This window comes from Pelecanus crispus, chromosome 1, assembly GCF_030463565.1.
Source record: "Pelecanus crispus isolate bPelCri1 chromosome 1, bPelCri1.pri, whole genome shotgun sequence".
NCBI classification, from domain to species: Eukaryota; Metazoa; Chordata; class Aves; order Pelecaniformes; family Pelecanidae; genus Pelecanus; species Pelecanus crispus.
Window position 1 is genome coordinate 59223831 of NC_134643.1, and position 66829 is coordinate 59290659.

The 66829-nt window shown below is 56.1% G+C and overlaps 5 protein-coding genes across 9 annotated transcripts; 1 reads left to right on the forward strand and 4 right to left on the reverse strand.

Moving 5' to 3' along the window:
* Positions 1-15553: 15553 nt before the first annotated feature.
* On the reverse strand, positions 15554-16756 carry PDXP (pyridoxal phosphatase). Its single transcript, XM_075727555.1, has 2 exons — positions 16174-16756; positions 15554-15882 (listed from the first exon to the last, which is right to left on the reverse strand). Exons 1-2 carry the CDS (start codon positions 16754-16756, stop codon positions 15554-15556), a joined length of 912 nt encoding a protein of 303 aa, XP_075583670.1.
* A 1151-nt stretch (positions 16757-17907) lies between these two features.
* Positions 17908-27745, reverse strand: SH3BP1 (SH3 domain binding protein 1). The gene is made up of 18 exons (XM_075724532.1): positions 27662-27745; positions 25746-25788; positions 25258-25362; positions 24318-24394; positions 23910-24021; positions 23735-23811; positions 22891-23026; positions 22165-22233; positions 21678-21768; positions 21245-21387; positions 21049-21160; positions 20872-20953; positions 20090-20170; positions 19865-19981; positions 19346-19443; positions 19027-19156; positions 18744-18859; positions 17908-18260 (listed from the first exon to the last, which is right to left on the reverse strand). Exons 1-18 carry the CDS (start codon positions 27721-27723, stop codon positions 17908-17910), a joined length of 2004 nt encoding a protein of 667 aa, XP_075580647.1. The 5' UTR covers positions 27724-27745.
* Positions 27746-31591: 3846 nt separating this feature from the next.
* On the reverse strand, positions 31592-41055 carry GGA1 (golgi associated, gamma adaptin ear containing, ARF binding protein 1). Of its 5 annotated transcripts, none has more exons than XM_075705185.1 (18): positions 41024-41055; positions 40283-40367; positions 39904-39979; positions 39285-39383; positions 37844-37967; positions 37238-37338; positions 36073-36153; positions 35515-35652; positions 35298-35379; positions 34759-34866; positions 34302-34457; positions 33465-33529; positions 33152-33322; positions 32918-33030; positions 32751-32833; positions 32286-32455; positions 31925-32035; positions 31592-31755 (listed from the first exon to the last, which is right to left on the reverse strand). In XM_075705185.1, the coding sequence occupies exons 1-18, from the start codon at positions 41052-41054 to the stop codon at positions 31645-31647; spliced, it is 1905 nt and encodes a 634-aa protein (XP_075561300.1). In that variant the 5' UTR covers position 41055; the 3' UTR covers positions 31592-31644. The 5 variants fall into 5 exon arrangements, with proteins under 5 accessions (XP_075561300.1, XP_075561292.1, XP_075561285.1 ...); XM_075705177.1 differs by having other exon boundaries at positions 32918-33034; positions 33144-33322; XM_075705170.1 differs by having other exon boundaries at positions 32751-33034; positions 33144-33322.
* A 14904-nt stretch (positions 41056-55959) lies between these two features.
* Positions 55960-57733, forward strand: LGALS2 (galectin 2). Its single transcript, XM_009483552.2, has 3 exons — positions 55960-56036; positions 56335-56494; positions 57587-57733. Exons 1-3 carry the CDS (start codon positions 55981-55983, stop codon positions 57731-57733), a joined length of 363 nt encoding a protein of 120 aa, XP_009481827.2. The 5' UTR covers positions 55960-55980.
* A 3056-nt stretch (positions 57734-60789) lies between these two features.
* CDC42EP1 (CDC42 effector protein 1) lies at positions 60790-63091 on the reverse strand. The gene is made up of 2 exons (XM_075727840.1): positions 62653-63091; positions 60790-61601 (listed from the first exon to the last, which is right to left on the reverse strand). The coding sequence occupies exons 1-2, from the start codon at positions 63089-63091 to the stop codon at positions 60790-60792; spliced, it is 1251 nt and encodes a 416-aa protein (XP_075583955.1).
* Positions 63092-66829: the final 3738 nt, after the last annotated feature.

Sequence of the window (66829 nt, forward strand, 5' to 3'; positions counted from 1 at the left end):
GGTTTTACCTGCTGAGCAAGTCAAGGGGGACCTGCGCCCTTGATTGAGCAGCGTGGGAGGCACTGGGAGAAGGACCCATCAGGGCTGGTGGGGTAGGGTGGCTGGGGGACCAGCCCTACAAGTGGACAGGACTGCTTCTCCATCCATGAAGGTTTGAGTCCAAGAAGGGTGCTGAAAAACACAAGGAGCCTGCTGGCCAGGCTGCCAAAAACTGTGAAGGCACTCAGCCTTCCCTACCTGGCTCCCTGCCAACGATAAGTGGTTACCCCACTTGTCCCAGGCACCCAGCCCACCTTCCTTAGGGGTTGGTCCCCTCTCCAAATGGCCCAGCCACTCTCTCGGCTTGGATCCCACAGAGAAACCAGAGCTGCTGCTCCCCCTCTCCTCCTCCTTCTCCGTCTGCTGTGCTGAAGGCTGCGGTGAAGGACTGCTTGCCTCCCCTCCCCACGGTGCTCAACACTCCCAGCTGGTGGGCGAAGGTAGTCTGGGACTTGCTCGACAGGTAAAACCTTCCCTCCCTGTGAAGTCTCCACCCGTGTTTATGACTGCCTGCCTCTGAGCCAAGGATGCCTTTTTGGCAACTCCAGGAGTGGGCTCACCTGGGTGTGGAGCACTGTTTTTCTCTGGGTTTTTATTACTTTCTTCGTTTCTTAGGGTGTCTCAGTTGGACTTCCTTCAAACTTTCCATCACTTCATTGCTATCCGCTCTCTTCCTTCCTCCAGCCCTGCACAGACCCCATGCATGACAGGAAAACCACAGACAGCACCTGGCACCTCCCAGAAATCTCTCTGGCCAAAAAACCCGCTACTGAGTTTCACTACAACCTCCACGTAGACTGAGCCATGCAGCGTCCTTGTGAGGCAGCTGGTGGGTTGGGGAGGACATTGGAGCTCATGCAGGACCTCTGCTGCTGCTGTGTTCCCATCTCCCCCTGCCCTCTGGCTGTGCTGGAAGCCTGTCACACCAGTGCCAACACTATCTCTTGCTGGGCAATGGGGCTGAGCCCCCTACCCTGGCTCCAGGCCACCTAGCCACATGTCCTGGGCTACCTGTTCCTTGTCCCACTGTCTTGGGATTACTGCTTTCCTGCAGGGACCGCTCAGGGCAAGGGAGCAGGCTGACCTCCGTGGGCCCAGGCAGGACCCTCCAAGGAGCACCACTGAGGCCAGTGTGTCTGTCCTTGCTGCTTAGACCCTCCAAGCACAGCCCTGGGGCTGAATCAGAGAGAAAGGAGCAGAGAGCCCAGGACTGATGATGTTCATCCCCAGATGTCTGGGGCAGCCCTCTGGCAGGGCAGGGTGCTGTGCTACAGGGATCTGGTCTTGCTGAACACTGATCTTCATCTCTTCTTGCATTGTGCAATGTCCACCAGGCTGAGGTTTCCTGGAAAACATGTCCTCAAGTTCCCAAGACTGGCCAGGGAAGCCCTGTGAGCTGAGCCTGGACTGAGAGGATCTTTAGGTACTGCAAGCTGTGAAAGACACAAGAGGGGATGAGGCAACAGCAGCCTTTCTTGCTTTGGAGCAACTCTGTCTTTTAGGAACAGCCAACCTGTTGCTCCTGGGCCTGGCATGTATTGTGGCCTGAGAAAGGTCAGGATCTGTGCTGGGACAGGTTCACTCAATGCAATGGGGCTGGATGGGTAGCTTCAGAGTTGTCAAACCCTTGGCCAGGGGAAGAGGGAGGCCAGGTCACTGCAATCACTTGGTTAGGCTGGATCCAGCTGCTTAGGGTGGTGGGATGCTGGAGGGGCAGCCATCAGGTGTCTCCGACCACCTGCTCCCATAGCTCCCCAGGCCTGCTGGGCACATAAAGGGATTTTGGATGAAGACTACTCCACCTGTAAAGCTGCTAGGTGTCATCTGAAGGAGATGGCTTGCAGAAAGACTGTATCTCCCCAAAGAGAAAATGCTAAGAAGCCATCACACCCCATGCTTTGAGAAGCAGGAATGGGGGATGAAGGGAAGTGCCATTCAGCCCTGGAGAAAAAGGTCCATGGAAATGGGGGTAAAACCTTGTCCCCAGAACCAAGGCCTCCTCCTTCCAACCTAATAATAAGCCCCTAGTTGAGCAAGGGTAGTTCCAAAGTGTGTCTGGACAGCTCTGAGGTGAAGCCCAGGGCACTGGGCCAGCTGGAGCAGTCCTGCCGGAGGAAACCTAACCCCTCCACACACATACCCATCCTTGGGGATCACAGGGTTGCTGTGGTTTGGGTCAGGCCAGCCTCAAAAACACCAGACTCAGCCTTCTTGAAGGCAGGCAACCCAAGTGAAGAGCATGACTGACCAAAGCGGGTGCCCTGCAGCTGTCCTGGGGGACGCTCTTGAGGACTGGCCTTGGATGCTGACCGGCTCCCCACCAAGTCGCCATTTCCCCTTTGGAAGGCCAGAGCTCTCCCACTGCAGAAAGGTCAGGCTGTGCCTGGCGCATGGCTGCATCTCAGCTCGGTTGGGGGACAGATGGTTTTACCCCTCAGAGTGAAACTGAGATGCTGGGCTCTGCACTGGTATTCCCAGAAGCAGAAGTGGGTGAGGATGTCTGGCCATGCCATGAACCAGCCATCCCTCTTGCAGGCAGGAGGGTGGCCACTGGCTCAGAGCGATACTCCCTGTGGGGAAACAGGACACTTTCCGAGAAAGGCAGATTCTCGGCAAGCAGCGTGCCAGCAGCACTCTCTGGGCAGGGGTGAGAGCTGCCGGAATTGGGTTGTCTTGGTTTGCTGGGCATGTGCGTACCCTTTTCAGAGAAGACTTGCAAATGGCTCAGAAAAGTTTGCTTTTTCAGTTTTTTTGGCCCAGCACAGGTCTGCCCAAGGCAGAATAACACCCCTGTGTGTTTGCAGGGCCTCTCTCTGTCCCGAGTGCCCAGAGAAGGGTGTCTCAGCCCAGCCCCACAGAGCCCCAGCACTATGCCAGGGTGCGGGTACCTGCAGTAGGCAGGGAAGGATGAATCTTGAGGGAAGGCAGAAAGCAGGACAAGCACTACAGTTCAGAGCCAAGCTTATCTTTTTTTATTTATTTTTTTTTTACTTTCTGGGGGTGTTTCTGAACACAAGATACTCTTTGGTCCCTCCAAGAGACTGAAACATGAAATGCACTGCTTTTCTTTCTTACTTTCTTTTTTAATACAATATCTTTCAGCCTTCTGGGTTGTGTGTGCACATTTCTGGGAGCACCATGATTTCCACCAAGGAGAATCACCCACTGCTGTAAAACCATGGACCAGGCCTCAGCAGCACCAGCAGAGCTGATGGGAATGCAGGCTTAGGTGTGTGACACAAGAGGCAGAGTCAGAGCTGGCCTGGCCAGAGGGAGAGAGGATGGTGGGTGGGCAAGCGGTGCCTTGGGGATGAGAATGGGGATCCTGAGACCTCTAAAGGCATCTCCTCCCTGGGGGATGGACCATACTGCACTACTCTTGCCTCCACCGAGCTGAGGGATGAGGATGCTTAGGGCACGCCAACACTCACCACTTCTTTTTGCTAGCCACAGCACCCTCCCAAGCTCTGGGTCCCCCCATCACCCCCCAGAGCAGTTTTGAGTGGATGTTTTGCGGAGTGCTGGCTGTTCTGGTTTTGGCTGGGATAGAGTTAATTTTCTTCCTAGTAGCGGGCATAGTACTGTGTTTTGGATTTAGTATGAGAAGAATGTTGATAACACACTGATGTTTTAGTTGTTGCTAAGTACTGCTTACACTAGTCAAGGACTTTTCAGCTTCCCATGCTCTGCCAGGTGCACAAGAAAACTGGGAGGGGGCACAGCCAGAATAGTTGATCCAAACTGACCAAAGGGCTATTCCATACCATATAACATCATGCTCAGTATATAAACTGGGGGGGGTTGGCCGGGGAGCAGCGATCGCTGCTTGGGAACTGTCTGGGTATCAGTCGGTGGGTGGTGAGCAATTGCATTGTGCATCACTTGCTTTGTATATTATTATTATTATTATTATTATCATTATCATTATTATATTGTTATTATTATCATTACTATTTTACTTTATTTCAATTATTAAACTGTTCTTATCTCAACCCGGGAGTTTTTCTCACTCTTACTCCTCTGATTCTCTCCCCCATCCCATCGGGGCAGGGGGAGTGAGTGAGCGGCTGCGTGGTGCTTAGTTGCTGGCTGGGGCTAAACCACGACACTGGCACACCAGCTGTTATCACAGCAAAACCTGGTGCCCGCAGGAAGCCCTGCCTCTCCCCAGCACCTTGTGAAGGTGGCTCCCCAGGCTCCCACCGCTAGTAGCATCTCAACGCCACACCAGCTGCAGGTGGACCAAGTCCTTGTCCTCCTCCATCTGCAACCAGGATAAGCACCGACAGGCCCCCATCTCCCCAGCACGCTTTCGCCCAGCTGGTGTGTTTCAGCTCTGCCTGCAGAGGAGCAGAGAGCTCCCTCTCTGCATTGCACTGGGGTGCTGAGCCCGACTTTGCTGCTGGCTGTGCCTGCGGGCCATCTGACCACAGCCCTGGCTCTCCCAGGGCTAGGCTGACTGGGCACGCCACGGTGGCAGCCTCGCTGGTGTGGCGGCTGCCCCGTTCCGGCTGAGCCTCTGTGGCCTCCTCCTGTTGAAACATCATCCCTTGGGGGCAAACCAGCCGGGCACCAGCGAATGAGCTGGGACGAAGGTGAGGGCTGCCATTACAACAGCAAGGCTGCGTACGTGCAGCTTCCCAGCATCATGCAACCACAGTCCCAGGTGCTCTCCTTCCCCCTGCCTGGCCAGGCCCACGTAGCTGCAGAGGAGAAGAGGCACTGTCTGGCCGCTCTGTGAAATTTGGCTGCTCACCCAGCCCACATCAATAACTGCCCTCCATGTGGGTCTGGGAACAGGCAGTGCACATGGATTTGGGATTTCTGCACCCCTTGGAAGGGGTTGTGGATGGCTCGCAAGAGCCAGTCTGGCCCTTTTCCCTGTCCTGCTGCTCCAGACTTCAAGTCTGATTCATAGAGATTTAGGCACCTGAAACTGCTGCTAAGGGTTTTACAGCAGTACCTGAAGAGATTGGGTCCTCCTTTGCTGTGACTTGGATAGGCAAAAAAATGTGCTACAGGTCTGGAAAATAGAAAACACAATTCCTGTGGCAGTGCAGCCAGTAGAGCAGCGAGTAAAGCAGCAAGCAGGGTGTCTGGCATTCATCAAGGGAGGATGAAGGACTGCATAAAACAACTGTTGAAGGGAGGATGATGTGCAGGCTGGAAAACATACATCTATAGCATTGAAACTATAGGGCATAGATGGAGGGCATGGTCCCACTAAGAGCAACTGGAAGCATGACAGAAGATGCCAAGCAACAGCGCAGCACAGCCCGGCACAGAAGGAGCTGATTAAGCGCACACAAAAGGGAGCCGTGACTTGGATGCAGACTGTAGGGCTGTCAGCCACATTGTGCACTATTTGCTCTCCAGGACACAGCCTTTGCTCACCAGCGACCAGGCTTTCCTGAGCAGAGACGCTTGCGTGACCCAGCCGCTGCTGACCGGAGCTGTGGGGGGAAGCAGGGATGAGCTGTGATGAGAAACAGCTCCAGAGCAGAGAGCTGCAGCCGCAGGGTGGCTGGCTGCACCCAGGGTGCCAGCAGTATTTAGGGGCCCTGCAATGTCAACAACAGCCAGCAAAAGAAGCTAATGCCCAAAGAATGGCCAAAATTGTCTGTGGTTATAAATCTGGCTTTTCAGCTCCCAGGAAGGGGGCTTGTTCAACAACTCAGAGGAACACAGGTTTTGAATGTGTGAAGGGACAGGACTTCACACTCTTTTTCCCAGCCAGCTGCCACTTATCAACCCATATTTCTGTGAGTGAGCTCACATTGGCCAGGGTGACACCCCAGACCATCCCATCCCGCGTTCCAACCTTCAGCTGTTAGCCCCTGCCTGGCACAGCGTCCTCTCTTGTGGTGAAGCATTCCTGTCACTGAGCATCTGACTGATGTGAAAACAACTGAGTTTTTTTGCAGCACCAGCTTACATTGGGTTTGCAGATCTATGGAGCAACTCTGACGTGGAATCTCTCACCCCTTCTACTGAGATAGGCAGACAGAGAGGAGGCTCAGGCAACAGTGAAAGTGAGGTCTGCTGGAAAGCAATTTCAGCTGCACTTCTTTCTACCCAGTTATATTTTTTTCTTCTTGCCATGACCAGCATGGAGGCCTCTAGGTATCACCCAGCTGTGTGTTAAAGGACAGGGTAGCAACTGGTCTTGGCGGGATGGAGGGTGGCAGGGATGCACAGCTCACACTCCATTTGTACAAGGAACTGACAGGCAATGGAGTCCCTGGTTGTTGCAATAGAAAGGAAAAAGGAAGGAGAACATTTGACGTGGATATTATGAAATGAAATCAAAATCTGGTGTCAATTCACTCCAGCCAGCATAACGGGAACACAGGGCAGAGGCCTCCTACTTCTAGATTTATTTTCAGCCTAGAGAACAACAGTCCAGGAGATGGGGGAATGAGAGCCCTAGACAGATGACTTATTAGAGATGTCTAATTTACTTATTGCACCTGGCATAGCACCCAAGTTCAAGAGACAAGGAGCAGATAAGGATGCTCCTTTGCAGGTGCCTTACTCTTCTGCACTGCAGAACATTGCCAGGGCAGGAGGAGGAAATTTGGGTAGTGGACAGGATACTTCCACATTGCTGAGCTTGGAGGTTTGCTGTCAGAAGAAGTCCCAGGGTAACTCACAGACCCCTTTCCCAGGGAGTTGTATCTCTTCCTAAGTCACTACAGCGATCAGACAGAATTTCCCGCTGCTGTTTGTGTTCCATTGCTGGAGACACCGTTCTGGAAAGTTCACAACACACGTAAAGTAGTAATGGCAGAGTTTTGTATTGCATCAGCAAGCAGCACCAGGGGGTCTGCCTCAGATTCTGCCACTTAAAAGATGTGCCAGCCGGGACCATGTGCTGCTTGCAACGACCAGTCACCTCCATCCCTGGACTGACCTGAGGAACAAGTGTGCTCCAGTAGGAAGGACTGTGCTGCTGCCACCAGGTCATCAGCAAGTGACAAGTGACCTGTGGGATGAGGAAGACCACTTCTGTAGGGAGTTCTCCTGAGCATCCTTAACATCAGGCTGCCCAAACAGATAACTGAGAAGAAAGCAGCTCCAAAACCTGCACCGACAGGTAGATTTCCAGCACCATTGGCTCAAGGGTGTTCAGAGTTGCATGTGGCCAAACAGGAGTCAAACACAGTGTGGGATTGCTCAATGACACAGGTCCTTTCACCTCTGAAATTGTTGAGGGAAGGCAACTAATGAGACTGTGATGGATTACAAGGCAGTGAGCATCAGGAAGCTCAGCCTAAACACAGCCTATGCTCTCCACTGGAGGAGTACAGCCACCCAGTCTCATGAGATGTGTCAGTCTCCGGGTTACCAAGGCTGTAGCAGGCACGTGGTACCCTAGTTGTACCGGAGTGCTGAACAGGAGCATACCGTCATTCTTCACACCTCCACCCCCCAAACTTCGCAAATGTACAAATAGGGACTGGCACTGCTCCACACTGCTCCTAAGCTCTGCTCAAAGTTAGCTGAATCAGCAACCTCCATGTATTAGGCCAGAGAAGGACACCAAGTCAGGAACACCTCTGTTTTGTGAGGAAAGGACACCTTGCTAGGGTTGCAATCAACATTGTCCTAACAGGTGGGAAATCTCTAATCTACAGCCCATGAAAACTCAATTTCTCTGGCACCCATGCTGCAGGCATAAACTACTTAAATTGCACACAGGCAGCTGTAGTACAACAGCAGAGTGAGGAAACAGAAAACACGATATCATCCGAGTTGATCCCTGCTACTTGAAACAGGTCAAGTAGGGAAGCAATTCCTTCCTCTAGATTTAACCAGGTACCACTTTCTGTGCAGCTTCTGTGGGAGCCAGGCTAGAGGTTCAGCAAGGGCTGGTAAGCAGAAAGGTTGGCACAGAACTTTGGGCAACCTGATTTACAGCCTGATGGGCAATGGTGTCCATTTAAAGGATAGGTTTCTCTCACCCGTAACAAGTGAAGAGAGCATCTCAGTGCTCAGCAATATCCTGTTTACAGAGTGGAAACTGCTATTTGCTGAAGCTGCACATCTAGCAGGCTAAATCACAGGGCAGAACAACCTGGATGGTTGCAGGCAGCTGCCCTGTGATCTGGGAATGTTTCTGGCGTCATGTCTCTCTTGTCTACATGCTGAAGGCTCACAGAGCTGACAGTGCCTTGCTGCAGTTGTATACTGAAGCTACAAAGACCAGCATAACTCTCTAAGTTGGTGGAGTTATTAATGGCTTTTAATTGCTCTCAGCAGGTTCAACTGTTCAGTGTCTCCCAGGGATTATATGGAGCGCCAGAATAGCTTGTCTGCTAGGAGTGCTTCCATTACATTATCCACGCACAATTCCCAGGAAGGCAGAATCCAACAACACAGCAGCAGTTCCTGGATGTGCGTAGCCACGCAAGTCTCCTGGGCTGCTTGGCAAGTTTGCTGGGGTCAGAGTCTGTAGAGCAAATGAGGCAGCAATTAAGGAAGGAAAAAATGGATAATGACACAGGGATGGCAAAGGGGTACCTGAAAGCCCATGTTATGGGGTGGAGGGGCAATGCCTTGTGTAAGGAGAGAGGAGAGGGAAGCTGCGCTGCAGAGGAGGGACTTCTACCCACACTACTGCTGGAGGAAGAGCAAACGCTGGCTGCCTCCCCAGGGCAGGCAGTAACAGGCTGCTGCTCCTCGCCTTCTCCTCCTCCTCCCTCCTCCAGCTGCTGCGGGACAGGGTGGTGCCAGAGGTGCCTGCCTTGGCAAAGGGGGACTCTCACATCAGGTTGGGCAAGTATTGAGCGAGTTCCTAGGATCATGATCCTTTCTTGGCTCTGGAGGCACTTTCCCATGCAAAAAAACCTCCTCTGTCCTGCCAGTCCCAACACCTTCCAGATCCTCCCAGTTCTCTTACCATGTCATGTGGCTGAACACTAACAACTTCCCAGCCAGGAAGATCATTAGTTCCTCATATTAAAGGCACCAACTCACCGATTAATATCTTTGGGCCCATTTATTGCCTTCCTGAAGTGTCAGTCACTTGACCAACTTGATAAACTTCTATGATGAAATGGCTGTCTTGGCAGGTGAGGGGAGAGCAGTGGACATTGTCCACCCTGAATTCAGTAAGGCCTTTGACACTGTCTCCCATAAGATCCTCATAGAGAAGCCAATGGAAGTATGGGCTGGGTGAGGAAACAGTGAGGTGGACTGAAAACTGGCTGAATGGCCAGGCCCAGAGGGTGGTGATCAGTGGCTTCAAGTCTAGCTGGAGGCCAGTAACTAGTGGTGTAGCCCAGGGGTCAATACTGGGTCTGATTCTGTTTAGCATCTTTATTAATGATCTGGATGATGAGGCAAAGCATACCCTTAGCAAGTTTGCTGATGACACAAAACTGGGAGGAGTGGCTGATACACCAGAGGGTCATGCTGCCATCCAGAGGGACCTTGACAGGCTGGAGAAATGGGCTGGCAGGAACCTCGTGAAGTTCGGCAATGAGAAGTGCAAAGAAATAATCCCAGGCACCAGTAAATGCTGGGGACCACCCAGCTGGAAAGCAGCTTGGCAGAAATGGACCTGGGGTCCTGTTGGACACCAAGTTGAACATGAACCAGCAACGTGCCCTTGCAGCAAAGGATGCTAACAGTATCCTGGGCTGCCTTAGGATGAGTGTTGCCAGCAGGTTGAGGGAGGTGATCTTTCCCCTCTATTCAGCACTGGTGGGGCCACACCTGGAGTGCTATGTCCAGTTCTGGGCTCCCCAGTACAAGAGAGACAGGGACATACTGGAGAGAGTCCAGAGAAGGATCACAAAGATGCTTAAGGGACTGAAGCATTTCTTCTATGACGAAAGGCTAAGAATGCTCGGACTGTTCAGCCTGGAGAAGAGAAGGCTCAGGGGGGACCTTATCAATGTGTATAAATACCTGAAGGGAAGGTACAAAGAAATGCAGCCAGGATCTTCTCAGTGGAGCCCAGCAACAGGACCAGAGGCAATGGGCACAAACTGAAACACAGGAGGTTCCCTCTGAATGTCAGGAAACACTTTTTTACTGTGAGGGTGACAGAGCTGCCCAGAGAGGTTGTGGAGTCTCCATCTTTGGAGACAGTCAAAATCCCTCTGGACATGGTCCTGGGCTGCTGGCACAGGGAGCGCTGCTTGAGCAGGGGCGCTGGAGCGGATGACTTCCAGAGGTCCCTTCCAACCTCAGCCATTCTGTGTTTCTGTGAAAGGGAAGAAAGCAGTACGCTTGAGAAGGAACATAGGAAGCACCTTTTAATATACTGATCCCAGAAAAATAGGAGCATGGTGAAAAACATGTCAATCTAGGGGACATCAGGTTGCCAAAGCCTCAGTGCCCTAGAAGTAAGGCCAGTGAGAGCAGTCTAGCCAGAGGTCACAAAGCAGTAGAGAAAAGCAGTAGACAGCCGTGGAGGAGCACACACAGACTGCTTCCAGGTTACCTGTCATCAAATCACAAACTCTACACTCAAATGGGAGCAGTAAAGCTCAGTCCACTCTGGCTTAAGGCATAGTTTCCTATGAAAGCAGGCTCACCTACTCATATATCTGACCCTTTTCCACATTGCCCCAAGCTCCCAAAAGCCCAGAGAGACTTCTCACAGCTCTCTGCCTCGTCCACCCGTCTGTGCCCAAGGATGGCTGGAGTCCGGGAGGCAAGATGAAGTTGCCTCTCTCCCAGCCAGGGGAACACAGCCATCCCTAGCCTCTCCCTGGGCCTTGCTCAGAGCACAAAATCATCCGCAGGTTGCTGCTTGCATCATCCAGCCAGTGGTTGCCACAGTAACCACACTTACGGATGAAGGATACGAGGTTCCTGGGGTAATGGCATGACTGCCACCCGCCTGGGTGTTGTCTCCGTTGCACAGCAGGAAAGGGCGATGCAGTTTTCTGAAGGAGAGAAAATAAATACCCTTCCCTACACTACACCAAGCCCGGCTTCCCATCCGTTCCACCTTCCCATGCGCTGCCGCAGCTCCACTCTCCGCAGCCTTGTGCTCCCCGGCAACTGCAGTGCTTCCTTGAACACTCAACCCAAGAAGAAAAATGGCTTTAGACAAGAAGAAATCAGCCTACCCAGGCAGGAGCCGTCACTTTTTTCAGTTTCAACAGCCGATGTGCTCTGCAGCCCCACCAGACCCACCCCAGAGGGAACCAAGGCCTGACCCCTATGAGGATCACAGACCCCTCAGTGTCAGTGGTTGAATGGGTGTCTGAAGGGCTTGGATGGAGAACTTACCGTCCCTCAGGGACCCTTCCAGTCTAGTTTTCTAATAAGATCTGCTCATACCTTCATTATGTGCAGGAGTGATAATAGCAGAGGGAAGCCACACAAGTCACGAGTGGTGTTCCCCAGGGCTCTGTTTTGGGGCCAGCCTTGTTTAATATCTTTATCGATGATCTGGATGAGGGGATTGAGTGCACCCTCAGTAAGTTTGCAGATGACACCAAGCTGGGTGGGAGTGTCGATCTGCTGGAGGGTAGAATGGCCCTGCAGAGGGACCTGGACAGGCTGGACCAATGGGCCGAGGCCAACTGTATGAGGTTCAACAAGGCCAAGTGTCGGGTCCTGCACTTCGGGCACAACAACCCCATGCAGTGCTACAGGCTTGGGGAAGAGTGGCTGGAAAGCTGCCTGGCCGAAAAGGACCTGGGGGTGTTGGTCGACAGCCGGCTGAACATGAGCCAGCAGTGTGCCCAGGTGGCCAAGAAGGCCAACAGCATCCTGGCTTGTATCAGGAATAGTGTGGCCAGCAGGAGCAGGGAGGTGATTGTTCCCCTGTACTCGGCGCTGGTGAGGCCGCACCTGGAATAGTGTGTCCAGTTTTGGGCCCCTCAATACAAGAAAGACATTGAGGTGCTGGAGCGTGTCCAGAGAAGGGCAATGAAGCTGGTGAAGGGTCTGGAGCACAGGTCTTATGAGGAGCAGCTGAGGGAACTGGGATTGTTTAGCCTAGAGAAGAGGAGGCTGAGGGGAGACCTTATCGCTCTCTACAACTACCTGAAAGGAGGTTGTAGTGAGGTGGGTGTTGGTCTCTTCTCCCAAGTAACAAGTGATAGGATGAGAAAAAATGGCCTCAAGCTGCGCCAGGGGAGGTTTAGGTTGGAAATTAGGAAAAATTTCTTTATGGAAAGGGTGGTCAAGCATTGGACCAGGCTGCCCAGAGAGGTGGTGGAGTCACCATCCCTGGAAGTGTTCAAAAAACGGGTAGATGTGGTACTTCGGGACATGGTTTAGTTGGTTTAGTCTAGTCTACCCTTGATTGGCTTAGAGTAGACTTGGTAGTGTAGGTTAATGGTTGGACTGGATGATCTTAAAGGTCTTTTCCAACCTAAATGATTCTAGGATTCTATGATTCTAAAACCAAAGCCTGGCAGACCTAATGGACCCCTGTAGTGCTGCTCTCATCCCCATTCAAAGCAAGAGCAGCCCTGTGGCTAGAGGCAGTACTTATCCCTCTGCTTCCATGGCTGGGGAGAGGAAACATTTACAGGATGCAGGTCACCCCTGCCTGGTGCCCTCAGCTACATGAAGAACCAAGAGAAAGCCAGGTAAAGCCTATTCCCCTTCTGCTCCAAGTCCAGCTCTGCTTCATAGCAAAGCCCTCAGGGAGAGGTGCACCAGATCAAAAGAAGTTATGTGGTCATAAGAGATAGGGATCAGCCATCACCTCTGCTGAGCTGTTTTCAGCAGCAGCCATGTGAAAAAGAAGACCTACTCTGCAGACTCACCATTTGGGATCCAAAGGATGATCTCCAAAATCTCTTTGGAGAGGGCCCAAATGCAGGCTGTTATGATCCGATTAGCTACTGGATTCCCTTCTGTTTCCTGGTATGCCAGCCTGGGAGACCACAGCCTCCGAACTCCTGTCTGCTGGCTGGGAGATTTGGAAAGGACAGAGTGAAAAAGGCAGAGAGCATGAGAAGGACTCACCCTCAAAGCACCCTAGAAAAAAGGGGGCAACTGCTGGGGGTGCTTTTGCTGTGCACCATCTCCTCTGTACACACACATGTAACCAACTCAGCCTATGCAATTTGCAGCTGTACTGAGCATTCCCAGCTGTGGTCCCAAGTCACAAGAGCACTGATAAAAGAGCTGAGCTCTGAAAAATGTCAGGGTCTGGATATCTCTAAGTAGGCAGCCATAGTTAGCAGATGCATTATGTCTTGATCTTGCCTCTGCTTGGTGATGCAAGTGTTGGTCAGGCGCTCATTAAGCGAGTACCAGTCTTCTGGTTGTCTAATTGGAGAGGGGACAGACAAAAGGGAGAGACAGACACATACAAAGGGGATCAATTAAGATGACAGGCAGTCTTTAGAGAGCTCTTCGGATGTGCTTTTGTTTTGGAGGGCCATTTCCTAAGTTATTTGAGGGGGGGGGGGGGGGAGACACTCAGCACCTGCAATTATCCTAGGGCTAGTAATTTGCATCTAGTTCTGCCACAAGAGCTGACACAGCACTAACTTACACCAAGGCCGGTTATTCAGCTGAACAGCTGATCTCTCAAGTGGGAGATGTGATGCTTGGTTACCACCAACAGCTGTTAAAGGGGTTGAAGGATTTGGCTCCTGTATGAGGAAGGGAGGCAAAGTACCTTCAAGTGATTTCAAACACTTTTCTTGCCCGAACCATTTTCTCCCTCCAGCCTGGGACCACAGCCAAACTCAGGGAGAGGACGCAGGGCATGGCAAGCTATGGTCCGGCGAAGCTCACCTCTGGGGGTACAGCAACACCCACCTCCCCTTCACTCAAAGCTTAGCATAGTCAAGCAGGGTCACAGCAAAACCTTACCTGGGCAGTTCTCGGCCCTCTGCAAGCTAGATGTGGGTGACAGACTGCACCTCACCCCTACCCCTAGCAAGGCAGAACTCCACTGCATCAGGGTCCACCTGACTAGCAGCAGGCTGACCTCAGGCACAGCACAAGAAGTCACCGTTCCCCAGTGAGGAATCACCCATGCTGTGAAATGCAAAGGCAGCTGCCAAAGATTGCATCGCTCACTCTCCAATTCACCTAGCTGGACCCCGCACCCTACGCCATAGCCCCACCAGCCACCTCCACCCTCAGCTCCAGTTCTGAGACCCCAGTAAGAGACAGCGGCAAAGAGCAGCACGCAGACACTCTCCACAAGACATTGTCCACCCCTCTCTTGTCTACCCAGCAGCACCCCCTTGAGTGAGGAAAGGTCTTGCCATGTCCTCATCTTCAAGGGCTCAAAGATACCAGCGCAGTTCTCATCTTGATGGGACCACAGGCAAAAAAAAGGAGGCCGTTTCCAGCCTATGCTCACACTTTATTATATACATAGACACGGTGAGTGTAAGAACATCAACATGGGACATGGACAGTAAGGGAGGCCCAAAGGCACTGCCCCCTGTCCCCTTGGTGCAACCAGTCAGCATAGTTTATACAAATAATACTGTATTTGAACAATAAATAATAAATAAGTTTGATAAATAAAATCAATAAATTAAAAAAAAAATGTAAAAAGACAAAGCAGCAAGGAATGATTCCGAGGGCTGTGACACATTCACAGCAGTGACAATACCACCAACACCTCACCCGCACACCAGCAGCCGGATCACTGACCCCCATCAGCCCTTTTCTCTCACTGTACTATAGCAAAATCCATTGAGGAAGGGGAACCTGGGAGACTCGTACACTTCACTACTGCTGTGCTGTTGTGGTCTAGGAGCCCTCTCTCCTTCACAAGCCCCTTTGGAAAGGGGGCTTGAAAACAAGGTACAACCGCAGACCCACTGTGTGTAGTCAGAGCTTGTCTGTTTGGCACAAAAAACCCCTCAAACCAGTCTCTTCCCTTTCTGTAGTCCTTCAGATGGACAGTGGCACAGTTATGAACTGAGTCAGGGCAAGGGATGGCGGGGTAAACATCTCAAAGGAATGGGGGAGAGAAGAGATGAGGCGATGCTCCCTTTTACTCGTGGGAGGCAGCGATGCTCTCATTCATTGCTCCAGAGCTCTGGCATGCTCCTTCCACATGCCCCGGCACCGATGGAAACCGGGGGGGTGACAACGCCAGCCAGTCCCCTGGCAAGGAGGGGGTTACCACAAGGACTGCAGGGATGCAGCTCAAAAGTCGAGAGTTGTGAGTGAAGGGACAGCAGTAAAAGGCCGCCACTGGTTATCTAAGAGAAAAATAATAGTAAGACAGCCAGTCCCTAACCCCTGCAGGGGGAGAGGCCACACAGACACACTGATTTGACCCCTCCTGTCAGCATCAAAGCCTCCAGCTCTCTCCCAGAGATGCTGGCAGCTGGCATATGAGGGAAAGAAGGACTCTGTCCATCATGGATAGCTCTCAGCAGAAAGGAGACAACTTGAACCCTGCCCCCTCCTGCCAACCCTCCCCATTTTGCCCCCAAAGAAGGGCGTTGGAATGTGAAGAAACCAGGAACTGAGGGAATAGGGCAGTGAGAGAGAAATGGGAACAGATGGAGATCTGGGATGGGGAACCCGACCCCTCTGCCCTCACATGTACAGACTACTCCTCATCCAGGCCCGGTATCAAGTCTGCAATGCTGTCCACATAGTAATTGGGCACCAGATCCTTGGCAGCGGCGCTGTCACTGGCCATGTAGGCCAGCGCCTCTTCCAGGCGGGAGACACCCGTCAGGGTGAGGATGGTGGAGAGGCCGCAGTTCTTGCCGAAGAGGATATCTGTCTCCAGACGGTCTCCCACCATGAGGGTGCGGGACGGGTCAACGCCGAAACGCTCCACGATGCAATCAAACATGTAGGTGTTCGGCTTCCCCACCACCAGCGCCTTGCGGCCCGAAGCGGTTTCCACCGCGGCTGTGAGGCTGCCAGTCCCTGGAGGGGGGGGGGGGGAAGGAGGAGAAAATGAAGTAGCTGCGGGATAAACGGGGTGCTGGCCGCGGGCAACTGGGCACCCCGAGTGCCGCCAGAGGATGAGCAAGCGGGGTGCCGGCAGCACGGCTTCAGGAGCCGGCAGGGACGCGTGAGGGCAGCCCTGCCCGCCCCGATGCTCGGGGAAACGCCTCGCCCAGGCTCGGGGCGGCGAACTCCGACCGGGGCCAAGCCCGCCACCAGCCCCGGCCCCCCGCACCCCCCGGGGCAGCAGGGGAGGGGGCGCGGGCTCACCGGGGGTGCGCTGGCCGTCGCTGAGCGGGTGCCAGGGGTCGGGGTCGGTGGCCACCAGGAGGCACTGCGGGTCGCGCAGGTAGCCGCAGGCCTGCGCCAGCTTGGCGAAGGTGAACTGGTCGTCGTAGCCCACCAGGACGGCCCGCACCGGCTCGGCGGCCCCGGGCGCCGGCTCGCCCTCGCCCGCCAGGCGCAGGCCGGCGTCGCGCACCTCGCCGCGCAGCCCCTCGCCGCCCAGCACGAAGACGCGGCCGCCGCCGTCCCCGCTCCCCCCGCCGCCCAGGAGGCGCTGGCGGAGGAAGAGCGCGGAGCAGAGCGCGGAGCTGAAGACGTGCTCGGCGCGGACGCCACGGAAGCCCAGGCGGCTGAAGCGCCGCTCCAGCTCGGCCACGGAGCGGCGGCTGTTGTTGCTGACGAAGAGGGCGGCCTTGCCGCTGCGCCCCAGCCGCTCCAGCAGCTCGGGGGCGCCGGGGACGGCGCGCTCGCCCGCCCACAGCACGCCGTCGCAGTCGAAGAGCAGCCCCTGCGCCGGGCCCAGCACCTCCCGCAGCCCCGCGCCGCTCAGCCGCCGGCAGCTCGCCATGCCGCCGCCGCTGCAGCCCTGCCGCCCGCCGGCCGGCCGCCGCGTCCCGCCCCGCCCCGCCGCCCCGCCAATCACCGCCCCCGCCCGCCGGCCGCCACCAATGGGAGGCGGGGAGCATGGCGAGCGGCAGCAGCGCTGCCCTGTCGCTCTCGAGGGGAAGGGGAGGGGCCGAGCGGCGGGAGGCCGGCTTCCAAAGTGACAGCCGCGCCGCCCTGTTGGCTGCTGAGGGAGGCGGTGAGGAGGCGGGACAAAGCCTGAGAGCGCTTGCCGATTGGCTAAAGCTGCCCTCCCCAGCTCCCGCCTCCCTCGGGTGAACGCGCGGCGGCAGGGCGCCCCCTGCAGCCCGGCGGCGCCTGTGAGCGGCGGAGCCGCCATTACCCCTTGGCCGCGTCTTTGCCCCCGTCTGGGGAGCCGGCCGTCCTCCCGTCCTCCCGCCCGAGGGCTGAACCGTGCCCCTCCGCGTTGCTGTCCCCGGGGAACTCCCCTTCCCTCCTCCCCGCTGCAGCCTGCGGGGCTGGCGGCCTCCAGCACCTCGGGTTGCCAAGTGCGCCCTGCTCACACCTGCCTGCAGCTGTGACACCGGCTCTTCAAATAATTTAGTTGCAAAATACATCTATTTATGTGTACATATAGATCTATTTATCTATATATATCTACCTGTGTGTTCCTGAGGCAGCATACAGTAAGGCAGAATGGGGCAAAAGGGGCTGGGATGGCGGCTGTGTGCCTGCAAATGTGGGCCAAGCCTGCTCACGTCGGTCCACGAATCGCCGGCAGTGCCTCGGAGCCTCACCCCCTCCCGCCCGGGGCAGGGCAGGACCCCCGCGGGGACCTGAGGCGGGTGGCTCACCGGGGATTGGGAGATCCTGGGCCGGGAGCTGGGTCCCTTAGGGGTGGCAGGGCCTGAAGCCCAGCCGGGCTCCCGGGCAGGAACATGGTGGTACAGGGAGAAAGGCTCTGTGGAGACCGGAGAGCAAGGGGAGGCGGGTGGAGGGTGCCAGCTGGCGTGAGCCAAGGCAGCAAGATGGAGGAGCTGGAGGGCTGTGCTGTCCCTCAGGCCACCCCAGCGTTTCCACGGTGCCTGCTGGGTCCCAGAGGGGCACCGGACCCCATCTCCACAGCCCTGCGGTGCCCCACACCCCCCACCCTGCTCAGTTCTCCGTGGGCTGTCCCGCTGGCGGCGATGTGGCTGGAGGGCTCCTTCCTGCAAGCGAGGGCTGCCCCTCGTCCGTGGCTCCTGGGACACAGTCCATGGCAGCTGATGTATTGGCCTTGTTGTCAGGAGGCCTGGGGGATGGCAGGGTGTCTCGGCTGTGGCGTCGTGCCGGCTGGGGGGGGACCGGCGGCGGGACGGAGGGGGCTCGGCTGGGTGCCCCAACCATCCGTCGCGGCCGGGCTTTGGGGCTGGCTGCGTGCTCGGAGGCCGCCAGGGCGGGAGCCATGCTCCGGGGCTGGGCCACGGGCAGTGGTGGCATCGTGGGTCCAGCCGGAGCTGGGCGCTTGCCTGGAAAGAAAGTTGGGGTGGGCTGGGGTGCCCTCTGCCAGGGTCTCTCCCTGGAGTAGAGGGGGCTGTCGTGCCAGCCATGGGTCAGGCGCGGGGCTGCAGGCAGATTGATGGACAAGCTGCCCCTTGCTCCGCTCCCACACTGGAGACCCAAGTGCATGACAGCTTGTGGGGGCTTTTCCCACCCTCTTCCCTTCACCAAGGGCCATGAGCTTTGACACTTCTTTATGGGGGGTGTTCACCCCCACACTGGAGGACTGGCCACGTCCACCCCTGCAGTCCCACCTTGGCTGGGGATGGAGCACACGATGAGGGGCCAGATCCTGGCCATGCTGCCCTGGCCAGGGGCCCTTCCTCTCGTTTGGTGGCAGGGACATCTGCAGCACCCTTTCTCGTGGGGAACGGTGGGATGAAGGCAAACCAGAGGAAGTGGCATTGGGGGGTGTCATCCCCCAAGCACTGTGCCATCTGGGGCACCCTAACCTTTGTGGGTGGTGTTGTCAGTTGTCTGTGGAGCTGGTGGCCCTGTGGCTTCAGGAGGCGGTCGGGTCACCGCTGGGGATGTTGGCTGGCATCTGGCCTCAGGGTCCCTCGAGGTGCTGTGCAGAGAATGGGGCAAGTCAGGCTTTGGTTGGGCATGGCGGTCCTGGGCGTGAGGCATCCCGCATCCATCTGGCAAGGACACGGCCCATGGTGTGGGGTGGGATGAGGGGAGGACATGGGGAGAGCTGGGACAGCCAGAGCCCCCAGCTCCCACCAGACTTACGCCTCTCCATCCGTGAGAGTGGGGGTGCCGGCCAGAGGGGACTTGGGGGGTGGCTCTTCCACCGAGGCGGCCTTGCCAAGTCCGCTATTTGCGGGAGGTGTGAACATGCCTGTGACGTTGAAATCTACTTCTGGGTGGAGAGAAGGAGAAGACACCACGAGGAAGCACTTGCTGTGCAAAGCTTCCCGTGGTGACCCCACAGCGGGGAACCGGAGCAGCCCCCTGCTTCCCTCCTCCTGTGGATGATGGCCCTTTCCCTTCTTCCCCCCGCCCCTCTTCACTCTCTGCTGCATTCCCCTGAGCAAGGCCCTGGCCCTACCTCCAGGGAAGAGTGTGTCCGCGTTCTGGATGAGGGCTTCCACCACACCCACCACCTGGATGGAGGAGACCGAGGCCAAGTCCAGCTGCACAGGGTCTCTGAGAGACAGGGGGTGGGAGAGGCATCAGAAAAGGATTTTGGGGACATTAACCTTTTTGGTGTTCATTCCTGAGGGGACAGAGCCCAAAGGGGAGACAGCCCAGCCAAGGGGGGTGGTAGGGTAGGAGGTGGACCTTGTTCCCTGTCCTGGAAACCCTAGTTTGGTGTTGGAGGCCATCCATGTCACAAGTGCTCCAGGTCTCAGCCTCTTCCTCTGCCACTTTGCAGAGTGGCTAAGTAGACATGTACTTGGCAAGGGGACGTGCTGCTCAGGGAGTGCATGGGCAAGGGACGGGACTTGAGGATGGAAGAAGCACAGGTGCTTTAGACCAGCCTGAAGGCTGCAAGATCAGCCTTTCCCATGGCGTTAGCGCTCAGGGCACCCTGAGCTGCTTCCCACCCCTCCGAGCCAGGCCTTACGCTGTGCTCTGCTGTGTCCACAGCAGGTTGGGGCCCAGCACGATGGCGATGTTGCTGGGGGTCATTTTATTCAAGTCCTGGTGTTCGGCCAGCTTGGCTAAAAACTTGATCAGATACCTGTGGGGTAAAAGGAGGGCAAAGGGGCAGTAAGTATGGATTTGGGGAGAGAACGGCTGCCCCCCAGTGATTGCTTGGGGCTGAAGAAGCCCCGTCCCTGCAAAACACCTCAGATTGTTGTAGCTCTCCTGGGGCAGGCGGCTGCAGGTGTCTTGCAGGCTCTGTATGCGTTCATCAACATCCTTTAAACTGCAAGAGAGAAGACAGAGGAGCAGAGAGCTCAGCCCGGTCCCTATGGCAGAGAGGGACATGGCATGCAAGGGAGGAAGGCCAGTGTCAGCTGCCCTGTGTGGGGATGGAGATGCCCTGCTGCTGCCTTTACTGGGCAGCTGAGCCAGTCATCTACAAAATTGCACCCCAAAGGCTCAAAGGGATTTGATACAATATCAATATATCTCGTGGGTGGGCCTAGGGGTGAGCACTGCCTTGCCATAAGCAACAACCCTATTTCACCATGACTAGGGGTATCAATGGCACTGAGCTGATCCCTTTAGAAAGGTACTCTCTCCCTTCCCCCAGGCTTTTTGCTGTGCCTCCTCTACCACCCCTTCCATCCCAAAAGCAAAAGGCCAAACTGGGCTGCTGGGCCAGTGAGATGGGGCTCACGCCACTGAGGCCAAGTGGATCTTCATAGGCTAAACTCTTCCTGCAATCAAAAAGGCTGCAGCCTTCCCCCTCACCCTGCCGTGTTTTTTATTGCTATTCTCCGAGATTTTGGGCCATCTGGATTTCTGCTGAGCATGGGACAGACCAGGCGCTGCGTTCTTACCTCCCCACATGGCAAACGAGGCTGATCAGCCCTGCTCTGAGTGCTGGGAGGGAGAGAGGGAGGGTAGCAGGGGGGCTTTTTGAGCCCCACCAGACTTTTCCACCCCAACGCCTAGACCCACCTGGCCACTTTGACCCATTCATTGTAGAGCTCGAAGGTCATCAAAGGCTGGGGCAGCTCCCGCAGGTAGGATTTCAGCGCACCTGGGAGGGGAGGGGGAGCGGCAGGGGTGATGGCGTTTGGGGGATGGCACGGACTGCCCGATGGTGTCCCCCCATCCCACCTCGCTGGCACCCACCGGCCACGGCATGGGGGTCTGAGTAAAACTCCTCCAGGGCGTTGGAGCCGCTGGCTAAACTGCTCTTCAGCTTCTTCAGCACCGAGGCACCCGCCGCCAGCCGGAAGAGTCCCTGGGGATGAGGTGAAGAGGGAAGGGATGTGGGGGACTGCATTTTGGGGCGGAGGGTGGCAGGGGCATTAGGAGCGCTGCCTACCTCTTCCCTCATGCCGGAGGCCAGCAGCATCATGACACAGGCTTCGATGGGCAGCGCGATCTCCCGGCCCAAGCTCTTGAGGTGCGTCTCTAGGGGCACACCGTAGTACCCTGCCACCGGGGTGACTGCAGTGAAGGAGGGCTCTGGAAGAGGGAGGTGAATGTCGGGAGGGATGGCGGCTGCTGGGGCCATCTGGCATGTAGCCATGCCAACAACTCTCTCTGAGCTGGGGCTGGCTGGGTGGAAGCAGAGGCAGGGCAGGCAGCACCCCCAGCCTGCCCCAGGATGCGGTCCCCATCCCACCAGCCTGATGTGGGAGGCAGCAGCAGGCACAGGGAGGGAAAACCTGCCTTTCCCAGCCTCACCAGCTGTGCTTGCATCCCCTGGGCTCAGCTGAGGCTCTCCCTGGGCTGCGTGGAGAACCAGCAGGTACCTGTCTGGCTGTGGCTTTCCTTCAGCTCTGCCAGAGCCGAGTCCAGCGATCCCAGGGACTGCCGGTGGTACTGGGCTTGGATTTCCAGCAGCTGCCAGACAGGGAACACGCAAACAGCACTCAGTTCAGCACCGGCCCCTCTTGGAGAGACCCTCATCCCCAGGACATTGCACCCACATAGAGACAGGGCAAAAGGGGAGCTGCAAGGGGAATCCCCCCGGGGTTTGTGGGACCATGGCTATAGTGAGGGGTAGGGGGAAAACTGGAGATGGAGGGATCATCGGGACAAGCTGCTCTGTTTGCAGTTGGTGCTAGTGGCGATGTGCACCCGCAGTGTACAGAGCAAGGCCAGCTTTGGGCATCTGCCGGTGCCTGGGGCTGTCCCCTGCCCTGGCTGGAGGGCTTGGTGCGGGTGCGGACAAGGCTGGGCTCACACATACCCCAGGAGATGTTCACATGTGGAGGAGGAGTGTGAGAGAGGACTTACTCTGATGAAGTAGCTGGCGTAGCTGTCCTCTTTGGTGGAGAAGTGGTAGAGGTCAGCCATGTACTCATCCTGGGAAGGGAGACAGAGAGAAGAGCAACCTTCTACCTCCTCTCTGGCACCCAAGAAAGAGAGGATGTCTTCACAAAGCCCCCCATCTGGGCCGTGAGTCACCCAGACAGGGTCTCCGGGGTGCGGTGGGGAGGCAGGCTGGGACTGCATGGGGATTCCTCCTCGCCCCCATTGCTTGCATTCAGGTAGTGTCAGTGACCTCCCCTACGATCAGGGTCCTGGCACAAGAGGCTTGGGGACAAGAGGTCCCTGCACCTCCAGCTCCAGCATGCCCGTGGGATCTGCCAGACAAGGCTCCCGGCTTTTCAGAGAAACACAGCAGAAGTGGAGAAAGCTGATGTGAAAGTCCTCTGCCACCCAGCACGAACCCCAGCTCCGCTGGCTCCTAGCCTGAGGGGACCCCATATGCTCCCTGCTGTAGCCCATGGAGCCTCCTCTCTGCAGCAGCTTGTGCTTTGAATCCTTTACTCTTCTTCCCTGGGCTTGGAGCATCTCCCTATTTCTGCTCCTTGAGGGACCAGTTTGCTTGCAGAGGGCAGGACGTGCCAGCTGGCTGCATCTCTCTTGGTGTGGGGTCACCTCGGTTGGAGCTGCTGGAGGGGAGCAGGTCTCAAGCCCTGGAGCTGCCCCGTGGGGAAGAGTGAGTGAGGTTCTCACCTTGCACTGCTCCACCTTCCTCTTCACCTCTTCCTCCTCTTCCTTCAAGATCTCCAGTTTGTTGGCAGCAGAAGATGCCCCAGGGCCAGCGACAGCACCAGAGCTGTTACTGGAGCTCCTGGCAGCTTGGTTCAGCCTTTGGGGTGAGAGAGAAGAGGCACACCCACAGCCTCAGCACCAGGGATACGGGGTGGCATGGGTGTGCAGAAGGGGTATGGGGATCACAAGGGGGGTGGAAAGTCAGAGTACTGCCCTGCGGCGGCTTTCCTAGGCCAGTGCCTCTCACTTCCCTCCCCCAGAGGAAGATGCTGCCGCACCAAAGGGTGCGACCTGGTCAAGATGGGGAGCACTCAGCACGGCTGCCTGAAACACCCAGGGTCTGTCTGTAGGACCCTTCCCAAGTCCTGTTCCTGAGATGTTCCCTCCTCTCCTCCCTCCAACCAAAGGGAAGGCAGTGTGGAAACGAGCCACCGGCGACCTACGGCTGCCCTGCTCTCCCCAGAGAAACCCAGCACTGCACAGGCTACCCCGCAAGAGCCAAGAGTGGGGTGATCTCAGGGGAACCAAGCAGTGCCAGGGCACTTCGCTGCCTTCAGCAATGGCACTGCCCTTCTCTCCTGTGCCATGGAGCCAGCGGCTCAGCCCAGAGTGGGATGCACCCACAGAGACAGGCTGGCTGGGTGCTGCTGAAGAGCTGTTACCTCTTTGACTTCACCTCCAGCCCTGGGAAATTTGCTTTCCAGGGCAGTTACCTTCCTCTCCCCCCCAACCTGTCTGGGGGCTGCACCCCATGTGCCCTGGCCCCCCCCCCCCCCCCCCCCCCCAGCCATGGTGTGCCCCGTACCGGCTCTTGATGGTGTTCCAGTCAGAGATCAACTTCTGGAGGGTCTTCTTGCGCTTCAGGATGACGGGAAGCTCCTCCTGTGGGAGAGAGGGGCCAGAGGGAGTTGCAGAGACTTGGAGACATGGGAAGGGGAGGTGGGATGGGAGAGTAGAGCCGCAAGGGCGGCCAGGGCTACCTCGCTGAGCTTGTTGAGCGGCTGCAGGACGTCACGCTCCAGGGCAATCTCGAACTCGGCCAGGATTTTGGCCAGTGAGCTCTGTATGCAGCAGCCCATCTCCAGGGCTTTCCTGTGTGGGGGACAGAGATGAAATGACTGCGGGCTGGAGCCATGCCACCCTCTGACCCAACACCCCCCACCAGACCCATACCCACGTGGGACCCTGAGCCAGCCCCTGGCCCCCTCTGCAATTGGAGGCTGAAGACGCTGGCTGTTCCTTCTCCCCCTGCAACACCAACGTTTGCTCTGAGGACGGGGTTTGACAGCTCAGCTTGGCTGTGGGAGCCCCTGAGACAAGACAGTGGCTCTGCCAGGATCTGGCATTTTTCGGGGTCACCCCTGGCCCTTTCTCCCACCGGCACTTACCCAAGGCTGGACTCGGTGTCCAGTTCCTTGAAGCTCTCGGCCATTGTTGTGGACAGAGCCATCAAGGGCAGCTTCTTCTGCACAGAGCCAAGGATTCAGAAAAGGGATGGTGAGCCGGAATGTAGCAGCTCCCTCCCCGTGAAGCATGCTACATGGCATGGGAGCAAGTGGCCAAACCCTGCGTTGGGATTCCCACATCCTCCCCTGGCCCACCCAGCACCGTTGGCCCTGGGGCCTGAGGAAGGGCCCTTTGGATGTCCCTTCAGCCAAAGCCAGGATCCAGTCAGCTGAACAAGGCACCAAGGCTCCATAGTTGGTTAGAAAACCTCCAGTCTTCTCTAAAATAGTCCCCTGTGGTGGACCGTGACAGTGATGGAGGCCATCCCCAAGCCCAGCCCTGCCATGGCTTCAAATGTATGGAGCGGTTTAATCACTGAGAATAATTAAGCCAAGCTGGGGCTTGTCAGGCTGCCAGGAAGAGAGGAGCCCACAAAATCATGGGGGAGCTAAGGAAAGTGCAGGAGGGTCTCCTGTTTGCTTCCCAGATAAGGGCTGGTGAGCACCAGCTGGGAAGAGGGTGGCAGGTTCAAACCAAGGAGGGGGAAGTGGTGGCACCACTGTGCCCAGCCATGCTGCGGTGTTCCTCACTGCAGGGCACTGTGGGTGCCAGAGGTTCGCAGGACTTCAAGAAGGGACATGGACAACAGGGCTTTGGAGGGTTATTCAATGCAAAAATGCCATTTCTGTCCCTGGAGGCCTCAAGTTGGTGGTGGCTGAGAGGATTGTCCTGCTCTGCTCTACCTGGGCTCCTGCTGGTGGCCAGTGCTGGAGATGGGACCTGGGCTGGGCTTTGGGCCACCCTTCAGCAAAGCCTGCAAAGCAGGGGCCTGGCATTCCCTTTGCTGGTGGGGGACAGAGCCGGGGCAAGGACTCCACTCACCACTCGCTTGTCCATCTCGGAGCCGCATTGTCCCTGCAGGCAGGCTTGGAGCCTCTTGGACACGCTGTGAGCTGCTCGCTTGGCTGGCTCGATCCTCTGCTCGATCTGAGGGTGGAAAGGCGGAACTGGGGAAGGCCTTTTGCCAACTGTAGGCACCCCACGGCCATCTCCCCACCACCCAGCTCTGGACATGGGTGAGCCCACCCAGCATCCCGCTGCAGCCCAGAGCATCCCCAGTCCAGGGAAAAGGGAGCACAGCTCCTGGTCAGGATTCATCCCTCTATGAGAAGCTGGGGAAACCCTTTTGCCGTGGCAGGAACCTGCCATTCCCTTAACACTGTGGTCCTGGAGTTGCCCTCCAGCATGAGGGTAGATCCCAGCCCCATGACTTGGACGTGCCGGCAGGGCAAATCGCAGGCAGGAACAGGGCAGGTTCCCACGCCCAGGCACAAGCAGGCACACGCCTGCCGGCCCAGCCCGCGCCTCACCTGCAGCAAATCTTCCGGCAGGAGCTCGGTTGCTTCTTGGGCTCTGCAGAGGAACGAGAAAGAGCCATCAGCAGATGGAGGTGACCTCCACCCAGCCTCCTTTTGAAAGCAGGTCCTTATGCATCCCACCCGCTTCGTTTTGGACCCTGGGGAGCAGGAGATCCTGGCTATGACTTGGACCATTATACACAAGGCTATGGGCAGAATGAGCCCGGGGGGGCAAGAACAGCAGGAGCAGGGCAAGGCAGCCAACCTTACTGAATGGTGGACACCCCATCAGATGGGGCTTCCGGTTCAGAGCACCACAGTCAAAACATCCAGATGTGGCTTGTTTTTTGGAGACAGGGTGCCCAGCGGGGCCATGGCATGGGTGGGATGTTTGCTGGTGAAACCTTCTACCCCTGACCGCCTGTCTCTCCCCTGAAGGCGAATCCAGGGTAGTGCTGTTGGAGCCCGGCACACGTCTTTGCAGGCCAGGGTAGCCACTGGCTGTGGAGCCACCGGTGCCAGAACAAGGATATCTTTGTGATCAAGCTAGGAACTGAGACCAACACCAGACCCTCCAGAAATGCCTACATGAAATCAGCTTTCTGCTCGGTTTTGCAGCAGGTATTAGGAGCAAGTCTGGCAAAGGAAGCTTCTGGTTTGCAGCAAACTCTGCTCAAAACCAAATTCAAAAGCCACCAGCTGCCATCACCGCCAAACCTCCCTGATGCCTCCCGTAGAGGAAACCTTGCTTCACAGCCCGCTGCCATTGCTACGCCCCCGGAACCCTGTTTGCTTTTCCTCTGCCGCTGCTGCTTTTTTCCCCAGTTCATGTTTCTCTTTTCACTGCCTGCCAGAGCCGACATGGAACGAGGCCGTGGAGCTGCAGGAAACGGTGGTGGCTTGGTTGAAGGCAAGCAAAATCACGTGAGATTGCAGCCGGTGGAGGAGAGGCTCTGCAGCGGGTTTGAGAACTGTTTGAGACCTCCTGCCTGCCCGGCATTAAACGAAAGGGTGGCGCATCCAACATGGAGATGAGACATCTTGAGGGAGGAGAGATGGGAAAGGGGATTGTGCTCCCCTCTGGGGAATGCAAGAGGAGCAAGAGGTCACCAGGGTGTAGGAGCTGCTTCCCTGTGGCCAGTCTGCTGGGCTGGCTGAAGGACCTCAGTGGTCCAGGGCACGTGGTTGGTCCCACTCAGCCTCCCAGAGCTGGGGAACGTGCGGGGGTGGCTGTAGGAAAGAGGGAGTGAGGGGGCTGGGAAGGGAGGGCCCAGCCCTGTAATTTCAGTTCTGGGTTTTGCAAGGGGAGAGCTTTGGAAAGCCAAAAAGAAAAATAAGGAAGCAGTAGAGGTAGGATGGGGCCGGAGGAATTTGCATGAAGTTGTAAGTCCTCCATGGCTCCTCCGAGGATCCCCGGTCCTCTCCTCAAAGAGTGTCCTGCAACACCTGTACTGCTGGGCTAGCTAGAGCTATGCAGGGCACCTGGCTCCCGTGGGGCACTTGGGGCTCAGTGGGGAGGGCAGGTCCCAGCTCCTAACACCCTCCTGGTCACTGTACAGCCAGGGGCACGTGGCTGGAAGGTCCCTCCCCATTGCCCTCACATCCTAGGAAAACCAAGCTTGGGAAAGGCCCATTTCTAGGCGGACTCAGCATCTGTGGGCCCTGGGAGAGGTAGCCGGGCTTGGGGATCATGTCCCTGCTGAGCAGCACCAGTGCAGCCTTCCTGCTGCCCCGCGGGCGCTGGGGAGCCGGGGAGCCACAGCCCCTTGGCTTATGCTGAAGATGCTCTAAACCCAGGGTCACTCCCCCTTTCCCCTTTTCCCTGGCCACCAGCTGTGGGAGGTCAGTCCAATTCCTGCGCAAGCCTTCCGGGACCCGCATCCCACTCCCTCCCAGCCCTCTGACACAGGTAGCGGAGAAGTCCTTACCGGTTGATGATGTTGGGATGGGACAGCTGCTGCCGCATCCGATTAAACTGCCTCTTCATCATCTTGAGAGCTGGGAGGAGACCACGAGAGCTGCTCTGCTCCGCTGTACCTGCTCAGAACCCCTGGTCGATGCTTGGCATTGGATGCTGGTGGCCCCTCAGCTCCCTGGAGCTGCTCTGCCCCTTGCTTTTCCCTGAGGACCTCTCCCTCCTTACTCCTCTCCTTCCTCCTTCCCTCTTCCCTCTTCTTCTGTTTCCCCAGCAGGTCCCCCCCCCCCCGTCCCTCCCTGGGGATGCCCTGCCTGCTTTCTCTTCCCCTTCCTTGGACTCCCTTCTCTATCTCTCCCTCTCTTTTTCTGAGCTTCCTTCCTCCTCCAGCTGCCCCTCCGATGCAGATCAGGTAAGAGCAGTTCAGGGCTCCTGCTCCGCTCTGTGTTCCTGTCACCACCCCGCAAGTATAAATAACTTCAGCCCAGCCTTAAAGGGGAAATATTACAGCAAGCACGTAAAAAGGCAGGACAAGCACACGCTGCTGCTGTGCCCGAGCGAAGAGCCCACGCTCTGCTTCTTGCACTCTGTCTCAGCCAGGGTGGTTTTTTCCCCCCTTGCCTTGCCCACCACCAGCTGCACCGCAGGGCAGCCCGTGGCCACGCCAGCTGGCTGTGCAGTGCATACAGGGTGCCTGATGTACACCCTGCCCTACCTGGTCACCCAAACTCTGCCAACGCCCCTCAGGCACCTCTCCGTGCTCGTGGGTGCAGCTCCAACCTCTTCCCCACCCCGCGACACGTCCCCCTCTTTGGGACAAAAGCAGGAGGGCAAGCAGCAAAGCCACCTCTGCAACCCCTTCCGTGCTCCCCACCCCGCTTTCCCTCCCTGCTGTCCCTGTGGCTCTCCGGAGCCACTGCAAAGCTGCTGCCAGGGGCTGTTGCCTCAAGCCCTGGGGGGCCCCCCCGCCTTCCTCCCCGCTCCCCCGCTGCTGGCAGGGCTCCTCCGAGCAGGGCAGCTGGGCCAAGTGCAGAGCAGCAGCACCCGCACACAGTTGCACGGGAACCACAAACTCCCGGTTCTCAGGCTCGGGTGCTGCCTGCTCTCTGCAGAGCTGCACCAGGGCTCAGCTTGCTTTTTTTTCTTTGTTTAAAAACATCCCGCTCACACCACCACCACCACCTTGCTCCTGGCTCTATGAGATGTAAGCCTTGCCTTATCTCTGGGCTACCTGCAGCTGGGACTTTCCTCCTTCTGCACTAAGTGGAGGTTGCTGTCAGCTGAGTTACATGGCTGGCAAAGGAACAAGCGCCCGAGCCCAGACGGGAAGCGGTCAGCTTGTGGGCTCATGAGACAAACAGCAAAGGAAAAAGAGGCGGAAGGGCCACTCCACCTGTGCCCTGAAGCCTGAGGAGCAATAATTTGGGGGCTGCTGGGCTCTGCTCCTTCTTGGTACAGTGAGCGAGCCTCCAGTGAGTGCATAGCAAAGCAGCGCTGGACCTCTGTTTTCAAGCCGGGACCGGGCAAGTGAGCACTGTTCTCCCCGCCTGAACACCAGGTTGCTCTAAACCTGTGGCCAAGCATTCCGGATCCCCCAGCCACGAGCCCTGGGGGTGCTCCTAACGGGCATCATGGTCCCTGAGAGCGGGCGAGGGCTTCAAGCACCTGTTGCAAAGACACAGAAAAGGCCCCCCAGACGCCCGCTGGCTGCATCAGGTGGTGGCCAAGCCATAGCCTCTTTCCTCCCATGCAATGTCAGAGACCAGCTCCAAGCCCTGAGCTGCTGCTTGCTGGTGCAGATCCCCCTCCCTGCACCAAAACTGCACCAGGGAGCAGCTTCCGAGAAGCAGCCCCGGGGAAGAAGAGGAAGTGCCACTACAGGCAGTGGTGAAGCTGCAAACAGCCATGTGAGGCACGGGAGCAGGCTCAAGCCCCTCTCCCCATGGGCTGTGGGGCACCGACCCCTGCCCACCGCCTCTCCCCAGGGAGGGAGGGAAGCAGGCAGCAGCCAGCTCGCAGCCTGAAAGTGACTCTGCTCTCAAACAGGAATTGAGAGCAGCTGGGGGACTTCCACCATCCCCTCTCCCTGCCCACAGGAGTGGGGAAATCATCCTAGCAAGGCACCGGGTGACCAGGGGATGAGTTAGAGGATTGCAGAGGGGTGCAGAATTTGAGCTGGAAATGACCCCTCACAGTGTGGGATCAGCTCCTCTGTGGTCAGGGAAGGTGAGGAGAAAATGTATTTCTTGGGTGAAAAGGCAGAGGGACAGGATCGGGAAAGAACTCTTTTATTTCCCATAAATACAGCAGATTCTTCGCGCCGGGCGTTTCGTTTTAAATCTGTTTGTTTGTTTTCTTCCATTTACAGAATTTTGCACTGAAAATATATACAAGTCTGTTCAAGAACCAAACAAGATCTGCAAAGAAAACCCCCATACAAAACCCTGAAAAGAGACCAGAAAGGGAACCAAGACACAGCAGAACCCCACCATAAACACCTTGCTTCCCCCTCTCCTCTACCGCTTGCTGCACCCAGCTCCAACACCTCACCTTTGCTGCCCCCAAGCCGAGCACAAGGCCCCCCACTCGCCTCCATCTCGCACAGGCCGCCTTCTACCTCTGGCAAGCCAATGCAGGGCACAGCTCACCCCTGCTTTTAAGATCAGGCCCTGTTAAAACCAGCTTAGGGATGGGAAGCACCTCCCATGGTTGCAAGTCCCATGGGGATGGGGATCGCTCCAGACGTGCCACCCCCTGGTCTCCTCCGTGCCTGCAGATCCCCGCTCTTGTGTCACAGTGATCAGGCGGCTGGGGCAAGCCCCCTCCCCACCGCAGGGAGCCAGGCCTGCCCACGGCTGCGGGCAAAGGTGCGCAAGGCACAGCTGTACCCCCCCGTACCCCCCCCCCCTCCCCAGTGCAGAGCTTAGCAGTGGCCCCTGGCGATGGGCTGGGCTCCAGTCTCTCCTCGACCCCCAGCCCATCACTTACCCCCACCGACAGAAGACACTGAAGAGCCAAGAAAGCCCCCCAACCCACCAAGCTCCCCAGCACAGCCAGGGGGGAGGAAGACCATGTGCTGCTTCCTCTCCCTGTCTGGCAGGAGGCTGCAGGGAGACTCACCCCTCCCACACAGCATGCCCCTCTCAGGGCTGGTACGCAGGTCAAAGTCTGGTGGCAGTCCCCAAAGCTCGCTGCGGTAGATAAAGCACGTGGGAAGGGTGTGGGCTTTCTCACTGCAGGGGTTCAGTGCCCAGGAGCTCAGGAGCTCCAGCTGAAGGGGACAGGGAGGCACAGAGCAAGACCTTCCCAGCCCCTGGGCTCCCACCCCAGGGCCCACCTCCCACCAACAGCTCTGCTGGCAGCTGGAAGGAGTGGGACATGGAAGATCTCTCCCCCCGATCCCCGCCAAAGCAAGGGCTGCTGCCTGCTTTCTGGTGCTGTAAAGACACCCAGTCTCTGTTCATCCTTGTTCCGCACCAGCTCCAGTGCGATCCCACCAGACAGGGAGCCACTGGCCCAGCTCCAAGGAGGGAGCAAGGGGGACAAGAGGGAGCACCGCAGAGCATGAAGCAGCTGAAGGGCTGGGAAGCGTGAAGGGGACAGACAAGGAACATGATCTTCCTTTGCTAGACCTTGCCCCAGGCTGAGGCTGTTAAAGCTCCCCAGCCTTTTTCCCCACTGCACCTACGGGGAAAGCAGGGTTAGAAGAGAAGCTGGACAGACTGGGGAGGGAGTGACGCCTTCAGAAGAGCAGGGAAGGCAACTGTTCACCCACATGAAGCTTTCCACTCTGCTCCTAGTTTTGTGGGATGAACATCTCCTGGCATCTCTGCTCTCCTCTTCGAGGCACGCTCCCTCTGGCCCTTGCCCGGCCATCTGGAGAATAGAGCGTGAGCAGCAGTCCCCCACCCACCCTCCCCACCTCCTCGGGCTGCTCCAGCCCCGCAGGGCTGGCTTCCCAAGGACTCTGCAGTGTAGTGCCTGCAACGTGCGGCCCTAGAGGTTTCCCCAGGACTCCGGTGGGGGGAACTGGTCCACATCCCCCATTTCATTGTAGGTTTGCTCTCCCATGGTGAAAGTCAGCTTGTATCGTAGCCTCACTTTCTCCTGGAGACAGGGGAGAAAGGAAAAGCAGTCAGAAGTGTGTGCGTGGGGAAAGTCATGAGGCACAAACCATTCAGGCCTCTAGGAAGCTGCAGAGAGCAGAGGGAATAGGGACAGGGCAGCCAGGCTTTGCAAGACCAGCCTGCTCATGCCCCAGGGACGGTGCCGTTACCTTCTGTGGGTTAGCGAGCAGCAGGACTTGTGTGATGGCACTGGGGTGGACAATGGGGTTGAATGCTGGCAGCTCTGTGCCTGAGGGAGGCTGTAGCTTCACCTTCATCACCTAGAGAGAGAGAGAAGAGCATCCCACATTCCTGAGGGCATACTTGGCAGCCAAAGGCCCTGCTCCCATGTTTGGGGAGCTTCCACTGTCTAGTCAAAGAGAAAAACATTTGTGCTGGTTCCTGCTAATCTGAAGGCAACACAGCTCACTCTCAGCCCCACAGAGCTCTCTCCAACCCCCCGCCTTTCCTGCAAAGGGAGAATCACACTTCAGCCCAGTCTGGGGACCTCAGCTCCAGCAGCCACCTTACCTTGGGGACAGCGGACTGAAAGACAATGTTGCGGATGGGCTGCGGGGCTGTGCTAAGCATAGAGATCACCACCACAAGCACATCGGGCCTCTCGGGCAGGGCATCCTTAGCAAAGTGGAAGAGGACGCGAAAGCCGTGCTGATCATACACTGTCACAGGGAGGATGCTGCCTGTGGGAAAGGCAGAGGCAGGCAGCAGTCAGCCAGGAGGGAACTGGCCCTGCAGCAACCTCTCCCCATCACCCAAACTCCATATAAGTGAGAGAGATACCACTCCTCCTCAACCTCCACAGAATCCAACAAGCAAGAAGTCTCCTCACATTCTTCCCTTCTATACATGCATGGTTTGTTGCACCTTCTTCACACCCTGTCCAGTTGCTTCTTCCCTGATTTGTCTGGCTCCTTTCCAAACAGTCCACACCCCCCCCCCCCCCAAGCTCGCCCCACTCTTTTCACCCCGGCTCACTGGGTTTGATTGACTCCAGAGGCACAGTGATGTTGGCCAGCGAGATCTCCTGGGGCAGCGTGGTGGCAGGAGGCCGTGGTGGGACTGCAGTACTTCCTGCTGGTGTGGTGGCAGCTTTAGGAAGCGTAGCAGGGGCAGGCAGCTCTGAGGTCAGGGGCGGTGTGGGGTTAGGGGAAACACTCTGGAGCACGGGCAGAGCGCTGGGATTGTGGGCTGTGGTGCCAGAGCTGCTCCTGTTTTGGAGATCCCTCAGGGTGAGCCGGGGGGGTGGTTGCTGCTTCTCCCTGTAGGGAGAGAGAGCAAGGAGTGGAATGGGGCATTGAAATGTTGTGTCCAGCACCCCAGAAATGGAAACCATGTGGAGAGATGCGAGGCTGCACTACCCCTGCTTACCATCGCACTTGTTGAGACTCTGGAGGCAAAGACTGTTGCAGCAGAGTCTTGCCCAGGAGGTCCAGGTCATCCAGGCCACTAGTGAGAGGAGAAGGTTTGGGGGAGGATGCGCCAGCATCTACTTTGACTGGTGGCGTTGCCGTGATAGGGGTGGTACTGAGCTCGTTGCTATCTGATGACTGTAAAAAGAGTGCACAGGAGAGCCCCCCAAGCAGGGTTGCGTATCAGCACCAACCATCAGACACGGGACACTTCCCTACCTACTCCATTTGTTGCTTTCACCACCCTCCCCACCTTCTGCCCTGGCTCCTAGCACGTTACCTGGAAGCTGTTCCAGCCACTGCTGTCACCAGCCTGGGCAGGATGTGGTGCTGGGTCATTCAGGCCTGCCAGGGGTAAAAGGAAACATGAAGCTTAGCTACCAAGTGCATAAAAGCATTAAACAGGGCCTGAATAAGACACAGAAGCAGCAGGGCAGAACCACCAATGTGGTCTCCATCTCTGGCTCCCACCTTTGCATGGGGAAGAGCTGGGAGCATGACAGTGTTTTTTCTGCCCAGAGATCCTCATTTACAGTCTAGTTCTCACTGCAATTGGCAGAAAACTGAATACTACTGGGCTGACAAGCTCCACTGACCACGTTGGCTACTTCATGCTGATGTACTCAAAGCACCTATCTTAGGAAACAGACACTTTGTTGGAAAAAGCAGGATTCTAGAGCCTTCTAGGACTGACACCTCACAAGACTTGCATGTGAACAGTTCTGGAAGTCCCACGCGTCTGTTGTTAGCTCATGACTTCAGCTGCAAGGAGTAAACATGAAGAGCTGGGGGTGACCCACCCTTGTGATCCCATCTCTGGATGGCCATTGCATCACTCTTGATTTACCTGCCAGGTCAGTTTTCCCGGAGCAAGTCAGAGGGCACATCCCTGCAGGCTCTCTTGGACTAGTCAAGAAAACACCACAGGACTGAAGTTCAGAATCATAGCGGGGACTTTCCCTTCTTCTCCCTCACACTAAAGTGAAGGCCACCTCTTGGTCTTTCATTATTCACCTCTCCCAGAGCTCTCCCCCATTCAAGCTCCTGCCACAAGGAGAACCATTCAGGCAGACTGTTGAGTCAAGGAGAGAATAAAGAGCTTTTGCTCTGGCCTCACCTAAAGACATGAGTTCATCATCCAGCAAGGAGACAGAGCCAGCTTGGTCAGGCACGGGGACTGCTGAGCCACCTGAAAGGGTGGGCAAGGCTGGGTAGGAAGGGCCTGTTGCTGGGAGATCCAGGCCCGACAGATCCAGAAGCGCTGAGGTGCTGCCTGCAAAGAAGGAACAAGCTGAGAGACAGAAACCTTATCCAGTCCTTAGCCAGTATGCTGAGGCCAGTTCCCATCCTTCCTCACACCTGGGAGAGGGAATTCCCCCTCTGCTCTCCCTTCCAATTCCCCCTCTTTGTGCATCAGTCATCTCTACAAGCCATTTCTTCATCTCACCAGACCCACTCTGACCTCCTGCAGGTTTCACCTTTCCACTTCTATCAATCTTCTCTGACATTACAGGAAACGAGCAACAGGGTCCCTCTGCTTGACCTTCCTGTCCCCATTCCCCAAGGCTCCTCACCTCGAAGGGGACCAGCCACTGTCTCCCCATTGATCTCTTCTCCCCGCACAAGCTGCTTGTAGAGATTGATCACCTGTGTCAGATTGTCATTGGCTTGCAGGATCTCCGCTGAAATGGAATAGATGGGAAGTAAGTTCAAAAATCATGAAGAAACAAAGAGAGTGACTTTTATACCCCAACTCTGTCTATTCCTTCAAAGCAAGGCGCAAGGAGCTGACAGCAGCCCACTGCAGATAGCATTTTTGCAATTGTTGCTGCAAACTGTATCAGGGTACATTGACACGTCCATGGCAGTCTCAGCAGGACAAGCACAAGCATTGTTCCTACAGCAAAGTGGAGGAAGCCTGTTACACTGCTGATTGCTGCCACATGTCCCCGCTTAGTGCCAAGCCACAGATTAACTAACCTACAGTGAGCAGCCATCTCAAACAGAGTGGCGGCTGCTGACAGATGCCATACCATGGGTAGCCCAAGCACAGGCTCCCTGGAAGAAGACAGAGAGAGAAGGGGACAGAATGAGAAAGGCCAGATACACTTACCCAGAGCTTCATCATTGTCTTCTGTGTCACTGGCAAGCCGGAAAAGCATGGGCCTCATGCGCTCACAGCGCTGATACAGCTCCTGAGAGAGAGGAGAAAGGGGTGCTGAGGCAAGCAGCAGGATGCTCAGCTGGGGGTGCAAAACAGGCAGGAAGAACTTGAGGGTCACCCATCTCTGCTAAGCTCAGGGAGGATGCTGGGATGGGCCTTTCCTCACCTTCATTAGGTCCTCATTGCTCTCCGTTGTCTCTCCCCTGCTGTAGTTTGTCACCATCTCTGTCAGCAGCTTCACATTGTTGTTCACCTCCTCGATGGCATTCACCCTCTTGGAGATCTTCTCCATACGTTTCTGGTCCTGGAGGGGAGGCATAGGGGAAAGGATGTCCTTGCTCCTGTCTGCAACTTGAAAAGGAGGAAGGCTGGGCCAGCCAACACCCCAACTCCCTGGTCTAAGCACAGCAATGCTGCCCTCAAAACAGTTCCCTCTCCAGTGGAAAACTCCAGATTGTCTCTGGGCCAGCACGTGCCAAACAGGGATGAAACTGCCACAGATCAATGCTGCAGCATGGCTTGAGCGACAGAAAGCACTCAGAGCCATTCCTCCAGGTAGCCAAGGGATGGCAGAAATGACACAAGGATTCTTTAGCAGCTGCTGCTGCAAAATTTTGGGCAGAAGCTCCATATGTCTGCATAAGGACAGAGAGCCACTGCTCCCTTGGTGCCAACCACTGCCATCCAGACCATGACCCCCAGCTCCCCTTCTCCCCAGCTGCACCTCCTGAACCATCTCCTTGATGAGCTTGTTGGCAGCCCGGAGGTCCTCAGGATGGGAACTTTTCAGGAGACGAGCCAGTATCTGCAAAAGAGAAGGCACCTCTGAGCCCGCACCGAGGTGTGGCAGCCAGAGTCACTCCTGCAACACCAGAACCAGCAGAGTTACCCCTGCCCCAAACCTGTATCTGGCAGAGGCAGCGGACAAAGCCAGATGTCTGAAAGCCCAGCCACAAGAGCTGGTGGGCTATCAGAGACCAGGGAGAGAAGAAATACAACTGGTCTTCCTTTTCCCGTTGTGGTTCTAGTTATGCAAGATAGGTCTTCCCCTGAAGATCCCCTGCATTCAAAACCTGCTCCTGCCTGCCCATTATGCACTATGGAGACCCCAGAGCACAGCAGCTCTAGTACTGAGAAAGACAGAAAGCCTGGGTTACGCAGGAATTGCCATAGGATTGCAATGGACTCCTATGCAGACCTCTTCACAGGTGCAATTGAAGAGGGAGAGCTCCCACTTTCTCTCCCCTTCTGTAGTCAGTGAACAGTCCCACTGGCCACCTACAAATCCTCATTTGCACACTGTGATCCATGGAGGCAAAATATACCCCCTGCAGCAAACTGGTGTCACACTTCTGCTGCAGAAGTAGACCCACAGGAGCCTAATTTATTGCTTAAATTTATCAGCACTGGTAAAGCAGAGGTTTGCCTGAGTGGTGACATAATTCTGATGGAAAGGCAATACAAGATGGGTCCAGGAAGGTATAAGTAGGTGGACAATAAGCAGATGGCAGTGCTGGGGGTGGGGAAGAGGTAACAGCAGCAGTATCTGGGGCTGGGATTTAAACCTCATGGACAGATAATGCAGAAGCCTGGAGACCACACAGCAGCAAACCTCCCAGAATCGCTGGGCTAATGTCAGCGCTTCACCCTTTGCACCATCCTGCAACTAAGAGCTCCAAAATTCAAACAGACCCACATGCCCCACCTCTGGCTGTTTTCTTTGTCATGATTTTGGAGTGGGCCCTCAGCATTCCTGTGATGCATTTTCTGAAGCACAGCATGTGGAGCAGGGGCCTTGAATCTTTCTGGATCTCCACCCCAGGAGGACAGGAGATCCTAGAGCAGGGAAGATGTTGCCTCCTGTGCCTCTCCTTGCACAGAACCCTTACCTTGGATTTCTCTTCATCATCAAAGATTATGTTCTTGGGCCGAGGGGGAGGAGGCGGAAAAGGAGCATCGTCAGGCAGTTTTGGGTCACATTTCACGATTCCTGCAGTAGAGATAAACAGAGAGGTCAGGACGACTCACCCACTGGGGCTGGCACTGCCACCTAGGTCATTTCTTCCCTAACGGGCCACCAAACCCAGCTGGGACTGAGGGGGGTTGGGTTTGCTCCCACTACCCATGATCCTGGATTTTATGCAAGAACTGTCTCCCACTCTCCATCAATATCCTATCTTAGAAAAATCATTGACGGCCAAAGCACTCACAGCCCTCCAGCCCCAGCCCCTTCCAGTGACCCATCCCCTGCAGGAGCAAGCAAGTGTCCCCTCCAAGCCATCAAACAACTCAGACCACTAGCAACAACCCCTGCCCAGCTAGGAGCCACAATGCACCCGCTCCTTCGCCTGCCCCTGCTGCTGAATCAGGCAGACTGGTGGATGTGTGGGTCTGGGCACAGGAAAGGGAGAGTCTGTTTTGGATTCTGCCCAGACAAAAAAGGAGGGAGGGCAAACCATCCGTCCACCTCCCCCTTCCAGAGCACTGCCTCTCACCTTGTTTCTTCAGCATCTGGTAGGCTTCTGAGATCTTCACCTCGTGAGGCAGCCCTAATGTCCAGCTGTACATCAGCTCCAGGATCTTTGACTTCACTTTTTCTGGTGTCCGGCTGCCAAGATACTAGAGGAAGAGAGAAGAGGTGGCTTGAAGCTGATCTGAACCGTTGCAAGCCTGGCCTGTTCCTCTCCTCCCCTCCCCCAGGAGAAGTGAGACCGTTCCCAACGGCACACATAGGAGGAAAGAGGAAGCAAGCAGGAAAGCTCATGAGGCCCTTGCAACATGTCCTATGCTGCACTTGGTTTCCACCACAGGAAACACGAGAGGTGGGAGAAATGCTGCAGCAACAACCCCTCAATGACAAGCAGGGACAGGTGGGAAGGCTCAGGCGGGTCTCTGTTGCCTCATGAAGGAAAGGGTACTGCTAATGGAAGCTGCTTGGCAAGGCAGCCCTTCAGGAAGGAGGGGACAGCAGGGCTGGAAGGGGAAGGACTGTGGGTAATGGTCCCCGGGGCAGGGCCCAGCCCTCTCTCTCAGGGGCACTCTCCAGCACAAGGTGTCCGGCACCCTTTACAACTAGGCGAGCCTCAGACGATCAGCACCCAGCGGTGAGAACTCCAAACATTACAGCTCTCCCCCTGCCATACAATCATCCTCCACTCTTCTCCTGTGGGTCTGCTGGGGGCACTAGTGGTAGAAACAGTGCATGTGCCACCAGAGGCCAGTGCCTTACAGTAGAGGACATTCTCTAGTGTGCCTAGCAAGAGGACTTTAGGATGCTGCTGTCACTGTCCCTGACTATTTCTCATCACAGATCATAAGCTGTGAGTGGCAGATGAAGGTTTTCCTTAGTCATATTTAGTCTGTGTTCCCTTAACTCTATACTTGCTGGTATTAATTACCTTGACTGAACAGGAGAGCACACACAGCTTGTTCTGCTGCAGGAACCGCAGCATCAGCAGAAGAGCAGGTAATGACTTAGTGCTTCAGATGGACTTGCCAAAGCACCACTGACCAGGCCTGGGCTTGCCCTCTGAGAGCGTCTCAACAAGGTTGGGACACCCCAAAGAGACATGGTCATGACAGGGGAGGTCAAAGCTGGGGGAGGTTCCTGAGCCCATGCAGTACAGAGAGCGCCCAACAGAGATGCAGGAAAGGTGATTCCAGGCACGGAGATGAGCTCAGTAGTCTCACAAGTGCTGGTTGCATCATGTCTAGCTGGCCCTCAGCTTCCTGCATCAAGAATGAGCCGGGAGCAGAGGGGTGTAAGCTCACCTTCCCACTGGAAAACTCACCAGGGAACGAGGACTAAATTTCCTACTAGCACTGTTTTCCCCACATCCCAGTGGATGTTTGGCCTTTCTGCTCAGCCCTACTTCTTCCCAAAGCCCTCCTGCCACCAGGCTCTGGTGCCCTCCAGCACAACCCCCTGGAACCCACCTTGGGTGACACCACTTTGATGAGCTCATTGAGGAAGCGGAACTTGCCCACCTCATCATGGAAACGTTTGCCGCAGCTCTTCATGCAGGACTCCAACACCTGGGGAGAGGGGCCAGGTGAGCCCCGGCACAGGGTGAGCAGTGGGTTCAAGAGCCATCTCCCTCCTGCTCCCTCCTCGCCAGGCTCAGAGCCTGTAACTATCCTCACAGCAGGGTGGAGGGACACCATCTTTCCCTCTCAGGTGGCCAATCACCCTCCCAAAGGGAAGCAAGAAGATTTTCCTCTTTGGAGGAAACAAGAACAGCCCATGGAAGGGGATATCCTTAGGGAGTTCACAAATACTGGGGCTTCACAGTGTGGATCCACAATGACATTAAAGGAACAAAAAGCTTCCCATCAACTTCAATAGGCTATGATCCTTCCCTAGGAACAAGACCTTTCCTACCAGCCACCCCTCCTCTCTTGTGGAACCACCTTCAGCCCCTCTCCCACCCAAGGGCTCAGGTGCTCCAGGGCTTCTCAGACAGAGTTCAAAGCTTCCTGTGCTCCTCCAGTCAAACTGGAGCAACCCCACACTCTGGCCCTCTGTCTAGTTTCACCAGCCTGCAGATGCCCTTACCGTGAGAGCCTGGATAGCTTCCCATTCCTGTGGAGACTGGATCTTGTGGGCAAGAAGTCGTGTAGCAAGTGGAGGACTGGAAGGAGCAAGGCAAAAAAAAAAACCTAGCTGGTTACTGATGAAAAGTACCTGTGTAGTACCTGGGTTTCTACCTGGGAATCCAGGGTTGAAGAGCATGTTCCAAGTTTAAGGCACTGCTAAGGCACTAAAACCATGTGGGAACCTTCTGTTAGTGGACCAGAACCCCGCACCCACCCCTACTTTGAGGGACTTTGTGCCTATTCAGCTCTCAGGACAACCCCGCCGAATCTTACCAGGTGGGCAATCATAACCCAGGCCCACAACACAGAGCAGCCTGGAGGAAGGAAGAAGCACTTACCCTTCTAGCTCCTTATTGAGCTGTTCACAGAAAGCATTGATACCATCCCAGTCCAGGTCCTTGTTCAGAGGGTTTGTTGCTTTGTCTGCAGGTGGGAGAAGGGGACGGTGAGAAAGCCTCCTCAGGCTCCCACCCGCTGGAGGTGAGAGGCAATAATGCTCCCTGCTCCCTCTGTGCCAACTCCACTAGGTGCATCGACAGAGGATGGCAGGGAAGGCAAAAACATGCTCGTGTCCACTTGTACAAGCCCTGTACACAAACTCCCTCACCACCACCTCCCCACCGGCATGCCAGCGGCGCACACTGACCCACCGTCGCTGCACGGACCCCTGCCCACATGTTCCCTGCCCCACGCTCGGCTGTGGGGTCGCATCCACAGACCCCAGGTGCACCCACAGCCATGCCCACAGCCACCCACCATCCTCACCCAGCCAGGGTGAGGACCCTCGGCCTTGACACCCCCATTTGCCCAAAGCCACCCCCTCCACACGCAGGCGGGCCAGCCCCTGACACCTTGCTACATGTGACCCCCAGCCTCTTCCCAGCCTGGACCCTGGAGCATCCCCCGTTCCCTCACACCCCAATGTCCGCACACACACCTGCACCCCCCCCCCCCCCCCCATTTACACACCACACCACCCCCCCCCCGCCCGGCCCCAGTAGCGGCGAGGCCCAGGGCCCGCTGGCGGCGCGGCCGGGCCGTGTCAAGGGGAGAGGAGGGGTGGTCCCAGCCGCACTCACTGATGCACGCCTCCAGCGTCTCGGGCTCCATGTCGGAGGGCCCCGCCGGCCGCCGGCTCCTCAGCGGGGCAGCACCGCGCCGCCGCCCACCCGCCCGGCCCGGCGCCGCCGAGCCATGGAGAACGCACCGAACCCTCTAGAGGCGCCGTTCCCACGGCCTCACCATAGAGCGCCGGAAGTTGGCGGCGCAGAGCGGCGCCCCCCGCTGCTCCCAGCGCGCCCCCTGCCGACGCGCACCCCCGGTCCACTATAGCGTTCACCGCGCAGGGGAAAGAAAGGCGCGGGATGGGGGAGGAAGCGGAAGGCCTCCAGAAGAAGGACCTAGGGAGCGAATGAGAGCGGGGCAAGCCAGAGCACCGGAAAACAGCTGCTACAGGGACAGAAGCCAACCACGCCCTTCCCGGAAGAACCCTTGTGCTGGCAGGTGAGGCCACTTCCGGTGCGGAGACAGGGCACGTCCGCCTTGAGGGGGGGAGCCGCGTGTCCTTTTAAAGGACACGAGCCCGCTGCCTCTGCGCATGCGCCGTGCGTGCTCGCCGGGCCCTGAGGGGAGCCGCGCCCGGTGCCTGGGGCCCGGTGCCTCTCCTCAGGATTTGGTGGCTCTCCTCAGGCCTTCGCGGCTGTGCAGACGGGGTCTCGGGGTGGTTTAAGAGATATTATGAATGCTAGTAAGCAAGCTCCCGTGCCCTGGTCGGAGCCATCTTTAAACAGCTGCCAGTCCTCTCCTGGCAGGGCCTGGCCTGGCCTGACCCGACCCGACCTTCTCCTGCCTGGCTGAGCAGCTGAGGCAGGCAGGTGAGGGGGGGAGGCTGGTGAAGCCCTGGAAATAACTAAGGGCTCCAGGAATATAAACTCTATTTGTCCTCTTTCTCCTTGCGGCTCTGGTAATCCAGGCCAGCCCTGTGTTACTTAATACCGCTTGTTTTCTCTGTGCTCCAGCAGTCTTGGAGGGAACAGTGTGTCTGTGTCCTGGTGGTGATTTATTGCTTTTGTTGTTGTTTTTCCTTCTTTTTAAATAATGCTAGTGAAAGGTGCCAACTCGATCTTCGGGGAGCGTAAGGCCTCCGCCTGTTCAAAGAGTCCCTGGTGTGCCACATCAGCGGCGGTGCTCAAAGCTGCCTGCTGGGGCTGGCCCTGCCAGAGCCTCTGCAGTAAGAGCACACATATGATACAGCCTATTCAGCCTTAAAGTGTCTCATCCTGGAGACAGAGGTCTGAGTCAGAGTGGTCCTGTGCTGGGTCACTCATTTACAGAGCTAATCCCGCAGATGGCAGGCGAGGGAACTGCCCTGATGTCACACCTAATGTCTTTTCCTTATGTATAACCATTGTTTTGGGGAGGAATTTTTGGCCATTAAAAGGCACTTTCTGGCACTTGAATGTAATTCTTTTTTTAATTGTTACAGCCTTGCATCACAAAGCCTTTTTTAAGTGCCTTTCATAGAAAACTGTCACATCCTTCCCTCTGCTGTGTTCGGGCACGTTTTACATAAGTTATTTTAATCTTATGAGTCAGCCTTGCCTGTCACTACTACCTCTTTGATTTTTCTGAGAATCCTTAAGTCATCTTTAGGAGACCGAGGCCTAGATACTGCTCTTCCAGGTCATGTATGATCTGTGTAGAAGGCATGCATCTCTTCTCTCCAACCCACAGGGGAGTGGCTTTTCAGCCTGGTGCTTCAGAGCCCCTTTTTGCTCAGGTTTCGATCTGTCTGAGTCCAGAGGTTGTTTATTTTTCTCTCTTTGGCAACACCCAGTGGTTAGCAAGACTAGGATGAATGGAAGGCTGTGCCTCTTTTCAGCTGGCTGCAAACAATGGTGAGTGAACTCATGCATAACAGTTGTGTCAGCAGCAGCCTTTCAAACCTTGTTTTTATTTCTCATAGATTTAAGAGTCTTTCCCCTTTGGTTATATCTGCTTTCCATATAAGAAGGACCCTAAGTGCAACAAAAAGGTCTGAGTCTGAATTTCGCTCCCTGTAACAGTGGTTAGATGACGTGTGAGGAAAAACCTTCCTCCCGTCCCTCAATTTATTTTTACCGACAGCTGGAATCCCAAGCTAGGTTTGGATGGAGTGAGACGCTCCATGTTGTAATTGACACTGCTCCAGAATGAAAGTACTGGAACTATAATTAGCTTGTAGCCAGTTGCAGAGGAAAGTGATTACATGCAAGCAGGAGGCCTGGGTAGTTGGCGTGCTGGCAAAAGGAAAGCTTGTGCTGACAGAGGGGTGTGGGATCCCAGGTTTGGCGGGCCCTGCAGCAGGCTGTCCCGCAGAGGGCAGCAGCAGGCAGGAGAGCTCCTGCCTGATCAATTTAGGCTTAGCAAATACTCTTGCTGCCTGTACAGTCGAGGTGAATTGCAACACAGGCAAAGTCCCCCTCAGTCGGGAAGGGAGGGCTACCTTGCAGGAGTGGCGGCCTTGCAGGAGTGGCCGGGTCGCCTGGGAGAGGGATTTTCTACCCACGAGGTCATCTTCAGCTAGCCAGAACCGCTCTGTCCCAACGTTTGTTTGGTTTCTCTGCCTTGTGTGTTTATGTGAACCCTGCGATGTTTTTCAGATGCGCTTGTGTGCGGCAGTGAGAGCTTTTGTGCGCTTCCTGCTGGGTTGTTGGCTCTGGCTGGTGACGTGAGGTTCCCTGTCCCCTGTCAGATTCCTCTTTCCTTGGGAAGGCGTTCTGCTGGAGACCTTCACTTTCCTGAAGCTCAGTACTACTGTCTTTTGTTCCCTTTTCTTGTTTTCCTGCTCCGGCTGACTGCAGCAGCCAGTTCCTGGGTTTTTGGCTCAGTTTTACCTCTGCTACTTTCTCTTAGAACAGGGCTGGCAGCACCTCTCCTGATATCACCTCGGATCACGCACTTCTTACGCAATCCTCTGGATTTGCAGCCCTGCTATTCCCTGACCTTGGCTAGTCTCCTTTCTTTTGCAATACTTCTAAGCACCTTTCCCAGCAGAGGGTTGCAATTAGAGAGGCAAGTACGGAGTTGCATACCTCTCTAGAGGGAGAGCAGGTTTGAGCTCCTTTAATCTAATAGGAAATGTCTCCTTCCCTTTCATATGCAGCACTTTCTTGTGGTATGCAGTCATCCACCAGGATTGCTCCCTTCCATTTCTTTCAGCGTTTCCCTTTTCTTTGCTGTAGGAAGACCTGTCCCCTGTGATCAAAGGCATCCTTCTGCATCTACAGGAGCAGAATGAGGAAACAGGATGCTGGATAAGGGATCAGAAAACCTGCTGATAAGATCTCTGCAATTAAACATGCCCTGGAGCAAGACTCAAGGAAATGCATATCTGTGCTCCTTGCCTCAGTTTCCCTGGTTGTTAGCATGGGGATAATTGCACTTGCTTCCTTTGGGGAATTGCCTTGACCTTCTACTAAATTTCTTTTCCATGTTGGTTCTGTCATTAGAGCAACTGGCTCAGCAAGGCAAGCAGGCAACAGAAGCAAATACCAGAGTTAGAGTGAGCTGTGCAGCTTGCTGCTTCCTTGTGTTCGATCCCTCCTTCCAGACTGGGCAACTCTGGTGGTGTCTTGATCCCTCGACTGGGTGGGTGGCAGCGCCCTCCTCACCAGTGTAGGGAGCGGCAGTGCCTCGTTACCCACTGGGGAAGGCTCAGCTGGATTTGCTATTGCCGGTAGTGTCTCCCCAAGTGAGTCTGGGACAGTCAGGGGACGCTCAGAGAACACGGGAACGCTCTTGCTGCTGAGGAACAGCATCGGCAGCAGGCAAAGATGAAGGAAAACCGACAGGACAGAAGCCCTAGTGATAGCTATGGCTTGGGGGCTGCTAGGTTATGTATCTGGGTAAGCCAAAAACAGAACAGGGAGAGGAAGACCTGTCAGGTTAGAGAGTGCTGCTTAAATTTATGAGGCTGAAGTGAGCATCAAAGGCCTCAGGCCCACAAGGGGGAGCCTCGATGACGTCATTCACTGCACCACTGGTGAGATCAGCTCCAGACAGGAACAGATCCACTGCTGATACAGTGCACTCGGAATTCAGGTGTTGAGAGAGGTATTTGAGTGGTGAACAGATTCACCTGTTCTTGCTCTAGCCCTGACTTGCTGTATTATTGCTAGCAGATGGAAGGGGCATCATTAGAAAGCACACGTATTGGGGAAAAAAGTGCTTTAAGAGCCTGGATTTTGCTGAGATACAGTTTGGTCCTAAGAACAGCAGGAGGGAGAAGGAGAAAAATTCTATTGCAAAGGCATTTTTCATGGGCATCCAAGCATGATCTGAGTTAAGATCATGAAACTAGGCATCCTGGAGCAAATCAGGGAGCCCAGCTGCAGCAAATCCCCAAGCCTGGATGATGAATACATCCCTGCATTGCGGCGACAACGAAGTGTGACTTAGTGAAGTGTTTGCTGGGGATGTTAAGCATAGCAGCCGCCTGGGGAGCTCAGAGATGCAGCCATGTGCAGCCTCTCTTTTACAACGCGGCACAGGGGGGAGGCATTCCCGCTGTGGGGTGCCCCGGTGCTGAATGCACGTGCTCTTGGCTGTGCAGCTGGCTCAGGTTTGGCAGCTGGTGAGCTTGAATAGATGGGTTTTGGCCTGGGCTTGAAAATCCCCCATTGCCAGCGATCCTGCTTTGGCTGCAGCTGCCTCAGGTTCCCTAGGAAACTTCAGCGCTGGCTTAAGTCCGGACTGTGAAATGGCAGGAGGAGGCAGTCCGGCAGCTCTCTCCCTCCAGCCTGGCTGCTCAGCCTCTGCCGCTTGGCACCGCAGCCAGTTTCGGCCCCGCTTTTGGAGGCGGCAAGGAGCAGCAGAGCGGAGTGAACCCAACGCCAGGGCATGGCAGACGTGGGGTTAGGAATAAAAAGAAAACTGCGACACAGGAGGAGGAGGGAGACGCAGAGTCTGCATACGCAGATTTCCCGGGGGTGAACCTGGCCTTTTGTAGGCTCCTTTCTGGTCCCTCTGGCTTTGTCTGCCTTAGTAAACACAACAGGAGCGGGGCCAGGCCCGAGCGCTGCCTCGGGATGATGGCTCACGCCATGTGGTTGTTAGAACCCTCCCTGGTGTGGTTTTGGGCTGTGCCAGCTAGCTGTGCTGCAGCGCGGCGGGCTGGGGACTGTTCCCAACAGAGCCTTGGTGTCGCTGGGTGTTTAACCCCATGGATGGCAGCTGTGCTCTGCTCCTTGCTTTTAGGGCGAAGAGCGAAACAGCCACACCCTGTAAGCCAAGGTCACTCTGAAGGCAGGCTTTTGAAGTGCAGTCCTCTGCAGCCTGCGTATTTACCCCCTAATTTTCCACTTTTTCCCTCTCCAAAGATGGGAAATGTCGCACAATGGGTTGTGGGTGAGTGTGTGGGGTAAGAGTGTGTGTGCCAGACTGAAACTGGGAAACTCTCGGTCTGCTGGGCATGGCTGAATACAGGGTTGTGACTCAGTGTCTGACACCCCGTGCTATGGATCACTGGCCATGTTTGACCTCCTGCCTTACGGGGTGAGAGAGATGCTATGAAGAAACATTGCCCAAGCGCATGAGGTCATGGGGGTATGGGGGCCAGCTCCGTGATGGAGATCAGACAGGCCTGGGCACACAGACACGTTGAATTTTCCCCTCTGGCTCTCCTGCCTTGGGCAGGCAGAATGAGGAGCCCATCATGTTGCCCATGGAGCACACAATTCTGCAAGGGCTTCCCATGTGTGCACAACTCTTGTCCTGTTTCCCTCGCCACCCCAAACCATATCAGGTTTGGGAACTGACTCGGGGAGCAGAATGGGGGCAGAGCTTGTGTATCCCCCATTTAATGTGCTGCTGACAGATGAGTCCCCCAGCCAGGAGAAGGATCAGGTGCACACCTCCGGCTGCATCTGAATGGCCTCTGCCTGGAGGGGCTGCCTTCAAGCTGCACGCTGCTGTTCCCCTCAGCCCAGTGGGCGTTTCCAAGGCACAGTCCATGTTCTGGGTCTTACTGCAACCACGTTGCACCTTTGTCATCCCCGATTTGCAGCCTGAGTCCCTCTCTTCTGTGCAGAAGCAGATATTCCCAGCAGAGGCTGCTCCTCTTTCCACCTCCCTCCTTGCACAGGGTAGCTTTGCATCTTGAGTAGCTTGCCTCCCCATAGCTGCACTCTGGCTGAATTTTGGGAGGAGGATGCGTGCTGGGAGCCAATGGGGATAAAAGCAACAGTGTCCCAGCGTGGCTTAAGAGTGGGCTATGAGACCTCTTCCCTCCAGCCGTCCTCTAGCTGCCCTGCTGCTCCTGCGGTGGGCCAGCCGCTCGCTGGTGTCCAGAGCAGGCTTTGGTCATTCTTCAGCTCATCCTGAGCTGGGTCTCTGGGGATCTGGGTCTCTGCCAGAGCTGTTCAGGAAAGATTCCCACCCCTTTCCTAATGAGACCGAGTGAGTAATAGAGACGTTCCTCAGGGACGGTGTTGTAAGGAGTGCTACATGCATGTTCAGGACCAGAGAGCAGGTCTCCACTAGCTTTTCCCTACTGTTGTGCAGCAGGCGTTGATGCATGTCCCATCTTGACAGAAGAGATAAGCTAGCTGCGTGTGGGTGGGAGCTTGCGTGGCAGTTGCAGCCATGGGTCCTCCTTGCATTGTTCTTATCAGATCTCCCGGCATGGCAAGTCTGTTTATTGCATGGTGAATGGCAATGTGTTTGGGGGTACTCAGCCTGGGATATAGAATCATAGAATCGTTTAGGTTGGAAAAGACCTGTAAGGTCATCAAGTCCAGCCATTAACCTAACACTATCAAGTCCACCACTAAACCAATTAAGGGTAGAGTAATAATTGATTTCATGTATGATAAGATTTGTCTGGTGTGAGTCATGTTCGAATTGTTTAGTTTGTAATGCCCTTTTCCCCTCTTCGGAGCAAGCGTTGTCCAGCCAGGAATCTGACTGCAATTAAAGCTGGGTGTCTGCTTCGCTGTCGGGGGGCTCTCGGGGAGAGCAGCGTGAAGAAACCTGGGGGCAGCCAGAGAGACACAGCCAGGTTCTGGCCCGGGTATGTTGCCAGTGGTGGGGAAAATAAGGACAGCAGGAAGAGGCACAAACTGGAGGGAAGGGAAAGAGAGCTAGAGAGAACAAACAGCCTAGCGTGACTGCTGGGAACACAAAGTAAACATCCACTATAGTGAAATGAGGGCTTATGTACTACTGGCTACGTGGGATGGGTCAGAAACAGGAGTAGAGGCTCACAGGAGCAGTCCAGAGGGACCGGATGCCCATATGGGACTAGTCGGCAAAACAGCGTGTCCTCAAACGCCCTTAGTGCCCAGTATAGTTCTGGAAAGGGAGACAAGGTGTCCCAGCAGTGCAAAGCAGCTGCAAGCAGCTGCTGCCCTGCTCCCTGGGGTACTGTGTGGAGATGAAGCATCTCTGGGCAGCGCCGTGACCCAGCAGGCTCAGGTGCTGGCTTCGAAAGCTCCTTCACCCCAGTAGCAACTCTAAGCAAGGCTGTGGTTGTAGCTCCTTCCTGGGAAGCAGGGAAAAAGTAATGTAGCACTCCTCATGCGGGTGAGGGTTGGGACCTCCTCTGCACTTTGGTTGTCCTTAGAGCTCCTGCGGCAGGTCAGGCTCAGCACTTCTCCCTGTGGCTGATTCTGAAGGTCCATGGATTCATGTATTTCTGGTGCCCTTCCCTCTGGAAGAGGGAAGGAGAGGAACAGGGAGAGTCAGTTGTGTGGGCCTGGTCTTTTCTTAGGTCTCCTTCAGATGCCTGCAGTTCCCTCTTTAGATGCCCATTTCCCGCACTGACTCAGTCATTTTGGGATTTGGATTCTCTTTTTTTTGGCAGCTTTTGTTTCCCATTTCCATCTGGTTTGGTTTTTACCATTTCATTTTGCAGGGCCATCAAAGGCAGTTTGTTCAAGCTGATTTTGACAACTCCTTCCTCTGCAGACCTCAGCCACGGCCTTAGATCCAGGGTGGGTCACCCCTTCAGACCCTCTCAAAGCTGATGGGTGGTAAGGTGGCTTGCTGCTTCCCGTCAGGGATGAGGGATACTTGGCTTTAGTGATGTGAGCATGGGAGAACAGACCTGGTTTTTTGCTCCCCTTCTTTCCAGCCCATGATCTGTTAATTCTTGTGGCTTTTCAAAACTTGCTATTTCTCCCTTAGCATTTCTTTCTCTTTCTTTCTTTTTTTTTTTTTTTCCAGTGGATGAGCCACCCTTGGCATTGCGCCTCATGCGTGTGACTCAGACAGATTCTGCTTGTCTGAAGGATTCCTGCAAGTCCTCAGAGTTGTCCAACCCGCCTGGGCTCAGCCCTGGAGCCCGTGAGAAACACTCAAAGCGAGTTGCGCAGTGCCAGCAACCTTGTTCTCCCTGTGCAGGATGGACTGCTGCGCGTGGGGACTCGGCAGTCACTCTCGCTGTATGCCCTTATTGTCCTGTGGGGTTGAATCCGGGACGGCTGCTTGGAGCTCAATGGAGGGAGGTCCCCATGGACCTTTTGTGTATGGCGCAATGCTGCATTTCTTTTTTGCTTATTCGAATTCCAGCCAGTTGGCCTCATGCTGGCTTTGTTGTGGGAAACGGTTCCCTTGAAGTCAGGGGAGTTGGGCTTGGGGCATCTCGGAAGTCCCCTGGCTTCCACTGTTGGAAGGTGTCGTTCATTTTGAATGCGTCTGGTTTTTGGACTTAATTGGACCCACCCAAGGGCTAATTTTTTTCAGAGGCACTGAATGCCTCAGTACCTCCTACTGATAGTGGATGGTGTGGTGATAGTGGATGATGTGGTGAGAGATCAGCATCTCTGATACTCGAGCTGCATTAGCCAAGGGAGCCCCGCTTCCTTTTAGCTTCTAGGACAGGTTTGCAAAGCTGGATTTTTTTTTTTTTTAAATTTAAATCTGTCCATGGAAGCTTTAAGATGAGAATCCAAACAAGAAGAGTGTTTTTTGGATGTGAACTTGGGTATCTGTGCCTCAATTTCCCCACGTGCAAGATGAGGGGGCTGACATCTTCCTTACTCACTGGTAAGATAAAGCTGTTGGAGGTCTTAATATTTTGGTGCAAGATGCAAGTGGAGCATAAGACCTCATGAAGCTGATACTTTGTGGCGAGCTCTTTGGAAGATCCTTTTCCCATTAAGCTAATAATATCTCATCCAGCAAGTCTGGGTAAAGCTGGGAGATCCCAGAAGTCCAGGAGAGGGGGAAGCCATGAGCCTTCTATGCATCTTCTCTTTGCCAGTAGGGAAGCTTTCAACACAAGTGCATTTTTATCTCCAGGAATGTTTTTGAAAGCCTTTCCCGCAACCCACATTCCTGGCATGCCCCCATAAGGGAAGGAATTAGAGAAATGAAGGCTGGAAATGGAACTGGGTGGCATGTAATCAGTCCTCTGGCCTCCCTTCCCCACCCTCTGCTGGTTCGGTTTGTTCTCCTGCCCCTTGGGCAAGCTGAGGACCCATAAGACGTGACTCATCTGGATGCTTGGGTTGATGAAATGGCCCTGATGCCTTATGAGCCAGCTCCCATGCACATGAACTACCTTCCTACCCTCTGTGCACAACTCATGGCTCACGAAAGTGTTGCCACAGACTTCTGCCTGTGAGAGATCTCCCCTGCAAAGGTATAAGGACATAATTTGGCTCTGGGGATGGAAACCATCCATCGGAGTGCATTTGAGCTCCCCATGGAGATGGGAGATGCCAGTCACTGTGGCACCACCACCTTTCTGATAGGGTAGGGAGACAGATGGAGTCTGAGGCTACACCCCTCCCCTGTGCTCTTGATCTGCCCCACTGCTTGGTGCAGATTCCCTCTGCTGCTGCCCCTAGCCCTGAAGAAAGGTGGGTTTTTTCCACATTTTAGCTCTTCAGCTAGCTTTGTCCTTCCTCCTTCTTATTCCCCACATCCTAAGGAAGAGAAATTGCACCCTACAGATGAAGGGGGGTGATGATGGTGGAGAGTGTACCAGAGGCTGATGGCCTCTAATCCCTTGCCCCCAGGTTCAGAGCATGGATGCTACTTCCATACTTCCCATGGGGGCTCTGGATGATGCACTGTCAGGGAGCTGGGGCATGAGATGTGGCAGGAGATTCACCTCCAGTCCTTTGTTCCTTCCCATTTTAGTTGATCCAAAGGTGGAGACTTCAATGCCTTCCCTAGAGGAGCCATCCTGCTCTGGTTATCCTCTCAGGCAGGAGGTTAGTGCTTATGGGCACCAGTTTCCTTGTGCTCATCATTGCCTTAGCTTCTCCTGCATCTTCTGGACAATCCTCTCCTGTTCACACCCTCCAAATCCACAGACCTGCTTATCCAGTCTCCTGCTTACCTCTGTGTTTGGCTGAGGTAAGTACTTTTTGTTCTTTTGGTCCTCCTCTGTTAGGAAGCTGGCTGGCTTTCAGAGCTTAGGGATCGGTCAGGTGAAGGTGGCAGCACTATCTGCTGAGAGGCAAATCAACACCTCTTGACTAAAGGGGAAACTGGTCCCGTCAAACCTATCTGGGAATTTTTGTGACTGGCAGGAGGGGGACTGAGCAGCTCCATCAGGAGGTGATGGAAGCCTCTTCCTGGTCCTGTCCTGAGCCCTGGCCACTGAAAATCCAGAGCTCAGCTTCTTGAAATCCACCCCACAGCCCTCTAAGCCAGGGAGCATTCCCCGCTAGGCTTCATAAGGAGGGGAAACCAAGTCAGAAACGTGGCTTAATCACAACTGGCGGGAGGAACCGCAACCAGGGCCCAGATGAGGTCAGAGAACACGGTTTAAATCAGGTCACTGCTCGATATTTATTGTGTGGAGTTTTTCTTTTTTCTTTACTCCCGCACTGAAATCCTTCCCCAGAGGCTATTCAAGGAAATAAATAGCCAGTGGAAAGGGACAATAGCTTGCTGTGGAGTACAAATTATATGAAGCGGTAGGAAATAATAGCAGAGTGAGCAGCTGCTACTCCGAGAAAGAATGCACGGTTTCTCTCCAGCTCCCTTTGCCTTGAGTGGACGCCGATGCCTGGTCCACGGCACAGGCTCCCTGATGCCTTGAGTGCAAAATGGGACAGGCACCTTTTTTTCTTCCCACAGTGTCCTCCTCTGGTGCCACTAATTAGCGCCAAGCTGAAACCACAGCCTTCCATTAGGGTGCTAAGGGGATCTCTTGCCTCTTCTCACAGGGCTTGGTTTGAAGCATTCCTGCAGCCAGCATGGCCACCTCACCTTCCCCTCTCTCCCTTTTCCTTTCTGGGCTGAGCATCACGTCTGGCGAAGACCCATGTCACTCTTGCGAGGGACTATAGCTCATGTCATCTAGAGAGGACATGTTGGCTCAGAGCACCATTGGGAGGAATGGTGGGGACCATTTTGCAGTGCTGGTGTGGATTTCAGGGGCTGCCCCCTGCCACAAAAGGCCCTGAGAAACCTCTCACAGCTAGGGTGGTTGGGGTACCTTGGCTGAGAAGTGGGGAAGCCTGTGGTTTTCCTCAGGGCTTCACACCTAGCTGGCTTATCTCCTGCTCGAGTAAGAAAACAAAATAAATACTGCTGCCAGCAATGATGCTGCTGAGGATCTTGGCAGCCTGCTGGGGAGGGTGGCATTCAGTCTGTTCTCAACAGCTGTGCGGGTACCCTGTGGTAGCGGCGGCAGCTCTAGGCTATGGTACATGAGGTCCTGCTGTCTGAAGCCACCCCGAGGGCCCTGAGATCCCATGGGTGCTCCTGGTGGCCTGAGATCTCCCCAGGACTAGCAGGAAGGCTGGGAAGGACTGTTAACCCCAAAACCTACCTTACGGGACCTCTGCAAATGGAGCTGCCACATTTCATGGGGTGAAAGCATTCTGCAGAGGACCTTCCTTGCCACCCTTCTGGCTGAAAGCCGATGTTGTTGCAGTGGTCTCTTCCCTCCTTAAAATAGCTTTTTTTTTTTTGTTTTCTCTATGCAAAATTGCAGGCCTGCCTGCTCCCTGTTGGAAGCTCACCTTGCCCTCCAGTCAGGCATGGCCCCCACCCTTGCGCCAGTGACTGCTTGTTGGGTCTCTGCTGTTCCAAGGCACCCTCTGGGAATGCAGCAAAGCCTCCTCTGGTGCCAGCAGGGTGAACATGGGTGTCCCACACCAGTACAGATCAACTGCCCTCTGGCCAGGATGAAAATCTGTACGGGGCCCTGGAGAGGCACTCCCAGGCAGGTACCCTATTATAGGATCATCTCTCTGGGGGTGAAGGGTTCCTGGAACCCTTGCACTGGTGGCTGTCAGCTTCTACAGCCATTGCTTGTATTTTCCTCACTGCACAGACCCTCCCCCTTTGCAGATGCCCTTTAGCTGATTTTCCTCTTTCTTTGGGATTTACGTTCCCATCATATCACCGTTTCCCCAGGCTTTCTGCTTTGCAGTGTCTGCAGGAAGTACCAACCTCCCCCTTTCACCCTCCTTTCATCACCCCAATCGCCACCTCCAATTGCACTGGAGAATTTCATCTCTTCTGGGGTCCCTAAAGGCTCAGCCCCTTCCTGTGTGGGGAGCACATATCCCTGCATGAGAGAGGCCATCTGCCCAGGGCTGGTGTCTGACCATGCGGAGGCTCAGCTCTGCAGACGAAGGAAGTCGCCAGCGCTGGCAGAGTTGCTGCCTGGTTTCCCACTATTGTTCCCAGTGGCAAATAAAAGGGGGGTGAACGCCCCTGCTGAGCATTGTAGGAGGGGGGTTAATGTTATCTTGATAAAATCTCATGGCCCCTCTCTGAGCAGCTCATTCCTTTTTCCTGCCTGTCTCCCTCCCTGCGTATTCTCACATCCGTGGTACTTGCAGCTCTGCACATAACTCTCCGTGTGGGTAGTTTTCCCCATCCCTCAGACACATGCTGCTCTCCCTCCTGGGCAGCCTCATGCTCTGCCAGTGGGGTCGGTGGGTAAATCCCAGTGAGGGTAATGTTTCTGTCTGGTTTGTGTGGGAAGTGGGGGAAGGCTCCTCTACGTTGCTGGCCCAGGACCTGGGTCTTGTCTCTGCCACAGCATTCCTGTGTCACTTTGGCCAGCCACATAGGACAGGATTTTTCTGACCAAGTTTAGGGTCTGTCTTGGGATGTAATGTCTTGAGCCCTAGAAGTGTTTGTTTCTCCCTGCTGGCTTGAAGTGAGTTCAGATAACTAACCCTGATGGTGGCTGTGCAAACAGTGTCTTTGTACTGCCTTTGTCCCTGCAAAGGGACAACGTGAGTTCCTGAAAAGTGAAACCTCTCATGGGATGCTCCGATATGTTGAGACGAGGGCTCTGGGCAATGTGTTCTCCCTGGGATGGCTGTGGGGGAGCAGGGTGACATGAAGGTGTGTTCAGGTAGGACACAGCAGCATGATGGGAAACAGACCCAATGCCAGAAACCACCATCCCCAGCACCTGCTCCCACTGGCTCCACGCTCAGCCTGGGGAGGTTTCACCAACAGCCTCAGTGACCTCAAGAGCAAACAAATTTCCCAAGCCTGCTGGGCTTTATGGCCCTCTGATAATAGGAAACACCTCTAGAGAATGAGTGCTTATCAGCACTTACCTTTGCTTGCTTCAGGAGGTTTTGGGGAAGGGCAGAAGCTGTCTCCCAGCTGGCTGTGCAGCAGCAGGATGACTACATGCAGCTGTTCTCTGCAGGGCTTGGGAGAGGGGGCTGAGGGACTGCTGGTCTCCTGAGACTTGGCCTCTTCAGCCCTCTTGCTTTCCTACTGACTTCTGGAGTCTGGCAAAACACCACCAATTTGTTCAACCAAATCTGGGTCACTGTCTACTGACTCGTAGCTCTTACCTGGGAAGGAGAAAACAGGGGTGACACTCCCCTGTGAGGACAACATTCCCATGTCTCAGGGTTATGGAGGATGGGGCTATTGAACCTGATGTGCATGGCTAAAAGGTTTGGGTCTCAATGGAGCTTGGATGGGAGGTTGCAGAGAGCTCCCACATATTGCTAGTGCAATTCACACAGCTGGGGCTGAATCTAGAGCCACGAGAAGGGAAGGAGCTGGGATGTCACTCATGTCACTCCTGCAAAGGACTGTTTGTAGCTCCTCCGAGCCCCTTGGAGCCCTTCCTCAGAGCACCGTGGGGAGGGATGGTGGGGACTATTTTGGTGTGCTGGTGTGGATTTTGGGAGCTGCCCCCTGCCACAAAAGGAAGGAGCTGGAATGCTTCTTCTGGCTGAGCTGTTACGCACAGAAAAAAGTGAACACAGTGGTCACACCTCCATGGCCAGCTGGGAAGAGGCTTGTCCTGCGTGGTGGCTGGAGTAGCACCCCTAAGGGCTGTGTGTGATGGTCCCTCCACTGGGAGCCCACCGAGGAAGCTGGGAATTGATTAAATTGCCTGAAAGTCTGTAATGAGAGGAAGTGTACATAGGGAAGCTATTTCTCTGGATCAAAGTCTCCTGGCTTAATAGCAGTTGGTGGGGCTTTGCAGAGGCGGGAGTGCTGTTAATGTGTAAGCCACAAGGAAGTCAAGGGATGTAAGGTCCTCCGTGCGAGCATTTCTGAGCTCAGCTGCTGGTGGCTCTCTGCCTGGTTACTCTGCCCTCTGAGGAAGATGTCTGTAAGGGCTGCTGCTCCTGTCCTCTGTCACCCAGGGTCCCCAGCTCAGCAAGGGACCGGCAAGCCATGGCCACCTCCGCTCTCACCACTTGCATTTCTTGGGGTGCAGATGATGCTGCCCACCAAACCCTGGGTTGCGCCCCTCTGCTTTAACCCTCTTTGTACCTCTGCTGTCATGCTTTCCTTTCCTTCTGCTGGGGACAAGCCTGTTTTCATCTCTACTCTCTCTCATGTCTTTTCTCGCTTGCTGGCTTCACTCAGCCCACTCTTCCCTCACTGAGTGAGAAGCCCATGCAAGACCTCCAACATGGAGGGATTTTGGCCATGAGAGGAACACCAGTGGAGAGCAGTAGATGTTCTCCTGGCTGGGGCACCTTCTCCAAACAGCACCCTCTCACTTGTGGTGGTAGGGGAGGAATGGTTGAAGGAGCCCCGCAGACTATTTTTCTCTCTGCCTTAGGAAAAATTTGAAATCGTCAATTTGGATATGAAGGCTGGGGACACACTGAAGATCAAGGGCCAGATAGCCAATGATGAGGACAGGTAAGTACAAAGAAACCACCTTGGCTTTCCAGGACTGAAGGTGGGCTGCTGAGCAAGGTCGTTTTCCAAGGTTGCCAGGTACAAAAAGCATACAAAAAGCATAGCTCAGTGTTAGGGGAGCCCCTACACCACCATTGTGCAAACTCCCTGGGTTCCTGAGCAGAATGAGGAAACGGGAGGCATTAAGCACCTGCAGTGCTGATGGAGGAATTGGGTGCAGAGCCGTGTATTGGATCTCGGGTCTTCAAAGACCCTGCCCTGCCCTGCCCGTGCATCTGACCATCCTGTTCACCCACAGCTTCAGCATCAATCTTGGCTCCAGCTCCTCGGATCTGGCATTTCACTTCAGTCCCCGCTTCGATGAGGCTGTCATCGTCTGCAACTCCAGGTGCTCCGATGCCTGGCAGGAAGAGCATCGTGATAACCACATCTGTTTCTCCAAGGGCTCCACTAGCAAGGTGAGGGGTCTGTGCCGGCATGGGGTTGTGGGGGGGTGTGTGTGTTGGGGGAGGGCCCTGGTTAGCAGATTCCCATACTGTAGTCCTCCCAGTCCCATCCAAAACCTCCTGCTCCCTCCCAACAGCCACTCATCCTCTGGGTTTTTGGTCCTGATGGCCATTTCCACTCCTCCTTCAAAACTCCAATGCTTCCTCTGGGACCTTTGTGTGAGCCCTGTTTGTCTCAGGCTTTGTAAGTGTTTCCTGACCCCGACACCTGCCCAGCATACATGCACCAGGGGCATGTATGAAGGTAAAGGGGGTCTCCAAGAAGTGGGACCTTGCTGCTGTCTGCCTTATTTCCCTCCCTAATTCCCTCCTATGCAAACACAGGCTTTAAGGCAACCAAGAGTTTGGGAGCAATGTCCAAAAACATCTCCCTGAGCTTTTCTGTCCTCACTACTCCTAGATCCATGCTGCCAAACTGTCCTCTCCTCCTGCTGGGGATACTGTCCTAGTTGCTGTCTCACCCCATCTGATGTCCCAAGATGTTGATAGAGCTACATTTAGGAGCAGTCCTGTTCCTATTGCTGTGGAGAGGAAGCTTGTTTCCGCAGTCATGGCTTGCTCTTTGGGGAAGGGGTAGCAAGGTGACAGCTTTGGGAAATGATCCCTTTAATTTGCAATAATCAGCAATGTGTTCTTGTCCTGTCTGCTTGTGTGTGTTCATCAGCGAAGTTCCTTTTCCCAGGTCCTGGTGAGCTGCTGAGGGCATTGGGGTGTCAGGTTTATTCTGCCCTGTTCAGAGCAGATCTAAGCCATGTGGTGTATAAAGACACGTTTGGGTTTAACTGCTCTGAATTTACAATCTGAGTAGCTGAAACAGCCCCAGGAATCATCCTGTCCCCAGGTCATAGTCTAGATACCAGCTCAGACCCTTGATACCAACTGCTCATTTCCTGCATCACCCTCAGCTCAACTCCCAGCACCTTACTTAAGGCTGTAGGGACCAGGTCTGACCTTTATGTGTAACAGTCAGGTATATCACCTGGATGCTCACCTCTTAGTCTTCTTGTCCCCAATTCCTGCCCTTCCTCCCCTCTCTTCTCCCAGTTCTTCATTGAAATGCTGGCAGACAAATTCCAAGTGAGACTACCAGATGGGCATCTAATGGAGTTCCCCAACCGGCATGGCTACGACAAGATCAGGTACATGAGTGTCCACGGAGGCTTCAGGGTCACCTCCTTCAAGCTGAACTGATGGGCGTTGCTTCCTCTCTCTAATAAAAACCCAAGCAGTGGGAGACTACTTGCTCCAGCTGCTTTGGCTTCTGTGACATCTCTGTCTCTGTGGCTCTGTGTGAGACACTGACAAAGCCCAGGGTTTTTCCACCAACAGGAAAGGAGCCCTTGTTAGATGGAAATAGCTCCCAGATAACACCAGGTGCTTTTCCAGATAACGCCAGGTGCTTTTCCAGGTCAGACCAGGATGTGGGGTTGAACAGATAGTACGTAGGGCAAAGCAGGCTGTAGGTGGGGTTCAGGAGGAGGAGCACACTATGTAGTTGCTCAGGGAATGGTTGTGTAATCTCTTCACAATGCACCATTTCTTCCTGCACCTGAGTTTTTGGGAGGGAAGAAGGGAGGGAGGGAGGAAGGGGAAGAAAAGTGTTGACACGAGAGATGTGGCATTCGATGTGGCATTTGGTGCCACAAAAGCACATAATTAAATGTTAGGCTTGGGAACCTCAGGGCATGGGTTTGATGGGTTCCTCTTGGCAGCTCTCTCAGCCAGCGGGCAGGAGGAAGAGGTACCTTGCCCTCCCGCAGGAGCGGTACCACGCAAAGTGGTGGCACGGGAAGGCAGCACACATGTGCCCCCAAGCCAGCATTCCTGCCAATGATAAGGAGTTGTCTCCTCCAACTTTCCCCCTTATCTCACTTCACTTACTTGCTGGCACATTCCAGCTGGGTTATCCATTACTCTGACGTTTCCACACGGAACCCTATTCAGCAAAAGTGAGGCAGGGGAAGGCAGTGGGAGGGGGGACAGGGTTTGGGCTGGGTTACGTGGCTCAGCACCTCCCCTTCTGTACCCTTCACATGGGATGACAGGGAATTAGTGCTGATTATAAGATGCTGCTGCTCTAATTAAAAAGTGTCTTGCCAGCCTTAAGTGAGACCGATGTCTGACAGCAAACACAGGGGCACTTTAGGCTGGGTGGGAGGAGAGCAGAGAAGAGCATCTTACAGAGAGTCCAGTCCAAGGCAAGGTGGCAGGAACCCTGCCCTCCGTCTCTGCTTCCTCGCTTCCCAACCCAAGGGACTTGCTGCTGCTTGGGCGCACAGGCAGAGGATGTCTGATGGGCTGGAAAGGCTCTGGTCAAACCAGCTTTGGGAAGGGTACTGATCTGCTTCAGGCTGCAAATGAATTGTTGCCGGGCTGGAGAGGAAGCTTTGCACTCTCCTGTGTGCTATGCAGGGCCGGGTGGATAGGAGGTTGCTTTGTGTGTTAGCCACAGTGAGCAGCAAAGCACTGGGCTAGTTAATCCAGGGATCCCAGGGGTGCTGGAATATCCTCCTGAGAGAGGATGGGATTCTGCGGCTGGGGCACTGGCAGACATAGCAAGGAATATGGTAAGGTCGCTGCAGCTGAGGGGAGGCACCAGAGGAGAAGTTAGTATCAAAACTGCTTTAATAAGGACAATAATAAGTGCATGGGATACAGAGTGGAGGCAGAAAGGGTATTCCACAGATGTGGATCTTTGGTCTGGAGCTTGTGTTACGGTCTGGGAAGCAGAGGATGGGGGGACCTCTTCCTGAGAGCCAGGGTCCCCGTCTCGGAGGGAGCAGGGGTGGCAAAGGCTGATCCTGCTGGGTGCCAGTGGCCAGAGCTGGGGACTCCTTGAAGCTGCTGCCTGCCCCGGCTTGCTGCTGCCGCCTGGGGAGGCTGGGGGAGATGGGCTTGCCCGTAATCTCAATGGCCTGACCGCGAGCGGCACTCCCACGTACAACACGCATGCATGCTGGAGCCTCTTTATTCTGCTCTGAAGAGCTCCCTGCCAGAAGCAGCTGGGTGGCGGGTGAGCTGCGTGGGAGCAGAGCCCTGCAGCCATGGCCCAACACCTCCCCCCACCGCACACCCCCTCCTGTCACAGAGAACAAGGCGGGTCCTGTGAGGGTCCCTCCAGTGACCTCAGCCCCTGAGCATCTCGGCTCCACACCGCGGCACAAAGGCGCTTCTGTGAGGGCCCATTTGCACGCAGGGCAGCGTGGGGGGTGGCTCGTTCCAGGGCGGCGAGGGACATTAGCCGTCCTCCACACGTACCCCTGGGAAGGGGCGCGATGGAAAGAGGGGTGTGCACGTGTGGAATGGGGAGAGGGGGCGCAGGTGGAAAAGAGGTGGCACAGACTGAGTTGTTGCAGAGAGGGAGTCTCCTTGTTCCAAAGTGAGGGGAAGGTATTTTTGGGGCCCAAACTGCAGACTTTGGTGTCCTGACAACCCCGCCTCTGCTTCCAGCCAGCCAAGAAGTTTCTCCCCTCCCTACTGCAATGGGATGCGGGTCAGAAAAGGCGATGTCCTAAGTGATGCTCAGCAGCAGGAGGCAAGTGGAAAGACTTCTGTGATTATCTCTGTGCCTGCTCTTACCTCCTTAACGCTGAGCTCACGGGTCTTTTTTTTTTTTTTCTGGAGGGGAAAAGAGAAAGCCCAGCTCTGTAGGCTTGCCAGCCACTTGAGCCCCCAGCTGACCTCCCCCCGCAGATAGATGTGCTATACAGGAGGGTCTCCCACCCGCTGGAGCTGGGGACACCCCCATCCCCTACGTGTCAGAGCTATTGGTAGGATTATTTCTGGGAGGGCAGCCGTGCCAGTGCAGAGGGCGGCTGGGGGCTTTGGTGGGAGGCTGGGGCATGTCCCCAGACATGCTGGCAGGGCCAGGCTGAGGGATGGGAGAGAGGGCACTGGGGGGAACAGGATGGGGTGAGAAGGGGTTTGGGGTTCTTTGGCACATGGGAATGTCCCTTTAGCGTCTAACGGCAGCACGGCCAGGGAAGGTCTGCGATGCCTGGTGCTGTGATGCCTGGTGCTGTGATGCACAGCCCTCACCGCCCCCCCCCAGCAGCCTGGCCCAGCCCTGGGGAGCCCTGCGAGAGAGAGGCTCTCCTCCTGCCCCCCTGCTACCCCCCAGTGCCCCCAGCTTGGCAAGAAGGTCGCCCACTGGTGATGCTGGCACCTGAGGGTGGGAGACGGGGAGGAGGGTGAAGACCCTGGCACTGGTGCCTCTGGTGGGGGGCCATGACGGGAGGGATGGCCGTTCACACCTTGACTTCATCGTCCTCCTCCTCCTCCTCATCGGCGTACTCAAAGGAATTGCTGCGCCCCATCCGGGCACCAGCATACCCCTCCTGCAGGCTGCAGATCTTGGCCTCCTCCTCCTCCTCCTCCTCCTCCTCTTCTCCTTGGTTCCAGGTGGCCTCAGGGGACCGGCTCTCCCCTGTCACTTGCGACCGCCACGAGCTGCTGCTGGGGCTCTCCCACAGGGTCTGCGTCCGGGCCTGCCGGGGACCCTCACCCTTCTCCGAGCTCCGCGGGGTGCTGGTCCCACCGTAATGGCGGGCCAGGACCTGGGCTGCCCGGTCAAACTCTCCTGCCTCGATGGTGCAGTCGTTCCAGTGCCCCTGCCATGGGGTCCCTCTGGGTGCTGCCCCCAGCCCTGAAGCCCAGGCAGGGTCCTCTCCAGCACCCTCGATGGCGTGTGCCTCTCCGTTAGCATGGACCGACAGTCCTGGCAGTGAGCTGGCCCCCGACAGGCTGCTCTGCCCAGAGCGGTCCCAGAAGCTGGATGTTGCCTTGTCCTCTCCGTGGGATGTATCTGATGCTGGAGGGACCCCGTCCTTGGTCTCCTCACCACATGGGAGGTCTGTGCCATCCTCTCCCACCTCATTCCCATTGGTTTCGGGGAAGCTTATCACCTGGAGGAGCTCACTCATCAGGGAGGGCCCCAGGTCCAGGCGGAAGGAGAGCAGGGAGTCCGAGCGCTTCAGCTCTGCTTCCCCGGAGAAGGGGGTCTCTTGGGCCTTTTCCAAGCGAGGGACACGAGGGATGGTGCAAAACCCGGATTCCAGCCCTGCAAGGCAGAAGGGATGGCTGGTGAGGCGGGGGGGAACGGCTAGGTGGGAGGAAGCCTGCCTTACATCTGCAGGGGACAAGGAACACTACCACTGAAGTGGCACAGAATCATGCTCCCATCGTTGGTGCTGGCCTCTAAAGGACAGGCCAGTGTCTGTGTGGACATCTCCGAAGCCCAGAGTCACAGTGGAGGGTTTCCAGGTGGGCTCTGGGCTTGGTAAGATGCCGGTGGGGCTGAGTCAGGCAGGTGGGACCAGGAGATGGCAGCATTGCCTCAGCTTGCCTTTCCCTCTGTGCCCAGCCACCTCCCCTGGCTGCTGCGGGCCCCCCAGATCCCCTCTACGAGACCCTCTGCTCCAGACCTCCCTCCCTGGGGAAAAGCTGAGCCACAGCTCAGCGCTGTGAGGCTGCAGAAGAGCCACCCAGCTGTCCTGTCCCCTCCTTCCCACAACCCTTCTCCGAAGGTCCTTCCTGGACCCCGGCTGGCAGGAAGGGATATGGACATAACGGGGAAGGGGGAGATGGCGTCCCTTGAGGAGCACATGGAGATGGAGGGGGTTGGCACAGCTAGGGACAGGGTTAGAGCATTTGCATGGAGGTGGGGAAGGCCATGCCATGGGTCCCCGTGACCTCACAACCTTGGTGTGGGCATTGTCCCACTGTCCCAGCACCTTTTTGGCTTCCTTGGGGAGGCTGCTCATGAGGAAGGCATAGGGCTGGGGGGAGATGGGGGGCACCCTGTTACAACTACTCCACACAGGCTGCTGGCTGTGTGGGGCTATGGGTGAGGGAGAGGAGTAGAAACCATCCATGCCCCACTTTGGGCAGGTACCCTGGGAGGAGACCCTCCAAGGGCAGGAGCAAGGACTGTGGTTGAAAGCAAGGTTAGGGTTATCTCCTTGCAGGGATTACCAGGGACTCTTAAATGTCCTGTCTGTGCTGAGAACTGGAAGTCCCTTGGTGGGGAAACTGAGGCATAGAGCGATGGAGAAGGGCTGCAGAGGATGCGCTGTGCCTGGGCGCCAGCCTCTGCCCCGTGCTTCACTCACCATAGGCCTGGTGCGTTTTGGAGAAGCTGTTGGAGGCACTTTTGAAGGAGAACTTGCTGGTCAAGCCCCGGCCGCCACTGTCGTATGTCGCCTCATTGAGCTGCGGCAGCGAGACGGCATTCTTGATGATGGGCGAGATGGCCGGGGGGGCGGGCGATGCTCCTGCTTGGCTCCCACCGCCCCGGCTCCTCAGCGGTGTCCGTCGGACGTGCCGCAGCGTCCGGGCGAAGAAATTGTTGGCTTTGGCCGTTTCAGCCCCGCCATGGTTGCTGAGGAAAGAGGTGTCCCCAAAGACGTCCCCGCCACGCCCCACGTGCATGGTGTGCCGAAAGTCCCCCAGCGGCGGGCTGATCATGTCCGGCGTCAGCTCCGACTTCAGCCGTCGCTTGCTGTGGGAGCCTGACACCCAGCTGAGCACCGGCAGCTTCCCCAGGCTCATGTTGCACCCCTCACCTCTCCCGCACCTTTGAAAAAGCCTTAAAACCAGGCCTCGCTGGGCTTCCAGCGCTGGGGTGGCCTGTCACATCCCTGGCCTCCCCATCACTCCAGCTCTGATGCTCCTGCGGGAACAGCTCACGTCACCTTGGCTTTCAGCAGGTGGGAAGAGTGCCTGTCCCCCTGCTTCCCTGCACTACGTCGTGCTCATGAAATCACCGGCAGCGGGTACGTCCCCGGTGGTGAGGACGGTGGCGGCGTGGAGGTGTCCCCAGGGGGTGTCTGGGGTCACCCCCAGTGCTGTGCAGGTTGCTGGAAGCTGTGTCTGGCTGTGGGCTTAGGGGTTAATCCAGCGTCTTCTGCTGCTTGCTGCTGCCGGGTGAGCAGGAGCCAGTCACAGATGGTGCAGCGAGTGATGGGAGCTTGGGATGGGCTGGCAGGGCAAGTGCCTCAGTCCCCTCGTTGGCCACCTAAACAAGATAAGAGGAACGGTGAAGCCCTCGGAGAGGATTTTCCCAACCACGTTGGCTGTACCCCTGGGACTGGCTGGGGAGGTTAAAGGTGGTGCATGAGCAACAGTGGGGAGGTTGCTACCAGCTGTCCCCCTTGCCTGGCCCTCCTCTTGGGGAGGAAGAAAAAGGCTTTTCCCCCAAAACATGTGCTCTCCCTCGCCCCTCTGACCTCCCTTGGCATGCCTCAGTTTCTCCTGCCTGCAAAGCAGCTTTGCTGGTCCCATGCTGCAACGCAGGCTGAGGATTTCCCTCCTAGGCAGCACCTCCTCCCGGAGCAGTGCCTTGCCTGGCTGCCTGGGCTCCCGGGGTGAGAAACCTCTCCCTCCTTTTTGCTATTCAGATGAACCCTTGGGGAGAGGGTGAGGCCTGGGGACTGCGTGCTTCTCTGGGAGGAGGGGTGGCGGGGAGGGAAAATGCAGTATTTGTATATTGGTTAGTTTGTCCTCCTCTGGCTGGGTCCTTGGGTGCTGGGCAGACACGTCGGAGCAGCAGGGAGCTGGGGGTGCAGGGAGGGCAGCTGATTTGCAGGCAGGGGAAACCAAGGCACGGCAAGGGAGGTGATTGCCTCAGGTCGGAGGAGAAGGTGGGACGGGTCCCTGCATTCAGGCGGGTCCTGGAGGTGCTGGGGGACAGGTGGGGAGGCAGTGGCTGGGCGCACGATGGCAGGGCAATGACATCCCCGGTCAGCAGGGAGGACACTCAGATCAGCAGATCCCCAACTGGCATGTGTGGCAAGCGGGAGAGGGCTGGTTGGGGAAAAGAGAGGATTTGGGACGTGGGGCACCTCAGAGCATCAGTGGTCTGGGTGCCCACCTGTGGACATGTTTCTCCCCGGGCTCAGTCCCCACTCAGGGGCCAGGGGAACAGGATGGAGCTGGGTCCCTTCAGCAGTGCTGGCTGCGGAGGGCAGCATGCCAAGAGGCGATGCAGGACCCCAGCATCCCCCAGTCCCCCTCTGCCAGGACACCCATCGCTGCGTGGCTCCATCCATCACCCCCCTCCACGCTGGCTGCCTCCCCTGCCTGTCCCCAGGTCACCTCGGAGCAGCCAGGTGGTGCCAAAATGGCAAAGCCTCTGGCGAGGGGGAGCCCTGGGCATGAAGCTGCTTTCCTGGCTGGGCTACACGTGTTTTTGCCTTGCCCTGGCCTTGTTTGCTCACCCGGGGCCTCTCTTATCTGCCAGGGGTTAATGCCTGGGGAAGGAAAAACAAACCTCCCCCCGCAGTTCCCAGTGCCATTGGCTGCCTCCCAGGGTGGCAGTGGCTGGTGGCAGCAGAGATGGTGGCAGCTTGGCTTCCTGTGGGCCCCCAGCTCCCTGGCTTGCGCTGCTCACATCTGCCTCCTGCTCATGGAGGCCATGCAGTGCTGCCTCGTGGCTGGGACGGGCCAGGCATGTAGCAGATTTGGGGTGGGAGGACAACTAGGGAGCAATTTCCTCTCTCTGGCAGAAGCCCACCCATAGCCACTGGGTCAGGGCTCTCCTGGAATGCAAGGAAGCCACTGGGGTGGCCCCTGCAGCACAATGGGGGTCTTGGGACCACAGGGAGAGAGATGCAACCCCATTTTTGAGTTGTTCCCAGGTCTCCCAGGAAGGTGTGTGACCCCGGGAGAGGGTATTAGGCGAGTAACAGCCCTCAAGTTTTCCTTTCCCTCTGCACATTGGAGCCCCTGAGAAATCCAAAGTGGGGACTGTGCTGCACCGGGCAGGGCTACTCTAAGGGGTGGACCCTCCCCACCCCACCCCAAGTCTCCTGCACAGCACAGCTGCCCTGCAGACCCCTGTGGGTGACCGGGGCTGGCCTTACCCTGGGGACATGGGGTGGGGAGGCAAGGGAAGGGGGGATGCGGGAGGAGAGCATCCCCTTGCTCCCTGCCTGGAGAACTATTGAGCAGGGAGCTGGGAGGAGGAAAGTGTTTCTCCTTCCTTGTCCCTTGGCCACCCTGGGGACGCAAGCCAGCTCCTCCTGGCCCCAGGCTCTCCCTGCCTGCTGGCAGGCAGCAGGCACTGGGGGAGGAGGGAGGGAGGCAGCTGGTGCCCAGCGCTACCTGGATGGCAGGTTTCTGGCCGGCCTGCTGGGCTTTTTCTCCCTCCAGTCTCCCCCTTTCTTCCTCCTTCCCTGTGCCCCTGGTACATCTCCCTGCTGGCTGTGCCCCTTTGAGCCCTCCCCTCCGCCCAAGCAGACTCCTCCACGCCAGGGAAACTCGTGATTCTGTGGGCAAAGGGTGACCTGTGCGTTCTCCTTTCCTCCACTGGGCAAGGGGACCCCCCCATCTGGCCACCCGTCTGTCCGGACGCTGCTTCCATCCACCAGCTCGCCACGTTAGCCAGCCCCCGGCACAGTGAGCCCGCAGCCCATCCCGACCTCCCCTTCCCTGGCATCCTCTCCCTGGCTCCCTCCTTGCCTCCTCTGGGAAGCCCCCTGCCCTCAAAGACCAACCGCCGGCACCTCCTCCGCCTCCTCCCAGACTGGCCTCCCCCGTTTCCCCCCCGAGTTCAGCTGGTTTCCACTGGTTTTCCACTCGCCAGGAATGGCCAGAGCTGTTCTGCTTGCTGGGAAGAGCGGAAACCAGAAAGGGGGGGAAAATAATCCAGATGTCTAGTTGGCTGGAGCTGCTGAAAGCAGCCTCTTCCCTCCTCCTCCTCTCCTTACACAGCCCCCCCCCAAAGGGGACATACTCCAAAAGAGGGCGAGGAGATGTTTGGGGTGGTCTCAACAGGGGGAAGAGCGGATGGAAATGGCTGTGGGCGGCCAGGAAGGCTTTCCCAGCCTTCCTGAGTGCCGAAAAAACTCCCTTTCCCCGGAGGAAAGGAGGCAGAGTCTCCCCCGCTGGGTCACTGGTCTGGGATTGGGAAAGCCGGCGGGGTCATGCTTTTGGGGAAGGGGGAAAGGGGCTTGGCTGGCTGGGCTGGGCCTCTTCCAGCTCCCCTGGAGCAGTGCCGGGCAGTAGGCGGACAAGCTTGGGTCTGACTCCTGCACTGCCAGCTGCTATATATATATGTATATAGTTATATCTCTACGTATAACAAGGGTATTTTTCCAAGCAGACACACTGGGACGTGGAGGGAGGCCAGGGCTCCAAAGGCGTGTAGTTTCCAGCTATCCTCTCCCTGCCCCCTAGCCCAAAAGCGCTCCCTTTCTTCCTCCAAACCCCCAAAATAGAGGCGCCGAGAGCCCGTGGGGCTTCGAGGGGTATCCAGAACAGGGTGTGGGAAGGGGGTGCCCTGCTGCC

Excerpts from the sequence above, each read along its gene's own strand:
- CDC42EP1 (XM_075727840.1), bottom strand. The coding sequence starts at position 63,091 with ATGAGCCTGGGGAAGCTGCCGGTGCTCAGCTGGGTGTCAGGCTCCCAC. Across the intron at positions 61,602-62,652 it reads CAAAACGCACCAGGCCTATG|GGCTGGAATCCGGGTTTTGC; the intron begins GTGAGTGAAGCA and ends TCTGCCTTGCAG.
- PDXP (XM_075727555.1), bottom strand. The coding sequence starts at position 16,756 with ATGGCGAGCTGCCGGCGGCTGAGCGGCGCGGGGCTGCGGGAGGTGCTG. Across the intron at positions 15,883-16,173 it reads CGACGGCCAGCGCACCCCCG|GGACTGGCAGCCTCACAGCC; the intron begins GTGAGCCCGCGC and ends CCCCCCCTCCAG.
- SH3BP1 (XM_075724532.1), bottom strand. The coding sequence starts at position 27,723 with ATGATGAAGAGGCAGTTTAATCGGATGCGGCAGCAGCTGTCCCATCCC. Across the intron at positions 24,395-25,257 it reads CCGAGATGGACAAGCGAGTG|AAGAAGCTGCCCTTGATGGC; the intron begins GTGAGTGGAGTC and ends GGCTCTGTGCAG. Across the intron at positions 23,812-23,909 it reads CGCTCAACAAGCTCAGCGAG|GAGGAGCTTCCCGTCATCCT; the intron begins GTAGCCCTGGCC and ends TCTCTCCCACAG.
- GGA1 (XM_075705170.1), bottom strand. The coding sequence starts at position 41,054 with ATGGAGCCCGAGACGCTGGAGGCGTGCATCA. Across the intron at positions 37,339-37,843 it reads CCAGATGCTGAAGAAACAAG|GAATCGTGAAATGTGACCCA; the intron begins GTGAGAGGCAGT and ends TCTCTACTGCAG. Across the intron at positions 32,456-32,750 it reads TCTGGAGTCAATCAAACCCA|GCAGCATCCTCCCTGTGACA; the intron begins GTGAGCCGGGGT and ends CCTTTCCCACAG.
- LGALS2 (XM_009483552.2), top strand. The coding sequence starts at position 55,981 with ATGAAGGCTGGGGACACACTGAAGATCAAGGGCCAGATAGCCAATGAT. Across the intron at positions 56,037-56,334 it reads ATAGCCAATGATGAGGACAG|CTTCAGCATCAATCTTGGCT; the intron begins GTAAGTACAAAG and ends GTTCACCCACAG. Across the intron at positions 56,495-57,586 it reads CCAAGGGCTCCACTAGCAAG|TTCTTCATTGAAATGCTGGC; the intron begins GTGAGGGGTCTG and ends CTCTTCTCCCAG.